The 71,146-nt window shown below is 36.8% G+C and overlaps 5 protein-coding genes, 2 long non-coding RNA genes, 1 other non-coding gene and 1 pseudogene across 10 annotated transcripts; 6 read left to right on the top strand and 3 right to left on the bottom strand.

Annotated features, from left to right (window-relative positions):
* The first annotated feature begins 895 nt into the window (after positions 1-895).
* Positions 896-1,809, top strand: LOC139192621 (uncharacterized). The gene is made up of 3 exons (XR_011576836.1): positions 896-1,035; positions 1,290-1,385; positions 1,747-1,809. It is a non-coding gene; the product is annotated as an uncharacterized lncRNA (long non-coding RNA).
* Positions 1,810-8,493: 6,684 nt separating this feature from the next.
* LOC139192620 (asparagine synthetase [glutamine-hydrolyzing] 3-like) lies at positions 8,494-10,329 on the top strand. The gene is made up of 4 exons (XM_070814920.1): positions 8,494-8,651; positions 9,410-9,490; positions 9,912-10,134; positions 10,312-10,329. Exons 1-3 carry the CDS (start codon positions 8,508-8,510, stop codon positions 10,059-10,061), a joined length of 375 nt encoding a protein of 124 aa, XP_070671021.1. The 5' UTR covers positions 8,494-8,507; the 3' UTR covers positions 10,062-10,134; positions 10,312-10,329.
* A 153-nt stretch (positions 10,330-10,482) lies between these two features.
* Positions 10,483-12,351, top strand: LOC139192619 (asparagine synthetase [glutamine-hydrolyzing] 2-like). Its single transcript, XM_070814919.1, has 5 exons — positions 10,483-10,604; positions 10,785-10,859; positions 11,159-11,245; positions 11,526-11,633; positions 11,916-12,351. The coding sequence occupies exons 1-5, from the start codon at positions 10,578-10,580 to the stop codon at positions 12,147-12,149; spliced, it is 531 nt and encodes a 176-aa protein (XP_070671020.1). The 5' UTR covers positions 10,483-10,577; the 3' UTR covers positions 12,150-12,351.
* A 2,458-nt stretch (positions 12,352-14,809) lies between these two features.
* Positions 14,810-16,473, bottom strand: LOC139192271 (UDP-N-acetylglucosamine transporter ROCK1-like). The gene is made up of 4 exons (XM_070814101.1): positions 16,243-16,473; positions 15,869-16,144; positions 15,397-15,595; positions 14,810-15,312 (listed from the first exon to the last, which is right to left on the bottom strand). The coding sequence occupies exons 1-4, from the start codon at positions 16,371-16,373 to the stop codon at positions 15,127-15,129; spliced, it is 792 nt and encodes a 263-aa protein (XP_070670202.1). The 5' UTR covers positions 16,374-16,473; the 3' UTR covers positions 14,810-15,126.
* Positions 16,474-18,473: 2,000 nt separating this feature from the next.
* Positions 18,474-30,670, top strand: LOC108171204 (asparagine synthetase [glutamine-hydrolyzing] 2-like; annotated as a pseudogene).
* A 2,841-nt stretch (positions 30,671-33,511) lies between these two features.
* Positions 33,512-42,122, bottom strand: LOC103431652 (uncharacterized). Of its 3 annotated transcripts, XM_070813288.1 has the most exons (10): positions 41,881-42,122; positions 41,567-41,704; positions 40,890-40,948; positions 35,716-36,245; positions 35,539-35,611; positions 35,145-35,222; positions 34,994-35,057; positions 34,164-34,251; positions 33,926-34,010; positions 33,512-33,808 (listed from the first exon to the last, which is right to left on the bottom strand). In XM_070813288.1, exons 2-10 carry the CDS (start codon positions 41,607-41,609, stop codon positions 33,725-33,727), a joined length of 1,104 nt encoding a protein of 367 aa, XP_070669389.1. In that variant the 5' UTR covers positions 41,610-41,704; positions 41,881-42,122; the 3' UTR covers positions 33,512-33,724. The 3 variants fall into 3 exon arrangements, 2 of the variants coding, with proteins under 2 accessions (XP_070669389.1, XP_008368049.3); XR_011575865.1 differs by lacking the exons at positions 40,890-40,948; positions 41,567-41,704; positions 41,881-42,122 and adding an exon at positions 36,760-37,228 and having other exon boundaries at positions 34,164-34,276; XM_008369827.4 differs by lacking the exons at positions 40,890-40,948; positions 41,567-41,704; positions 41,881-42,122 and adding an exon at positions 36,760-37,296.
* On the top strand, positions 37,259-37,331 carry TRNAR-ACG (transfer RNA arginine (anticodon ACG)). The gene has a single exon. It is a non-coding gene; the product is annotated as a tRNA-Arg (tRNA).
* Positions 42,123-54,279: 12,157 nt separating the features above from the next.
* On the bottom strand, positions 54,280-56,710 carry LOC103401654 (uncharacterized). Its single transcript, XM_008340368.4, has 4 exons — positions 56,293-56,710; positions 56,103-56,176; positions 55,187-55,628; positions 54,280-54,788 (listed from the first exon to the last, which is right to left on the bottom strand). Exons 1-4 carry the CDS (start codon positions 56,407-56,409, stop codon positions 54,516-54,518), a joined length of 906 nt encoding a protein of 301 aa, XP_008338590.3. The 5' UTR covers positions 56,410-56,710; the 3' UTR covers positions 54,280-54,515.
* A 287-nt stretch (positions 56,711-56,997) lies between these two features.
* Positions 56,998-67,707, top strand: LOC139192069 (uncharacterized). Its single transcript, XR_011575866.1, has 2 exons — positions 56,998-57,279; positions 66,533-67,707. It is a non-coding gene; the product is annotated as an uncharacterized lncRNA (long non-coding RNA).
* Positions 67,708-71,146: the final 3,439 nt, after the last annotated feature.

The following is a 71,146-nucleotide window of genomic DNA, read 5'->3' on the forward strand; positions in this document are numbered from 1 at the left end:
GGGAGTTTTCGATTGAATGAAGATTAGTTTGTAAACTTTTTATTGGGCAAAAGTTGAAATTTTTAATTTGGTTCGTTGGAGTGAAACTAGAAGCTGGAATTTTTATTGTTGGGTTATCACATATCGATTGGAAGTTATTGAAACGTAACTCATTAAATGCATACCCGTAGACGTCTCACATACTATGAAAGAATGTATTATTTTAGAAACACCATAGGACTTGAAAGGTGGTGAACTATGCATGAGCAGGGTGGAGCCAGAGGAAACTTTGGTGGAGGCCCTGTAGGGATACTGACGTCCAAATCATTTGTCTGGAGAATTTTTCCTTTTCCTACAAATTCTCATTCTATTCCATGGCCAAAGATAAAGTTAGTAGGATTGTCATCAGTTGCACAAAAGTGTTCCCTACTTTTCTCTTCCCACACCCCCTTTCATGATACTCCTGGTAATTTGTGTAGTGAAATAAAGGATTGCATGTTCTCGTCACAACCCTGTAATTTTGAACTTCGATTGATCTTGAATTGGCTGCAACCATATCCAGTTCAGATTTTTTGTAGTTTTTTATGTTGGATTATTTTGTTTTCCTCTTTTTTACCTTTTATCCAACTACATTGATTTAAACTTCTGCTTGATTGTTGGAGCTGTGTGTTTAGGTCAATGGTGAGATATATAACCATAAGCAATTGAGAGAAAATCTGAAGTCGCATCAGTTCCGAACTGGCAGTGACTGTGAAGTGATTGCACATCTTGTAAGTAAATGAGCATTGCTTTGAGATCTGGTAATCTGTGATTAAATTACTTTCTTTAAATTGGAATAACAAAAATGGTTCTCTCTTGCATTAATTTATGTAAATTATTTTCGTATTTTATCATGAATGTTTATCTTTGGCAGTATGAAGAACATGGAGAGGAGTTTGTAGACATGTTGGACGGCATGTTTTCCTTTGTCCTCCTTGACACAAGAGACCAAAGTTTTATCGCAGCTCGAGATGCAATTGGTATCACCCCCACTTTATATGGGCTGGGGTCTTGATGGTATGTACCGTGTCATTTACTTAAAAGAAAAGAAGAAACTATTTTGTTCTAGACCCTTCTAACCAAAACAAGAAAATATATATTATTTGCTAGACTGCTGCTTTATTTTATTATTTTACTGTTAAGAGGTATTTGTAATCACCGTCCAGATTTGAGCCTTATTTATACACATATAACCTACAATCGTTATCATTTTTAAGCTTTGATTATCTCTCAGACACACTCACATTTAACGAGTTCATATTTATTTGCAGGATCAATTTGGTTTGCTTCAGAAATGAAAGCTTTAAGTGATGATTGCGAAAGATTCATATCTTTTCCTCCTGGGCATATTTACTCTAGCAAGCAAGGTCTGTATATGTTGAGCTCTTATTAGTAGCAATGACTTGTGTTGGTGAATCATAGGAGATCTGCGCATACAACCCTCTTATAATGTCCTCGTCCTATTTAAGAAAAAAGTAGAAGAAATAATCCTATTATACTTAAGGATGCAAAGACATTTTGCACATACTTGGAGGGGTTGGACATGTTTTTTTATCTTATTACCTTAAAAAGTTAAGAACTTGTGAACTGAGTGTTGTCTTTTTAGATTCGTAGAACATGCATGTAAATTGTTGACCAAAACAAAATATGCATGTAAAATTCTCAAGTTGTGTGCCTTTTAGATTTTGCATGCACTATATTATTTATTTATCCACTATGTGTTTGCAGGAGAACTTAGAAGGTGGTACAATCCACCCTGGTTTCTGGAACAGACACCATCGGCTTTTGAGAAGGTATGCAATGAACTACTTTACATTGTGTTTTCTTTATTATAATTGATGAGTTAGTGGCAATATTTGCAAAGAATCAAACTCCATTTTTGCATTTTTTTTTTGTTTTTGCTTTTGTTTTTGTTTTTGTTTTGAGAATTATGTTACTTGGACAAATTGTTGGATTTAAGTCAACAATCTGTGATAATTTATATATGCTAATAAATAATAAATGCAATAGAAACTAACAGAATATAAACTAGAATATGAATTATAAAACAGACAACTTGAAGATCGAGGCTTGCGTACCGCAATGTCCTTGAAACAGAAATTTCGTCCCTACTCTGTGCTTGTAGTTCTACGGACGTCTGTTCCACCAGGATTCAACGATCTAAGTCAGAAATTCCAGCACCGGAAAATAGACTTCTGGCGAATATTAATGTGGTTCTCTCAGTAAGGATGTTTAAGATTGCAGGAGGAGATTTATGATTTTTCTATATTGTAAATGCCATGCAGATGGATGTATATATAATGTGATTGTACCTGTTCGCAACAGGTATAAGGAAGGGATGCAACTGTTGGGAGACATCTGCTGAAATGGGTGTTTTTGTTTCTGCGTTTTCACACTTCAGACTTCATCTGAAAAGATGAGTCTGTTGGAAAAAATAAATAATTAATTAATTTAAATTCGAAATTAAAAATAATTAATTAATTCCGAAAATAATTAATTAATTTAATTATTAGAGCCCCAAGGCCCAAGGCCCATCTTTTGACAATTAAATATATATTAATTATATATTAATTACCAAATAATTAATACACCCCAAAGCCCAACCCCAAGGGTGAGCCCAATTTTAGTCTCCAGGCCTATTACTCCAATTACTTTCTTTAAAGGACAAAGCCTTATAAAGTGATAAACTCTTTTGGGAATGGCCAATGTGGGACAAGGAAATTTCTACTCAAACTTCCAACAATACCCCACATTTGAGTTGAAATTTCATTCAAACTCCAACAATGACCCCACATTTGAATGCAAATGTAAATGCAAATGTGTGACTAGGCTGCCTAAAACTGAGAGAGAATAGTCATAATATGCATCGGGTGAAGTGTCTTTTGGACTTGAACTTACCCTAGTGAAAACATATCGGGTTTACTTGGTGATGCAGTGGATGTGGAAGATCTTGAACTGTTCACCGCAGTAATAAACCAAGACAATATGCTACACACATATCATGGCTGCCACACGTCAATTCATACGGTTGTGTTCATTTTGGCCCTGAACAGAGCCCGGATTTCGTAGGAGCTTTAGAGAATTTAGCCATGTCAATTCTCATAAATGTGGCCTCATTTACTCCTATATAGGTGACATTAATTAAGAATAATCTGCCATATTCCTCTTGATAACAAGATATTAATGTCATTAAATGTATAAAACATAACCCCTCAAACGTCAACAGACAACACACATTTTATCATAAGAATGGGTAAGTTGTGTGTTCAACTTTTGAATCAAACTCAATCAGTTTGCCTATTGAACCTAGACCATGGGATCTCCAATCAGCTAGGTTAGGTTTCCGCCCAGTTCGATTCATTGAATTGGCTTAAGACCCATTCCCCTCGATGTAAATAATATTTGCTCTCTTGGTAGGCCTTTTGTCAAAGGATCAGCTATATTTTCCTTTGACTTCACATAATCAATGGATATTATTCCATTGGAGAGCATCTTCTTAAGAGTATTGTGTCGACGTCTGATGTGACGTGACTTCCCATTGTATACATGACTTTTGGCCCTTGATTGGGCGGCCATACTATCACAATGTATACATATAGCCGTTACCGGCTTTGGCCACATTGGAATATCCTCCAGAAAATGTTTGAGCCACTCGGTTTCTTCGCCAGCCAAGTCTAAAGCTATAAACTCGGACTCCATGGTGGACCGAGCTATACATTTCTGTTTAGAGGATTTCCAAGATATTGCTGCACCTCCCAAGGTAAAAACATATCCACTTGTCGACTTGGATTCTGTAGTGTCAGAAATCCAATTGGCATCACTGAAGCCTTCTACAACAGGTGGATATTTTGTGTAGTGTAATCCGTAGTCAAGTGTATTTTTCAAATACCTTAACACTCTTACTAAAGCATCCCAATGCTCTTGTGCCGGATTACTTGTATATCTACTAAGCCTACTTACTGCACAAGCTAAGTCGGGCCTAGTTGAATTCATCAAGTACATTAGACTTCCAATTACTTGAGAATATTCAAGTTGAGATTTGGCATCGCCTTTATTTTTCTCCAACTTGCATCCAGCATCAAAAGGAGTCGCAGCAGGTTTGCAGTCAAATTGACCAAACCTTCGTAATATTTTTTCTGCATAATGGGATTGTGTAAGGACATATCCTTCACTATTTCTCTTAATTTGAATTCCTAAAATGACATCGGCTTGACCTAAGTCTTTCATGTCAAAACTTGAATTCAACATTTTCTTTGTTTTGTTTATTACATCTTTATTGCTTCCCATTATGAGCATATCATCCACATACAAGCAGACAATAACACAAGTTTTATCATTACCCTTAATGTAGACACATTTATCAGATTCATTTATTTTGAACCCATGTGTCAACAAAGTATGATCAAACTTCTCGTGCCATTGTTTTGGTGCTTGTTTAAGTCCATATAATGACTTAACTAATTTGCACACTTTGCTTTCTTGTCCTTTAAGCACAAACCCTTCAGGTTGTTCCATGTATATTTCTTCATCTAGTTCTCCATTTAAAAATGCTGTTTTTACATCTATTTGATGGATATCAAAGTTGTATACAGCCGCAATCGCTATTAACGTCCTAATTGACGTTATGCGAGAAACTGGAGAATAGGTGTCGAAATAATCCAACCCTTTTTTTTGGCGATAACCTTTGGCTACTAAACGTGCCTTGAACTTGTCAATGGTTCCATCCGCCTTGAGTTTCTTCTTGAAAATCCATTTATGACCAATTGGTTTACTACCGGGAGGTAAATCAACCAATTCCCATGTGTTATTTTCCATAATGGATTCCATTTCACTTTTAATTGCTTCCTTCCATAAAGGAGCCTCAGAAGAAGACATTGCTTCTTTAAAAGTTCTAGGTTCATTCTCGGACAAGAAAGAAATGAAATCTGGTCCAAAGTTTTTAGAAACTTTGATTCTTTTTCCTCTTCTTGGTTCCACATCATTTCCTTGGACACCAGAAGAAGATGCTTCATCATGACTATGATCATGAACTCTCTTTGTATTAGAACCAGATTCCTTTTCTTTGTAAGGGAATATATCCTCAAAGAATTCTGCATCCGCTGATTCTAATATAGTGTTAACATGTATGTCAGAAATCGAAGATTTCACAACAAGGAACCTATAAGCAGCACTATTATTTGCATATCCAATGAATACGCAATCAATAGTTTTAGGTCCTAGTTTCGTTCTTTTTGGTAACGGAACTTGCACCTTTGCTAAGCAACCCCACACTTTGAGGGTTTTATAAGTGGGTTTATGTCCTTTCCATATCTCATAAGGTGACTCGTTAATCTTTTTTAGAGGAACCTTATTCAATATGGTATTTGCAGTAAGTAAAGCTTCACCCCACAAACTGTGTGGAAGCCCAGAACTATTTAACATGGAATTAATCATATCTTTGAATGTTCTATTTTTTCTTTCGGCAACACCATTTTGTTGTGGTGTGTATGGAGCCGTTGTTTGATGTATAATTCCATGTTGTGCACAAAAATCTGAGAAGGCAGTAGACTCATACGCTCCTCCTCTATCAAATCTAAGTGCTTTGATTTTTCTCTCAAGTTGATTTTCAACTTCGGCTTTATATGTCTTAAACATATTCAAAGCTTCGTCCTTGCTATGAATCAAATAAACATAGCAATACTTACTGCAATCATCAATAAAAGTGACATAATAATTCTTTCCTCCACGAGTTGGTGTGGATTTAAAGTCACAAAGATCACTATGAATTAATCCAAGTAATTCATTTGATCTTTCCAGAATTGACTTTGTCGTTTGCTTAGCAAATTTCGATTCTGTACATGTTTCACACTTATGATTAAAATCAATTTCGAATTTAGGTAATAAGTCTAATTTAACCATTCTATGCATGGAACGAAAATTAACATGTCCTAATCTAGCATGCCAAATATTAGAAGACTCAACAATATAAGTAGAAGCATTTATTTTATTAGCATCATCAATGGCAATTACATTGAGTTTCACAAGGCCATCAGCCACATAACCCTTTCCAACAAACATCCCACCCTTGGTAAGTACACATTTGTTGGATTCCATTACAAGTTTAAAGCCCTTAGCAATTAGAATTGGTCCAGAAACCAAGTTCCTCCTCATTTCAGGAACATGCAGCACATTCAGCAAGGTCAAACTTTTCCCAGATATGAATTTGAGTACCACCTTGCCATATCCCTCCACAATAGATGTGGCAGAATTGCCCATATACAACTTTTCTCCAAGGGCAGCAGGGTGATATTCTGTGAACAGATTTCTGTCAGCGCAGATGTGCTTTGTAGCACCAGTATCCATCAACCATTCACTCACATTTGAGACCATGTTAACCTCGGACACAACAGCAGCCAATTCTTCATCGGTGGTTGCCATGTTAGCATGGTTGTTGTTGTTTCCGTGGCCATGATTTCCATCCTTGCGATGATAACAATCTTGTGCCTTGTGACCAGATTTGCCACACACATAGCAGGCGCCCTTAATCTTTTTCAGATTCTTGCCTTTAGGAGCAAGGGCAGATTGCACAAACTGCTTGGTTTTTGGAGCAGGAGCCTTATTCTTTTTCGGCTTAGCCTTGGAGTTTCCTCCCTCAACATAATTCGCATTGGCTTCAATGGCTGCAAACCCTCCAGAACGGTCTGCCTTTCTGTGGTCTTCTTCCACACGTAGCCTCAGAATCAAATCCTCCATATTCATCTCACGACGCTTGTGCTTGAGATAAATTTTGAAGTCATTCCAGGAAGTTGGCAATTTCTCGATTATCGCCCCAACTTGGAAGTGCTCATTGATCTCGCATCCCTCAGAATGCAGTTCATAGATCAACTTCTGGATTTCTTCGACCTGAGATACAACAGATTTTGAATCCACCATTGTATATTTGAGAAACTTACCGATAACAAATTTCTTTGAACCGGCATCATCAATCTTATACTTTTTCTCCAGGGATTCCCACAACTCCTTCGCTGTCTTGCACAGAGAATAAATGTCGTAGAGATTGTCATCCAAACTATTCAGAATATAGTTTCTGCAACAAAACTCGGAATGATTCCAAGCTGCAATTGCCATGACAGTCTCTCTCGTCATTGGATTCTCATTAGACTTCGGAGCTTCTTCTTTAACAACATGAGCGAGATTCATTGTTGTTAGGAAGAACAACATCTTCTGTTGCCATCTCTTGAAGATCGAGGCTTGCGTACCGCAATGTCCTTGAAACAGAAATTTCGTCCCTACTATGTGCTTGTAGTTCTACGGACGTCTGTTCCATCATGATTCAACGATCTAAGTCAGAAATTCCAGCATCGGAAAATAGACTTCTGGCGAATATTAATGTGGTTCTCTCAGTAAGGATGTTTAAGATTGCAGGAGGAGATTTATGATTTTTCTATATTGTAAATGCCATGCAGATGGATGTATATATAATGTGATTGTACCTGTTCGCAACAGGTATAAGGAAGGGATGCAACTGTTGGGAGACATCTGCTGAAATGGGTGTTTTTGTTTCTGCGTTTTCACACTTCAGACTTCATCTGAAAAGATGAGTCTGTTGGAAAAAATAAATAATTAATTAATTTAAATTCGAAATTAAAAATAATTAATTAATTCCGAAAATAATTAATTAATTTAATTATTAGAGCCCCAAGGCCCAAGCCCATCTTTTGACAATTAAATATATATTAATTATATATTAATTATAATTAATTATATATTAATTACCAAATAATTAATACACCTCAAAGCCCAACCCCAAGGGTGAGCCCAATTTTAGTCTCCAGGCCTATTACTCCAATTACTTTCTTTAAAGGACAAAGCCTTATAAAGTGATAAACTCTTTTGGGAATGGCCAATGTGGGACAAGGAAATTTCTACTCAAACTTCCAACACAAATAACCTACCATATAAGTTATTCCTTTTATCTACCCATAACCTTGTCCATGCATTTGGTTATGCTAATGTTGGGTGGGTTGAGATGAATTGGAAAAAAAAAAAAATAGAGTATCATATTTGTGCTATGTATTCCCTTCTCCCTAGTGGAGCCTCATGTCAAGGCTAGGAATGGTTTCCGAATATATGGTTTGTTCAAATGAATTTAAAGGCTTGTTTGGATGTACTTTTAAAATGAAATCGCTTTTAGAGAAAATGTTTTTGGGTTTCAAAAGCTCTTGAAGTGCTTTCTACAAGAAGCACCAGTTATGTGCTTATCCTAGGAAGCACTTTAAGTGTTTTTTCTAGGATTTACTAGCATTTTTACTAAAGATTGTTTCCAAAAATATTTTTCACCAAAAGCGCTTTCTGTCATTTTAAAAGCACATCCAAACGAGCTCTAAATCTATTTAAAACCAGTTAGTAGGTCAAATTGACTTCTGCATCTCACTCTTATACCACGTTTAGTGTACAATTTCTAATTTTATCTTGGTACTGAAATCTTGTAGGCTGTGGTTAAGAGACTTATGACAGATGTACCATTCGGTGTTCTTTTGTCTGGAGGACTGGACTCATCACTTGTTGCTGCTGTGGCTAGTCGCTATTTGGCTGATTCAGAAGCTGCATGTCAGTGGGAATCACAGTTGCACACGTTTTGCATTGGCCTGGAGGTAATCATTTTAGATAGCCAAAATTGGTGCTAACTTAGTGTAGTGCTATCTTGTTTAGATAGCCAAATGTGATGCTCTCTCCAGGTCCCTAACCCTTCCCCTTTTTTTCCAGTTCTCTTGACAGTGCAGCCTGGTCAATTCAAGTACCACATTTGTTCACTTTGTGTACAAAAGACATTCATTTAGATATAATGTTATAACTTCACACTGCCAATCTGTTTATTATCCTTTCAAAAACTTATAAAGAACCTGATTTCCAGTATGAAATAAGTATGCATTACACTTTGTAGTAAAATTTTCAGACGAGGGTGGGCTTCATTCATTTCTTATGCCTATTGATGTCAAACTCTCACTGATAAAAAATTGTCCATTTCTTATGCCTAATGATGTCTCACTGATAAAAAGTTGTACTCCGACACATTTATGTCTATAATGAAGCAATTGAACTGTTAATACCTTTAAGATATCTACATACTTATATGGTTCATTAAAGTGGCAAGTTCAAAGAAATGAAAGGACCTTGTTGTAGATGTGCAATCGTCATTCCCATGTAAATTCTGGCACCTGAGAGATTTAGGTGTATTTTATTGCAATCAATGTTTTATGAGACATTATCTACTGATGGTTTTTCTCTACATTTAAATGCTACATTTTCAATCTGAGAGATTTAGGTGTATTTTATTGCAATCAATGTTTTATGAGACATTATCTACTGATGGTTTTTCTCTACATTTAAATGCTACATTTTCAATCTTCAGAGCTCACCAGATTTGAAAGCAGCGAGAGAAGTTGCAGATTATCTTGGGACTCGTCATCATGCGTTTCACTTTACTGTCCAGGTAATTGATGAAGGATGCAAGAATAATTCTACTCAGGCTTAAGTTATGTCTGAAATTTAGGAATCAGGTGATCTGTTTAGTATTTCTTTTAAAATTTAGGGATTGAATTTAAAGATTAATTTGCTATTCCAAAAATTTATTATCTTTGGCATTTAATGATTTTGCATTGCTTGTGATAGCCTTCACACGGTTGGTATATTGATTAAAAAAACAATATTGTGTTTATACCCATTTTGTTTCTCTGTAAAATCTTCTGTCTTTGTCTAGCTTTTCTTGTACTCATTTCTATACGTTCTTCTATTTTCTACGTTAATTGATTCTTGAGGAAACTTTGTTCTACATCGGCAATTTGAGGAAAAATCACGGATCTACATTCCCAAGATTCATACAAATAATTCATTTCTTTACTTTGATGTTTCAGGAAGGCATAGATGCACTTGAGGAAGTTACTTACCATATTGAAACATATGATGTAACGACTATCAGAGCTAGCACTCCCATGTTTCTTATGTCTCGAAAAATTAAATCTTTGGGAGTAAAGATGGTTATTTCTGGGGTAAGGTTCAGATGAAATTTTTGGAGGTTACTTGTATTTCCATAAGGCACCAAACAAGGAGGGGTTTCACCAAGAAACATGTCAGAAGGTACCCCACGAACTATCTGTTCCCCTAGTTGTTTCTTTTTTGTTTTATTCGCACAAATGGTTATGTACTTTCAATATTTCAGGGTTCTTTTTCTTCCTTTCTTCTACTTATTGATGGCCATTTTAACATTTGCTTTAGTTTTTTTCCCCTGACTGAACTGTTGTAACTACTGGACAGATTAAAGCTCTTCATCTGGTGCGATGGCAAGTGCCTTCGCCCATGAGCGGTAGGTCTCGGGTTCGAGACTTGGGAGCAGCCTCTCCATAAATGGGGGTAAGGCTAGCCGACATTCACCTCTCCCAGACCCTGCGTAAAGCGGGAGCCTTGTGCACTGGGTACGACCTTTTTATCTGTATGACTGTCTGAGGGCCAGTAAATCAACTTCAGCTTGGGGTGTTGAGGCTCGTGTGCCCTTTTTGGATAAAGAATTCATCAATATTGCCATGAACATTGATCCAGAATGGAAAATGGTATAGCACATATACCGTTGGTATTTCCCTCTATTTCTCAGTTTTGTATGAAGCAGCTCATATAAAATATAATTCCAAGTTTACTACTGTCATTTGGCATACAGTGGCTCCCATCCATAACACAAATTAAGAAATGGCTCAGTCTCATTGTCCTCTAAATACTTGCACTTATAACTGCAGATCAGGCCTGGGAGAATTGAGAAGTGGGTCTTACGCAATGCATTTGACAATGATCAGAAGCCATATTTGCCAAAGGTCTGTTACTTTGCATTTTTGTGCCAGTAATCATGTTATACATGATTATTATTGTACTTGTTTTATTGTTGTCAGTAAGGTGTCTTGTATTCAAATTTCATACGTTGTTGAGAACCCAGCCTCTCACAGTCCGCACTTGAATATTTTTTTTGTTATATATATACATACTTTGTTTCAAAACCAGCTGGGCTCTCAACAAATATGGTCATTCGACCAGCCACTCACTCCGCTGTGTGGAGGTGCCCTATTTGTGCAATATATAGCTAACTTGTTTGTACCTTGTGTTTGTTGGGTTATAGCACATATTGTACAGGCAGAAGGAACAGTTCAGTGATGGTGTTGGTTACAGTTGGATTGATGGCTTGACAGATCATGCAAACAGTCAAGTAAGCATCACCTTAACTTAAAGTGAGATTTTTTATGGAAATATTCGTTGTCTGTGTTGTCTGCCACTTTCCAGGTTATTAATTTGGACTGTTGATTAGGCATGTCCTTTTTGAATTTGTGGTCCAAATTGAGAGTTTGGCGGTAGAATATGTCATTGCAATTCAATTTAGAGTTCTATCTGTACTTTGTTCCAAAACCACCGTCAGAATACATTAGAGATGCTTCTTCTTTATCTGCATATAATTAATTAGTTATCTTTGGTTTCTTATAACTGGACAGGTAACAGATTCAATGCTGATCAGTGCTAGCTTCATTTACCCTGAAAACACTCCTACCACAAAAGAAGCATACTATTACCGGACAATATTTGAGAAGTTCTTTCCAAAGGTGAGATACAAATTCTATGAATAGCTAAGGAAGGCTGGCCACATGAAAGAGATTTTATTCCCTTGCCTTGTCATTATATCTTGCTTCATTTTTTTTGTTCATCACGATGGAGTTGGTGAAAGATTTCTGTGCACGCTGTATTCTTGTACTAAGCAGGCAAATAGTATCTAATGAAATTACGACAGGCATGCTATTTCTTTGCTCTCATGTTTAATAGTGCACGATGAAAAATGGATAAGGGTTGGTTTAATTGAGTGTGTTCAATCTGCTATTTCTTAACAGAATGCTGCCAGATCAACAGTTCCGGGTGGTCCAAGTGTGGCATGCAGTACAGCAAAAGCTGTGGAATGGGATGCAGAATGGTTGAAAAATCCTGATCCATCTGGTCGGGCTGCACTTGGTAATCATGCAGCTGCGTACGAGGAAGCAGCAGGGAATGCAAGTAATGGAAATGTTCTCAGTGGCTCTCAAAAAGTACAAGAAGGGATTGTAGCGAAAGCTGCCGCCGTTGTTTGAATTCAACTCAATTTCAAAATGATGGGTTCAGGTCTTAGTTGCAGTGGGGTTATACTTTTTATAGGTTGCTAATTAACTAGTTAGCATTGGTTTCTTTTCCTACATGTGGATCAGTTCAAAATTTCTAGGATGAGACTGGACTTGTAATTATGTGTATGGTTCTACATGTCTATTCAAAGTCGGATAACAGAAAAATTTCACATGGAGAAGTGCTTGATGATTGTTTTGGAGTGCCAATAACAGCCCTCTAATTAAAGGGGAAAGCTTGGCACCTTAAGATTGAGGAGTTACAATCATGCCCAACAGTCGGTTTCGGTCATAAGCTGATGAGTATCACTGGACTTTTGAGCCTGGTTTTGAGACGGTCTGTATGGGAAGTGAGGCTCTGCCACTGCAGGATCAACAAACCCTACCAACAAAATGTAGCACAAAGTTTAAGCAAATACCAAATAGATGTGCAAGAGATTACATTCGTTCAACATGGTCTACTTACACCTACTACTTCGTCGGAACGCATCCTTTACTCTCATAATACTATGCCATAATTTCCAAACCATACATAGGTGTGAAATATACACTCTCAACACATTTAACCAGATTACGGTTTTTAATTTCTCCCTCGCAGATTTCCTCTATACATGTATACATACATACATATACCAAATATGGCCTAGAGACGTCAGGGTAGTTAAAAACGTCTAATTTTACTTTACTTTATAATTTAATTTATATACAGGCAAAGAATATGCATAAAGATAATAACACTATGATTAAAAATTGGAATGAACAAAGATGAAGTAAAGGATAATTAATAACTGCAATTAGAAAAGATAAGATATGGTAAAGCCGAATTTTGATGGATTGGTGTCCAAGGACAAGGCTGCTGCGACTTTTGTTCTCAGAAATTGTGACGGTCATGGTGTGAGAGCGGGTGTTTTAACCTTGATGGGGCCACTATTACTTTCGCCGAAGTTATGGGCTTAAAAGAAGGCCTCAAGTTTGCTTGGTACAAGGGTTTCCAATGGGTGGTTGTGGAGGGGGACTCCAAAATTTTTATGGAAGCAATGAAAGGAAGTTGGGAGGTCCCCTGAAAAGATCAAAACGTTAATCGAGGATGCACGTGGTAGTGCTTGCTCCTTTAGGCAGCTCGATTGGAATTATATTTACCGTGAGGCTAACTTTGTCTCTGATGCCTTAGCCCACATTGGTCTTTCTCTAGAATCTCCACATGTTTGGGGTCACTACTTACCTACTAGTGCCCTTCTTGCTTTTAACTTTGATTTATTGAAAACGGTTGTACTCGTGGTTTTTTGCTTTAATGCCTATTATTTTATGGATCCCCAAAAAAAAAAGGATAAAGATAAAGCAAACTCGCATTTATTTTTTGATGTTCAAATTTAGAGGGAAGCACTTTAGAGATAGCACTCAAAAGGAAAGCACCAAAGATAATATTTTACCAAGTGAAATTTTTTATGTACACACAACTAAGCCAAGAAGCCCTATAAATAGAAAACCAAAAGCAAATTGGAAGTCCACGTGTCGTAAAAACAGATAGGCACCATAAAGCAGCTTTGCACATTGGGCGGCATCTTCACTTTATGGAGTGGATTTGACTTAACTTCACGAGGTTGAACAGAAACATTCTTGAAAAAGAAGCACATTGACAAAAACTACAGGAACCAAGGACAATTATTCAAGGAAAGAATAATTGTCGGCATTTAGATATCAGACAACACATTTTCTTATCTTTATCACTTTATCTTTTATCAGAGAAAAGCATTTCATGTTTTATTTCTTTGAACGAATAGGAGGACAGATCCCATAATAGTCATTTTTGTTATCATCTCCGAAGTTTTCATCCATGTGATGCTGGGATGACGCAACTTCTGACTCAATATCCTCATCATCTAAGCCGTCCAGTTCAAGAATTTTCAAAACTTCTTCTTTCAAATTCTTTTTTTTTTTTAACAGAAAGGGCTGGACTCGATTAAAGACAGGTTTTTCAGTCTTTTTGAATGGATCAAGGGCAGAGCAAGGTAACTCAGCAACAAGCTGCCTATCAGATAGGATTCTTCAGGCTTTGAAAGCTGATGACTTTAAATGATCAAGATGAAATTTACACGCAAGAGCCATAGATCCTTCATTGCTTCTTATGCCAATGATAATGATATTATACACTAATTTTGGGATCATATAAATCTTTCTGTGGGGATGTTCGTCCTTCCATGAGTGTCACAAGTCGAGGTGTAGGCTGAACATAAGTAAACCCCAGTATGCACCACTTTCCTTAACGTAAAATAATTACTGACACAGATTTAATCCTATGATATAAAAAAATACAAAGTTTTTGCACACAAATAGAATTAGACCCAACTCGGGAGCAACTTAATATTGGAACAACTGGGATAAAACAGGCCGACTAATAATTGTGTTTTGAACAGGGACTATATAGTTTCTATGGTTACAACTTACAAATCAGACTCAAGTATACAGCAAAGGAGAGCCAGCAAAACAAAACACAACACCAAGAAAGAAACAAAGAGGAAAACAGATGTTATGCAGACGGATATCTAAACAATAACAACTGACCAGAGAGGAGCAGCATGACCATCCAAAAAAAATTTTTATCTGCCTTCAAAACTAAACCAATGGTTTGGTGGTTTTGGGTATTGCATGTGTGTGTTGCTAAGCAATTAAAGAAACTCCAGGTATGTTTGGATGAGGGATTTAAGTTAAATTAGTTAGAAACGCACTACAAAAGTTTTGGTGGAGGCATTTGAATGGACAGATACAATGCATTTAAACGCCTTTGTAAATGACTACTTGAAATTGTTTATGCATTGTAATGATCATCTACTGCATTTAAAATCCCTCCACCCAATGCTTTGGGCTTCATTTGTAATCAATTTATCCTAAATTCCCTTGGTAGTTGCAAATTCCTCATCCGTCTATAGCCCCAAAGGAGTCAAACAAATATTCAAAACTCAAGGAAAATGTCAAATATCATAATGGTCATTACCCAAGTCGTCAAAGTCCATCCATAAAAATAGCCATGTTTTCTGATAGCTTCTCCATCTGGAGACTTAGAGGTACTAGCCAACAAGCATAAACTTCCCACAATAGACATCTCTATGGTCATCAAATACGATGAGTGTTTCTTAACCTGGAATATAAGAGCAGCAAAGTTAAATTGACCGGACTAGGGAATAGCATCTTCAAACTACAAAAACCGAAACGTTTTGCTTACCTGGGAAGCCCATTGACACAAAGAGGACGCCAAACCTGAGAGCACAGAGGCCACCAAAACGGGAATAATCCCACTAAACAATATCTGGTCAGAACTGCCGCTACTAGTCCCTTTTTTGGAGCCTTCCCCAAAACTTAAAAGGACAGCTGCCATAATCAACAAGAAGAGCGCCCCAATCTGTTGAATCGATTGCTTCTGCCTACACACAACACATTTGCACTCAAAGATCAATCTAATGGGTAATCTCGGACACCTCAGAACTCTCCGAATCATCTCACATTACGTTAATCCATCAAGTAGAAACCAAAAACCAATACATTGCAGGCCCATTGCAGGCTCAAACCACACCAAAACCAGTCTAATGGGTACCATACCATCAATATTCAAATGCCTTAGAGCTCTTTAAAAACTACCATAGCTACTTAACCCGACATGAACATTTCGGAGTTTACAATGTGTTCATCCCACATACCTCAAAATCAAATACGTAAAGAGGGCAGTGAAAATGATTTTAGTCTGGTTGAGCATTGAGAAGGTGAGGGAATCAAGGTTCTTGTAAGAAATCTGCAGCAAACTATTCTGCAATGCGTATATGGCGGCAGGGAGCCCCGAGGCGGTCAACGCACCAACCAAAGTCCACTCTCTGTACACCTTCTTCAAGCTACCGTCTCTGGCCATGAAAATTAGGGCACAGATAACCTTGGCTATCTCGCACGTCAGAACCGACGACGTTACGATCACTTCCCTACTGCGAGAAGAAATTGCAGACGAAACGTACAAGTTTCAGAGAATCAATGGATGATTTGGGGTGAAAATGTTAGGGATCGAGGAAGGGGGTGGGAGTACCTGGTGAAGCGTTTCGAGATGAGGGGCTGAACTCCGTATTGGAGTGTGAGTAGGAGGGAAAAGAGCCAGACCCTTGAGTTCATTTGCTCAGAGTTCGGCGGCGCCGGAGTTTTTTTCTTGGCGGCCGCCATTTTTGGCGGCGACCTTGAGAGAGAGACCGTTGGAGATTATTCCTGTAATTTGCTTGACGTTATTTTTTTCCGTATATTTCTGTTCAGAATCGTCCTTTGCTTCTACTTTGGAAAGACTCGGGGGCTGGGGCGGTCCCGACTTATAGTAAAATGGCGTCGTTTGGATACAGGGTTTTTTTTTATCTTTTTTTTTTTTTTTTTTGAGTAGATTAATATTTTTACACTAAACGAAACGGGAGTTCAGAAAAGTCACACAATGGTTAGTTTAATTTGCTATCGAATTCGTCATCTACGAGATTCGAATATAAAATCTTTCACTTCCAAGTGAATACCGTAATACTGAGTGGCTATAGAATTCTATCTCGCTTAACATTTTTACAAGGATACTAACCTTTAGGGAACGGTGACTAAAAATAAGTATTTTTTAAGGAAAAAAAAATCAAGCCAAGTGGTCCTTTACTACAGTAATGAAAAGGTGTTGAGCTTTTATATGACGGCGTGAGTTCAAAATCCGCTAGTGGCTCATCTAACATCTAATATAACAAAATCTATTATTTGACAGAAAAAAAAAATTAACGGTGACTAAAAATAAGTATTTTTTAAGGAAAAAAAAATCAAGCCAAGTGGTCCTTTACTACAGTAATGAAAAGGTGTTGAGCTTTTATATGACGGCGTGGGTTCAAAATCCGCTAGTGGCTCATCTAACATCTAATATAACAAAATCTATTATTTGACAGAAAAAAAAAATTATGGATATAATAAAGAGGTAAAAAGTTTTTATATACTACAGTCTTGTGATATTCATCTTCAATTGGAAGTAAGAGGTCCTAAATTTGAATCTCGTGAATGACAAATTCGATACCAAATTAGGCTGCACATTGTATGACTTAGCCGAACTCCCCCTCCTTATTGTAAAAATATCGTTGTACTAAAAAAAAAAACAATCTGATTCAAGAGTATTTGGTAAACAACTTTTATATAATCAATATCATTCCTACTCTGATTCTAGACAGTATAGTAAACAACTTCCATAAGAATTCGATTTTGATTTCTGCTCGATCTAATTTATCCTCAATTCAATTCCTCTCAATAGTAATATGAATTAGTAAATGTGTCATTAATTCATCTCAAACCCAAATATTGATCATAGTCATAACCCTAAACAATGTTTATAACCCTTCTTTGGCTAACAAACATTTCTTTGTGAACAGAAATATCACTAAATCGTAGCCCTAAGTGACACATATGCATTTTAATATTAGTTTTTAGTCTTTAAGCTAGGTGAAACAATATATAGAGTGTCAATATTACAAGTTTACAATTGTGTTGCTATTACAAAGGATATTTTACAATAATTTATACTAAGGGAAGAGAGTTGACAAAGAATGGCCTAACCATCAAAACACTAAACCACATTGTTCTTAAATTTGTTCCAATATTTTATAGGAGGACCAAGTTTGTAACCACGTGAACAGAAAAAAGATTCATGTACACCAAACCAAAATTCTAGAATCTATGAGTTAAAACCAGTCACAAAGTCACTCAGTACTATGGTTTGGTGGTATTTCTCTTCGCTTAGAAGTGAGGGATCTTATGTTCGAATCTCGTGGATCACAAATTCGATACCAAATTAGGGTGCCCATTATATGACTTAGCCGAACTCCCCCTCTCTCTAGTATAAAAATTTCGATGTACTCAAAAAAATAAAAAAGACAATCTCAAAAGTGAGACTCTATGAGGTGGCAGGGAGCCCATGTAGAGTTTCACTTTCAGAAAATCTCCATAGCATCTCTTGTTAGAGGAATGTGAAATTGGTACCAGGTGGAATAACCTGCAATTTAAAATCTATATACGTGTTTGTCTGACTAGTCAGCAACACTTATCGACTAAGATCAAATATGTTAGTTTACTCACAGCGGAAGCAGTCAATTCAAGGCTCAGTTTACTGAAGTGTTCCTAGTTAACTAAGATCCAGTTCAATGTACATTTTAACTCTGACAATCTTAGTTGCATGGACTTATTTGTTTGCCAATAATGATAAACATATATCACAAGCAAAGCGTAAGACAAGTAAACTTGAAAAGCAATATATTGCACGTGATGTTTTTGGCGAAAGCAGTCATTCAGACCGTTATTGTCACTGTACTCTCTCTCTCTCTAGCATTGCGTTGTTGGTATTAGTATTTCGTTGCATTACGTTGAGCTTATTGGTGATTGATGGGGAGTTTTCGATTGAATGAAGATTAGTTTGTAAACTTTTTATTGGGCAAAAGTTGAAATTTTTAATTTGGTTCGTTGGAGTGAAACTAGAAGCTGGAATTTTTATTGTTGGGTTATCACATATCGATTGGAAGTTATTGAAATGTAACTCATTAAATGCATACCCGTAGACGTCTCACATACTATGAAAGAATGTATTATTTTAGAAACACCATAGGACTTGAAAGGTGGTGAACTATGCATGAGCAGGGTGGAGCCAGAGGAAACTTTGGTGGAGGCCCTGTAGGGATACTGACGTCCAAATCATTTGTCTGGAGAATTTTTCCTTTTCCTACAAATTCTCATTCTATTCCATGGCCAAAGATAAAGTTAGTAGGATTGTCATCAGTTGCACAAAAGTGTTCCCTACTGTTCTCTTCCCACACCCCCTTTCATGATACTCCTGGTAATTTGTGTAGTGAAATAAAGGATTGCATGTTCTCGTCACAACCCTGTAATTTTGAACTTCGATTGATCTTGAATTGGCTGCAACCATATCCAGTTCAGATTTTTTGTAGTTTTTTATGTTGGATTATTTTGTTTTCCTCTTTTTTACCTTTTATCCAACTACATTGATTTAAACTTCTGCTTGATTGTTGGAGCTGTGTGTTTAGGTCAATGGTGAGATATATAACCATAAGCAATTGAGAGAAAATCTGAAGTCGCATCAGTTCCGAACTGGCAGTGACTGTGAAGTGATTGCACATCTTGTAAGTAAATGAGCATTGCTTTGAGATCTGGTAATCTGTGATTAAATTACTTTCTTTAAATTGGAATAACAAAAATGGTTCTCTCTTGCATTAATTATTGTAAATTATTTTCGTATTTTATCATGAATGTTTATCTTTGGCAGTATGAAGAACATGGAGAGGAGTTTGTAGACATGTTGGACGGCATGTTTTCCTTTGTCCTCCTTGACACAAGAGACCAAAGTTTTATCGCAGCTCGAGATGCAATTGGTATCACCCCCACTTTATATGGGCTGGGGTCTTGATGGTATGTACCGTGTCATTTACTTAAAAGAAAAGAAGAAACTATTTTGTTCTAGACCCTTCTAACCAAAACAAGAAAATATATATTATTTGCTAGACTGCTGCTTTATTTTATTATTTTACTGTTAAGAGGTATTTGTAATCACCGTCCAGATTTGAGCCTTATTTATACACATATAACCTACAATCGTTATCATTTTTAAGCTTTGATTATCTCTCAGACACACTCACATTTAACGAGTTCATATTTATTTGCAGGATCAATTTGGTTTGCTTCAGAAATGAAAGCTTTAAGTGATGATTGCGAAAGATTCATATCTTTTCCTCCTGGGCATATTTACTCTAGCAAGCAAGGTATGTATATGTTGAGCTCTTATTAGTAGCAATGACTTGTGTTGGTGAATCATAGGAGATCTGCGCATACAACCCTCTTATAATGTCCTCGTCCTATTTAAGAAAAAAGTAGAAGAAATAATCCTATTATACTTAAGGATGCAAAGACATTTTGCACATACTTGGAGGGGTAGGACATGTTTTTTTATCTTATTACCTTAAAAAGTTAAGAACTTGTGAACTGAGTGTTGTCTTTTTAGATTCGTAGAACATGCATGTAAATTGTTGACCAAAACAAAATATGCATGTAAAATTCTCAAGTTGTGTGCCTTTTAGATTTTGCATGCACTATATTATTTATTTATCCACTATGTGTTTGCAGGAGAACTTAGAAGGTGGTACAATCCACCCTGGTTTCTGGAACAGACACCATCGGCTTTTGAGAAGGTATGCAATGAACTACTTTACATTGTGTTTTCTTTATTATAATTGATGAGTTAGTGGCAATATTTGCAAAGAATCAAACTCCATTTTTGCATTTTTTTTTTGTTTTTGCTTTTGTTTTTGTTTTTGTTTTGAGAATTATGTTACTTGGACAAATTGTTGGATTTAAGTCAACAATCTGTGATAATTTATATATGCTAATAAATAATAAATGCAATAGAAACTAACAGAATATAAACTAGAATATGAATTATAAAACAGACAACTTGAAGATCGAGGCTTGCGTACCGCAATGTCCTTGAAACAGAAATTTCGTCCCTACTCTGTGCTTGTAGTTCTACGGACGTCTGTTCCACCAGGATTCAACGATCTAAGTCAGAAATTCCAGCACCGGAAAATAGACTTCTGGCGAATATTAATGTGGTTCTCTCAGTAAGGATGTTTAAGATTGCAGGAGGAGATTTATGATTTTTCTATATTGTAAATGCCATGCAGATGGATGTATATATAATGTGATTGTACCTGTTCGCAACAGGTATAAGGAAGGGATGCAACTGTTGGGAGACATCTGCTGAAATGGGTGTTTTTGTTTCTGCGTTTTCACACTTCAGACTTCATCTGAAAAGATGAGTCTGTTGGAAAAAATAAATAATTAATTAATTTAAATTCGAAATTAAAAATAATTAATTAATTCCGAAAATAATTAATTAATTTAATTATTAGAGCCCCAAGGCCCAAGGCCCATCTTTTGACAATTAAATATATATTAATTATATATTAATTACCAAATAATTAATACACCCCAAAGCCCAACCCCAAGGGTGAGCCCAATTTTAGTCTCCAGGCCTATTACTCTAATTACTTTCTTTAAAGGACAAAGCCTTATAAAGTGATAAACTCTTTTGGGAATGGCCAATGTGGGACAATGAAATTTCTACTCAAACTTCCAACAATACCCCACATTTGAGTTGAAATTTCATTCAAACTCCAACAATGACCCCACATTTGAATGCAAATGTAAATGCAAATGTGTGACTAGGCTGCCTAAAACTGAGAGAGAATAGTCATAATATGCATCGGGTGAAGTGTCTTTTGGACTTGAACTTACCCTAGTGAAAACATATCGGGTTTACTTGGTGATGCAGTGGATGTGGAAGATCTTGAACTGTTCACCGCAGTAATAAACCAAGACAATATGCTACACACATATCATGGCTGCCACACGTCAATTCATATGGTTGTGTTCATTTTGGCCCTGAACAGAGCCCGGATTTCGTAGGAGCTTTAGAGAATTTAGCCATGTCAATTCTCATAAATGTGGCCCCATTTACTCCTATATAGGTGACATTAATTAAGAATAATCTGCCATATTCCTCTTGATAACAAGATATTAATGTCATTAAATGTATAAAACATAACCCCTCAAACGTCAACAGACAACACACATTTTATCATAAGAATGGGTAAGTTGTGTGTTCAACTTTTGAATCAAACTCAACCAGTTTGCCTATTGAACCTAGACCATGGGATCTCCAATCAGCTAGGTTAGGTTTCCGCCCAGTTCGATTCATTGAATTGGCTTAAGACCCATTCCCCTCGATGTAAATAATATTTGCTCTCTTGGTAGGCCTTTTGTCAAAGGATCAGCTATATTTTCCTTTGACTTCACATAATCAATGGATATTATTCCATTGGAGAGCATCTTCTTAAGAGTATTGTGTCGACGTCTGATGTGACGTGACTTCCCATTGTATACATGACTTTTGGCCCTTGATTGGGCGGCCATACTATCACAATGTATACATATAGCCGTTACCGACTTTGGCCACATTGGAATATCCTCCAGAAAATGTTTGAGCCACTCGGCTTCTTCGCCAGCCAAGTCTAAAGCTATAAACTCGGACTCCATGGTGGACCGAGCTATACATTTCTGTTTAGAGGATTTCCAAGATATTGCTGCACCTCCCAAGGTAAAAACATATCCACTTGTCGACTTGGATTCTGTAGTGTCAGAAATCCAATTGGCATCACTGAAGCCTTCTACAACAGGTGGATATTTTGTGTAGTGTAATCCGTAGTCAAGTGTATTTTTCAAATACCTTAACACTCTTACTAAAGCATCCCAATGCTCTTGTGCCGGATTACTTGTATATCTACTAAGCCTACTTACTGCACAAGCTAAGTCGGGCCTAGTTGAATTCATCAAGTACATTAGACTTCCAATTACTTGAGAATATTCAAGTTGAGATTTGGCATCGCCTTTATTTTTCTTCAACTTGCATCCAGCATCAAAAGGAGTCGCAGCAGGTTTGCAGTCAAATTGACCAAACCTTCGTAATATTTTTTCTGCATAATGGGATTGTGTAAGGACATATCCTTCACTATTTCTCTTAATTTGAATTCCTAAAATGACATCGGCTTGACCTAAGTCTTTCATGTCAAAACTTGAATTCAACATTTTCTTTGTTTTGTTTATTACATCTTTATTGCTTCCCATTATGAGCATATCATCCACATACAAGCAGACAATAACACAAGTTTTATCATTACCCTTAATGTAGACACATTTATCAGATTCATTTATTTTGAACCCATGTGTCAACAAAGTATGATCAAACTTCTCGTGCCATTGTTTTGGTGCTTGTTTAAGTCCATATAATGACTTAACTAATTTGCACACTTTGCTTTCTTGTCCTTTAAGCACAAACCCTTCAGGTTGTTCCATGTATATTTCTTCATCTAGTTCTCCATTTAAAAATGCTGTTTTTACATCCATTTGATGGATATCAAAGTTGTATACAGCCGCAATCGCTATTAACGTCCTAATTGACGTTATGCGAGAAACTGGAGAATAGGTGTCGAAATAATCCAACCCTTCTTTTTGGCGATAACCTTTGGCTACTAAACGTGCCTTGAACTTGTCAATGGTTCCATCCGCCTTGAGTTTCTTCTTGAAAATCCATTTATGACCAATTGGTTTACTACCGGGAGGTAAATCAACCAATTCCCATGTGTTATTTTCCATAATGGATTCCATTTCACTTTTAATTGCTTCCTTCCATAAAGGAGCCTCAGAAGAAGACATTGCTTCTTTAAAAGTTCTAGGTTCATTCTCGGACAAGAAAGAAATGAAATCTGGTCCAAAGTTTTTAGAAACTTTGATTCTTTTTCCTCTTCTTGGTTCCACATCATTTCCTTGGACACCAGAAGAAGATGCTTCATCATGACTATGATCATGAACTCTCTTTGTATTAGAACCAGATTCCTTTTCTTTGTAAGGGAATATATCCTCAAAGAATTCTGCATCCGCTGATTCTAATATAGTGTTAACATGTATGTCAGAAATCAAAGATTTCACAACAAGGAACCTATAAGCAGCACTATTATTTGCATATCCAATGAATACGCAATCAATAGTTTTAGGTCCTAGTTTCGTTCTTTTTGGTAACGGAACTTGCACCTTTGCTAAGCAACCCCACACTTTGAGGGTTTTATAAGTGGGTTTATGTCCTTTCCATATCTCATAAGGTGACTCGTTAATCTTTTTTAGAGGAACCTTATTCAATATGGTATTTGCAGTAAGTAAAGCTTCACCCCACAAACTGTGTGGAAGCCCAGAACTATTTAACATGGAATTAATCATATCTTTGAATGTTCTATTTTTTCTTTCGGCAACACCATTTTGTTGTGGTGTGTATGGAGCCGTTGTTTGATGTATAATTCCATGTTGTGCACAAAAATCTGAGAAGGCAGTAGACTCATACGCTCCTCCTCTATCAAATCTAAGTGCTTTGATTTTTCTCTCAAGTTGATTTTCAACTTCGGCTTAATATGTCTTAAACATATTCAAAGCTTCGTCCTTGCTATGAATCAAATAAACATAGCAATACTTACTGCAATCATCAATAAAAGTGACATAATAATTCTTTCCTCCACGAGTTGGTGTGGATTTAAAGTCACAAAGATCACTATGAATTAATCCAAGTAATTCATTTGATCTTTCCAGAATTGACTTTGTCGTTTGCTTAGCAAATTTCGATTCTGTACATGTTTCACACTTATGATTAAAATCAATTTCGAATTTAGGTAATAAGTCTAATTTAACCATTCTATGCATGGAACGAAAATTAACATGTCCTAATCTAGCATGCCAAATATTAGAAGACTCAACAATATAAGTAGAAGCATTTATTTTATTAGCATCATCAATGGCAATTACATTGAGTTTCACAAGGCCATCAGCCACATAACCCTTTCCAACAAACATCCCACCCTTGGTAAGTACCCATTTGTTGGATTCCATTACAAGTTTAAAGCCCTTAGCAATTAGAATTGGTCCAGAAACCAAGTTCCTCCTCATTTCAGGAACATGCAGCACATTCAGCAAGGTCAAACTTTTCCCAGATATGAATTTGAGTACCACCTTGCCATATCCCTCCACAATAGATGTGGCAGAATTGCCCATATACAACTTTTCTCCAAGGGCAGCAGGGTGATATTTTGTGAACAGATTTCTGTCAGCGCAGATGTGCTTTGTAGCACCAGTATCCATCAACCATTCACTCACATTTGAGACCATGTTAACCTCGGACACAACAGCAGCCAATTCTTCATCGGTGGTTGCCATGTTAGCATGGTTGTTGTTGTTTCCGTGGCCATGATTTCCATCCTTGCGATGATAACAATCTTGTGCCTTGTGACCAGATTTGCCACACACATAGCAGGCGCCCTTAATCTTTTTCAGATTCTTGCCTTTAGGAGCAAGGGCAGATTGCACAAACTGCTTGGTTTTTGGAGCAGGAGCCTTATTCTTTTTCGGCTTAGCCTTGGAGTTTCCTCCCTCAACATAATTCGCATTGGCTTCAATGGCTGCAAACCCTCCAGAACGGTCTGCCTTTCTGTGGTCTTCTTCCACACGTAGCCTCAGAATCAAATCCTCCATATTCATCTCACGACGCTTGTGCTTGAGATAAATTTTGAAGTCATTCCAGGAAGTTGGCAATTTCTCGATTATCGCCCCAACTTGGAAATGCTCATTGATCTCGCATCCCTCAGAATGCAGTTCATAGATCAACTTCTGGATTTCTTCGACCTGAGATACAACAGATTTTGAATCCACCATTGTATATTTGAGAAACTTACCGATAACAAATTTCTTTGAACCGGCATCATCAATCTTATACTTTTTCTCCAGGGATTCCCACAACTCCTTCGCTGTCTTGCACAGAGAATAAATGTCGTAGAGATTGTCATCCAAACTATTCAGGATATAGTTTCTGCAACAAAACTCGGAATGATTCCAAGCTGCAATTGCCATGACAGTCTCTCTCGTCATTGGATTCTCATTAGACTTCGGAGCTTCTTCTTTAACAACATGAGCGAGATTCATTGTTGTTAGGAAGAACAACATCTTCTGTTGCCATCTCTTGAAGATCGAGGCTTGCGTACCGCAATGTCCTTGAAACAGAAATTTCGTCCCTACTATGTGCTTGTAGTTCTACGGACGTCTGTTCCATCAGGATTCAACGATCTAAGTCAGAAATTCCAGCATCGGAAAATAGACTTCTGGCGAATATTAATGTGGTTCTCTCAGTAAGGATGTTTAAGATTGCAGGAGGAGATTTATGATTTTTCTATATTGTAAATGCCATGCAGATGGATGTATATATAATGTGATTGTACCTGTTCGCAACAGGTATAAGGAAGGGATGCAACTGTTGGGAGACATCTGCTGAAATGGGTGTTTTTGTTTCTGCGTTTTCACACTTCAGACTTCATCTGAAAAGATGAGTCTGTTGGAAAAAATAAATAATTAATTAATTTAAATTCGAAATTAAAAATAATTAATTAATTCCGAAAATAATTAATTAATTTAATTATTAGAGCCCCAAGGCCCAAGCCCATCTTTTGACAATTAAATTATAATTAATTATATATTAATTATAATTAATTATATATTAATTACCAAATAATTAATACACCCCAAAGCCCAACCCCAAGGGTGAGCCCAATTTTAGTCTCCAGGCCTATTACTCCAATTACTTTCTTTAAAGGACAAAGCCTTATAAAGTGATAAACTCTTTTGGGAATGGCCAATGTGGGACAAGGAAATTTCTACTCAAACTTCCAACACAAATAACCTACCATATAAGTTATTCCTTTTATCTACCCATAACCTTGTCCATGCATTTGGTTATGCTAATGTTGGGTGGGTTGAGATGAATTGGAAAAAAAAAAAAATAGAGTATCATATTTGTGCTATGTATTCCCTTCTCCCTAGTGGAGCCTCATGTCAAGGCTAGGAATGGTTTCCGAATATATGGTTTGTTCAAATGAATTTAAAGGCTTGTTTGGATGTACTTTTAAAATGAAATCGCTTTTAGAGAAAATGTTTTTGGGTTCCAAAAGCTCTTGAAGTGCTTTCTACAAGAAGCACCAGTTATGTGCTTATCCTAGGAAGCACTTTAAGTGTTTTTTCCAGGATTTACTAGCATTTTTACTAAAGATTGTTTCCAAAAATATTTTTCATCAAAAGCGCTTTCTGTCATTTTAAAAGCACATCCAAACGAGTTCTAAATCTATTTAAAACCAGTTAGTAGGTCAAATTGACTTCTGCATCTCACTCTTATACCACGTTTAGTGTACAATTTCTAATTTTATCTTGGTACTGAAATCTTGTAGGCTGTGGTTAAGAGACTTATGACAGATGTACCATTCGGTGTTCTTTTGTCTGGAGGACTGGACTCATCACTTGTTGCTGCTGTGGCTAGTCGCTATTTGGCTGATTCAGAAGCTGCATGTCAGTGGGAATCACAGTTGCACACGTTTTGCATTGGCCTGGAGGTAATCATTTTAGATAGCCAAAATTGGTGCTAACTTAGTGTAGTGCTATCTTGTTTAGATAGCCAAATGTGATGCTCTCTCCAGGTCCCTAACCCTTCCCCTTTTTTTCCAGTTCTCTTGACAGTGCAGCCTGGTCAATTCAAGTACCACATTTCATTCATTTAGTTATAATGTTATAACTTCACACTGCCAATCTGTTTATTATCCTTTCAAAAACTTATAAAGAACCTGATTTCCAGTATGAAATAAGTATGCATTACACTTTGTAGTAAAATTTTCAGACGAGGGTGGGCTTCATTCATTTCTTATGCCTATTGATGTCAAACTCTCACTGATAAAAAATTGTCCATTTCTTATGCCTAATGATGTCTCACTGATAAAAAGTTGTACTCCGACACATTTATGTCTATAATGAAGCAATTGAACTGTTAATACCTTTAAGATATCTACATACTTATATGGTTCATTAAAGTGGCAAGTTCAAAGAAATGAAAGGACCTTGTTGTAGATGTGCAATCGTCATTCCCATGTAAATTCTGGCACCTGAGAGATTTAGGTGTATTTTATTGCAATCAATGTTTTATGAGACATTATCTACTGATGGTTTTTCTCTACATTTAAATGCTACATTTTCAATCTTCAGAGCTCACCAGATTTGAAAGCAGCGAGAGAAGTTGCAGATTATCTTGGGACTCGTCATCATGCGTTTCACTTTACTGTCCAGGTAATTGATGAAGGATGCAAGAATAATTCTACTCAGGCTTAAGTTATGTCTGAAATTTAGGAATCAGGTGATCTGTTTAGTATTTCTTTTAAAATTTAGGGATTGAATTTAAAGATTAATTTGCTATTCCAAAAATTTATTATCTTTGGCATTTAATGATTTTGCATTGCTTGTGATAGCCTTCACACGGTTGGTATATTGATTAAAAAAACAATATTGTGTTTATACCCATTTTGTTTCTCTGTAAAATCTTCTGTCTTTGTCTTGCTTTTCTTGTACTCATTTCTATACGTTCTTCTATTTTCTACGTTAATTGATTCTTGAGGAAACTTTGTTCTACATCGGCAATTTGAGGAAAAATCACGGATCTACATTCCCAAGATTCATACAAATAATTCATTTCTTTACTTTGATGTTTCAGGAAGGCATAGATGCACTTGAGGAAGTTATTTACCATATTGAAACATATGATGTAACGACTATCAGAGCTAGCACTCCCATGTTTCTTATGTCTTGAAAAATTAAATCTTTGGGAGTAAAGATGGTTATTTCTGGGGTAAGGTTCAGATGAAATTTTTGGAGGTTACTTGTATTTCCATAAGGCACCAAACAAGGAGGGGTTTCACCAAGAAACATGTCAGAAGGTACCCCACGAACTATCTGTTCCCCTAGTTGTTTCTTTTTTGTTTTATTCGCACAAATGGTTATGTACTTTCAATATTTCAGGGTTCTTTTTCTTCCTTTCTTCTACTTATTGATGGCCATTTTAACATTTGCTTTAGTTTTTTTCCCCTGACTGAACTGTTGTAACTACTGGACAGATTAAAGCTCTTCATCTGTATGACTGTCTGAGGGCCAGTAAATCAACTTCAGCTTGGGGTGTTGAGGCTCGTGTGCCCTTTTTGGATAAAGAATTCATCAATATTGCCATGAACATTGATCCAGAATGGAAAATGGTATAGCACATATACCGTTGGTATTTCCCTCTATTTCTCAGTTTTGTATGAAGCAGCTCATATAAAATATAATTCCAAGTTTACTACTGTCATTTGGCATACAGTGGCTCCCATCCATAACACAAATTAAGAAATGGCTCAGTCTCATTGTCCTCTAAATACTTGCACTTATAACTGCAGATCAGGCCTGGGAGAATTGAGAAGTGGGTCTTACGCAATGCATTTGACAATGATCAGAAGCCATATTTGCCAAAGGTCTGTTACTTTGCATTTTTGTGCCAGTAATCATGTTATACATGATTATTATTGTACTTGTTTTATTGTTGTCAGTAAGGTGTCTTGTATTCAAATTTCATACGTTGTTGAGAACCCAGCCTCTCACAGTCCGCACTTGAATATTTTTTTTGTTATATATATACATACTTTGTTTCAAAACCAGCTGGGCTCTCAACAAATATGGTCATTCGACCAGCCACTCACTCCGCTGTGTGGAGGTGCCCTATTTGTGCAATATATAGCTAACTTGTTTGTACCTTGTGTTTGTTGGGTTATAGCACATATTGTACAGGCAGAAGGAACAGTTCAGTGATGGTGTTGGCTACAGTTGGATTGATGGCTTGAAAGATCATGCAAACAGTCAAGTAAGCATCACCTTAACTTAAAGTGAGATTTTTTATGGAAATATTCGTTGTCTGTGTTGTCTGCCACTTTCCAGGTTATTAATTTGGACTGTTGATTAGGCATGTCCTTTTTGAATTTGTGGTCCAAATTGAGAGTTTGGCGGTAGAATATGTCATTGCAATTCAATTTAGAGTCCTATCTGTACTTTGTTCCAAAACCACCGTCAGAATACATTAGAGATGCTTCTTCTTTATCTGCATATAATTAATTAGTTATCTTTGCTTTCTTGTAACTGGACAGGTAACAGATTCAATGCTGATCAATGCTAGCTTCATTTACCCTGAAAACACTCCTACCACAAAAGAAGCATACTATTACCGGACAATATTTGAGAAGTTCTTTCCAAAGGTGAGATACAAATTCTATGAATAGCTAAGGAAGGCTGGCCACATGAAAGAGATTTTATTCCCTTGCCTTGTCATTATATCTTGCTTCATTTTTTTGTTCATCACGATGGAGTTGGTGAAAGATTTCTGTGCACGCTGTATTCTTGTACTAAGCAGGCAAATAGTATCTAATGAAATTACGACAGGCATGCTATTTCTTTGCTCTCATGTTTAATAGTGCACGATGAAAAATGGATAAGGGTTGGTTTAATTGAGTGTGTTCAATCTGCTATTTCTTAACAGAATGCTGCCAGATCAACAGTTCCGGGTGGTCCAAGTGTGGCATGCAGTACAGCAAAAGCTGTGGAATGGGATGCAGAATGGTTGAAAAATCCTGATCCATCTGGTCGGGCTGCACTTGGTAATCATGCAGCTGCGTGCGAGGAAGCAGCAGGGAATGCAAGTTATGGAAATGTTATCAGTGGCTCTCAAAAAGTACAAGAAGGGATTGTAGCGAAAGCTGCCGCCGTTGTTTGAATTCAACTCAATTTCAAAATCATGGGTTCAGGTCATAGTTGCAGTGGGGTTATACTTTTTATAGGTTGCTAATTAACTAGTTAGCATTGGTTTCTTTTCCTACATGTGGATCAGTTCAAAATTTGTAGGATGAGACTGGACTTGTAATTATGTGTATGGTTCTACATGTCTATTCAAAGTCGGATAACAGAAAAATTTCACATGGAGAAGTGCTTGATGATTGTTTTGGAGTGCCAATAACAGCTCTCTAATTAAAGGGGAAAGCTTGGCACCTTAAGATTGAGGAGTTACAATCATGCCCAACAGTCGGTTTCGGTCATAAGCTGATGAGTATCACTGGACTTTTGAGCCTGGTTTTGAGACGGTCTGTATGGGAAGTGAGGCTCTGCCACTGCAGGATCAACAAACCCTACCAACAAAATGTAGCACAAAGTTTAAGCAAATACCAAATAGATGTGTAAGAGATTACATTCGTTCAACATGGTCTACTTACACCTACTACTTCGTCGGAACGCATCCTTTACTCTCATAAGCTCAAGTATTTACGATATACTATGCCATAATTTCCAAACAATACAAAGGTGTGAAATATACACTCTCAACACATATAACCAGATTACGGTTTTTAATTTCTCCCTCGCAGATTTCCTCTATACATGTATGCATACATACATATACCAAATATGGCCTAGAGACGTCAGGGTAGTTAAAAACGTCTAATTTTACTTTACTTTATAATTTAATTTATATACAGGCAAAGAATATGCATAAAGATAATAACACTATGATTAAAAATTGGAATGAACAAAGATGAAGTAAAGGATAATTAATAACTGCAATTAGAAAAGATAAGATATGGTAAAGCCGAATTTTGATGGATTGGTGTCCAAGGACAAGGCTGCTGCGACTTTTGTTCTCAGAAATTGTGACGGTCATGGTGTGAGAGCGGGTGTTTTAACCTTGATGGGGCCACTATTACTTTCGCTGAAGTTATGGGCTTAAAAGAAGGCCTCAAGTTTGCTTGGTACAAGGGTTTCCAATGGGTGGTTGTGGAGGGGGACTTCAAAATTTTTATCGAAGCAATGAAAGGAAGTTGGGAGGTTCCCTGAAAAGATCAAAACGTTAATCGAGGATGCACGTGGTAGTGCTTGCTCCTTTAGGCAGGTCGATTGGAATCATATTTACCGTGAGGCTAACTTTGTCGCTGATACCTTAGCCCACATTGGTCTTTCTCTAGAATCTCCACATGTTTGGGGTCACTGCTTACCTACTAGTGCCCTTCTTGCTTTTAACTTTGATTTATTGAAAACGGTTGTACTCGTGGTTTTTTGCTTTAATGCCTATTATTTTATGGATCTCAAAAAAAAAAACAGGATAAAGATAAAGCAAACTCACATTTATTTTTAGATGTTCAAATTTAGAGGGAAGCACTTCAGAGTTTTGATACAAAGATAGCACTCAAAAGGAAAGCACCAAAGATAATATTTTACCAAGTGAAATTTTTTATGTACACATAACTAAGCCAAGAAGCCCTATAAATAGAAAACCAAAAGCAAATTGGAAGTCCACGTGTCGTAAAAACAGATAGGCACCATAAAGAAGCTTTGCACATTGGGTGGCATCTTCACTTTATGGAGTGGATTTGACTCAACTTCACGAGGTTGAATAGAAACATTCTTGAAAAAGAAGCACATTGACAAAAACTACAGGAACCAAGGACAATTATTCAAGGAAAGAATAATTGTTGGCATTTAGATATCAGACAACACATTTTCTTATCTTTATCACTTTATCTTTTATCAGAGAAAAGCATTTCATGTTTTATTTCTTTGAATGGATAGGAGGAAAGATCCCATAATAGTCATTTTTGTTATCATCTCCGAAGTCTTCATCCCTATGATGTTGGGATGACGCAACTTCTGACTCTATATCCTCATCATCTAAGCCGTCCAGTTCAAGAATTTTCAAAACTTCTTCTTTCAAATTCTTTTTTTTTTTTTAACAGAAAGGGCTGGACTCGATTAAAGACAGGTTTTTCAGTCTTTTTGAATGGATCAAGGGCAGAGCAAGGTAACTCAGCAACAAGCTGCCTATCAGATAGGATTCTTCAGGCTTTGAAAGCTGATGACTTTAAATGATCAAGATGAAATTTACACGCAAGAGCCATAGATCCTTCATTGCTTCTTATGCCAATGATAATGATATTATACACTAATTTTGGGATCATATAAATCTTTCTGTGGGGATGTGCGTCCTTCCATGAGTGTGACAAGTCGAGGTGTAGGCTGAACATAAGTATGTGGAGTGAGGGTCTTCAAAATCATATGTGATTTGCAGGTGGACAGATGATTTGGTAATTGTATGGGAGTCCTGAACTCGAATCTTGACTCCTACCTGCAGTTGAGGTGGTTTGACACCTTCAGGAGCATGCCAGTGGGGATCAAATTTTCACACTTTTTGCATTGGCTTGGAAGAAACAAAAACTCTGCCTCTCTTTAGATGGCCAAAATTGGTGCTTACTGAGTGTAGCGCTATCTTGTTTAGATATCCGAATGTGAAGCTCTCTCAAGGTCCCCACCGCTTCCCCTTTTCCCAGTTCTCCTGGACGTGCTGTGTGGTCAATGCAAGTCCCGCATAGGTGAAGCTCTCTCAAAATTTTTACCGAGTGTAGTGCTTTAACGTCACGCTGCCGATCTGTTTATTATCCATTCAAAACTGGTACAGAACCTGAATTCCAGTATGAAATAAGTACGTATTACACTTTGTAGTTAAAAATTCAGACAAATGCCACTGATAAAAAGTTGGAGTCCGAGTCCGAATCCGGCACGTTTATGTCTACTGGGGCAATTGAGCTGCTAATACGTTTATGATATCTGTATATTTGTATAGTTCCATTAGTATGGCAAATTAAAAGAAATAGGAGGTCCTTGCTGTAGATGTTCATTCGTCTTTCCCATGTAGAGATCCGAAGAGCAATATACGGTACGATCATGGTCCAGCCTAGGTTTCGAAGACTGTTTTTGTTATGTGTATAAGAAAGGCATTGGCAACCAGCATACTATTCACAATCATTACTACCTAATCAAAACCGTCGTACGTACAATGCTAAGGTGGTGTTTATGTACATGGAGGGGCTTTTATGTACAATTGTAATAGGAAACATCATCCATATACTAGCTCCAGCAACAGTAATAAACCTCTTGTTATGGTGATGATACAACAACCATCAGAGAAAAATGCGGTCTAAATTAAGCATTCACCAACGGCATATCCCAGGTGACTCCATACGGCTTAGAGCAAGTACTTCCTCATACTTGGTAGCATATACGAAGCCCCATAACTGCATTACACAAAAGTATATGACTTCATAATATTTTCATCTATTTTCCTCGGAAACAATCGGAATTCATTACGAATACACACACGCACACATCCTTCAGAGAGAATTTGTGCATACCTCAACTTCTTTCACCTCAAAGTCTTCTGAGTTTGCAAGACAAGGATTCCCATAGGTTTCAGAGCATGAGCTTGATCCACTCAATCTGAGACCAAAAAAGCAAAAATTGACCAAAAGAGCAACAAAAGCAACAACCGATCAAAATTATAAATCACTTTATAAACAGGGATTGCTAAATAAGAAAAGAGTTTTACAAGGAAAAGAAAAAATATTAAAGAAACGAAGGCAAAATTCTCACAGCTCACTGTCCAAATATAGCGCAAAATGACCACCCCCGCCAATTGCTAAAAAGTCATTGGAGCACAATGTGAAATAGCGATTTGCACCTGCTTGTACATTTTGCAGTTAATTCTAGCATAATTAGTTTAATATTTTCCACTCAGGTATTTATAAAAGAAGAAGAAGAAGAAGAAAGAGAAGAGAACATAATATTTTAATACTTGCACAGTGGTTTTCCTCTCTTAAGATGGTTTCATGAATGATAAACTATACACATATTCCAAATGCAATACTCAAGCCTTCCCCAACAGAAAGAAAACAACCATCGTATAATATTTCAAATGGTATATTTAGCATTGAACATGGACCATACAATTGGTTCTGTGCAGTTGCTTATAGAATCAAAAGCGCCAGGACTGCCATTGGGCATTAGGACCCGAACCACATATAGTCCATAAAACTAAGAATATGAGAGTTAAAGAAAGCAATCACATAATACAAAAGCTACATCAGAAGAATGAAGGCTACGAAAAAAGTTTAACCTAATAGAAATTATAAGATTACATTGGTTCAAAACGCTCCACTACTACTACTACAACTACTATTGCTACTACTACTATATGTTGGACAGTGTGCTTTATACATTTTCAACATATTTAATGACAAGACGTATTTTAGTTACTCCCTCACAGAATATTTATTGCAAGCAAAAGTATTCAAGTTTCTATCTCTATCTAATATGAATAAGAAAAAAATTTTAAGGCATGAAAAGGAACAAGCCTGCCACCTAAATAAGTTGATGAAAAGTTAGAAACTTTATACCCTGGAAGTAAATAGATAAATTGGTACCTGTAGGGCGAAATATAACAGGATGGCCAGGTGTATTTGTGAAAACAAATGTATCATTTGTTCCCTGTTTAAAATGTCAGCATTATTACAACATACATAGAATGAAATCTTTGTAGATGAACTCAATAGACAAAATGCTTTTTAGCAGGACCTGATACTTCTTGTTTGTTGGTCTAAGAGGTGCCTCCACCAAGCCGCCAAAAACTGCATCTTTACGGTCTCCAACAACCTGTGAAAAAATAAAGTAGAAAATTTTTATTTGGAGAATATGCATATAGATGAACTATGAACTTAAAAACCAGCAAGTTTGATAACGAGTTACAGAAGCAATCCAAACAAATAATTAAGGCAATTGTTCATTATACTTTCCCAAACTGCATGAGCTCAAGGAATCTTGTTGATAATTGTTCAGTTTGTGTCACGTCCTGTTGCTTAATAGATGATTTGAACTTAACACGGTACTATAAACAAATTTAGTTGGTCTAAACATGGTGATATGGAAATTTGTTGAAATGAATGATGCTAATAGTTTGGTTAATAATTACCAGCAAACTGAGGCCCGGCCAAAGCATGCTTCTTCTGTATAGGGTTGACAATGATATGCCATGCCTCCATGTACTGCAGGACACGAGGAATACATTTGTACGATGTTGCATAGGAATGATAAAAAAAAACTTTCAAAAGATCTAACTGTAATGCTGCAAATGAATATTCATGTGTACCTATACAGCAACAACCATTTCCGTCCTTGAACAAGCGCTGGCATTGAAGCGTAAAGAGCAGTTCTAGTTATTTCTGTAAGAAGTAAAGACGGTTCAGAAATGTCTGGGTGATCAACCAAAGGCACAGGCGTTGGGGCTTTCTGCATAGGCCTCATCTCAACTCTAGTGAAGTTCGAATCATTTGCATCATCAACTTTCATGTCAGGGTTACCCTTGCGTTCTTGACTCCGATGCACACCAAATCTTGCAGCCTGGGACATAACTTTACTAAGCGACTGTTTCCCCTTAGAAAGCAAACTTTTCTTTCCAGCATTTCCTTTCATTGCGGAATCAGATGATGGGTTGCTCCTATCCATCTGATCATCAATCTGCTCATCTGAATTTTTATTAGTATCTCCAGACTCTGAAGACGACAATAGTGAGTAGAGGAATGCACTAAAGGAAGATGTGTCGGGCCCATCAACAACATTAGCGGGATTCTCTTCGCTGATTGATCCATTTTGACTTCTTTTGGAGTCATCCACATCTTCCTGCGGAAACAAGAAGTATCCAATCAAAGCTCAAACAACTACTTTTAAAGGCTAATTGACCACACAGAGTCCGATGTTTTCCAATAAATAACAAAATGCCTCCATACTCCTCCTAACCCAACTATAAATTGATCTTAGCTTTCCATGGACATGATTTTATCCAGAATTCAAGATTTTATCCAAAATTCCTAAGCTCCTAACCATTAGTATTGAATTTTGGTTGTAACATGCAATTCGGTTGCAAAAACTAATCAAAGCAAAATTGAAATCCCTAATAACAGAAGTCACTAAACAATCATATGTAGCTCCAGAAGAAAAGATCCAAGAAAACCCATAATCCAAGTTAAAGACAGAGATTCAGCATGAACTGGGTTTGCAGACAAATGATCAGAAGACTAAATACCACAAAACAACAAACCATTTATATCATAAAACCCAAAAAAAAAAAACCCAGAAAGCATTTCGAGAGAGAGAGAGAGAGAGAGAGAGAGAGAGAGAGAGAGAGAGGACTTACAGAGAGAGGAGGAGGAGGAGAGGGTTTGGAGGGTTTGTCAGAAATGGGGTTGAGGAAGACAGTGGTGAGATCAGATACAAAGTGAGCAGCCTTGCTCCGAAACGACCGTGGCCTACCCATCTCTTCCTTTGACATCTATAATCTATCCAACCAATCAACCATCATCTCTATCAATCATCTGACTGACTCCATTGATTCTGAGTCAGACCAAATACTCCCGATTTCTTGATTTTCCTTTTTTCCGACCAGTTCGTCAAAGGGTCGATCCAAAAAGAAGGAAACTTTGAGCTTTTATCTGAATCAAGGAAAAGGGTTTTCTAGATTGACGAATAAAAGACGGGTAGAGGAAAGAGTGAGCTCGAAGCTAATCAGCTATGGCCTTTCTTTTTCGTACTTTGTTGGGGTCGCTGGTCTGGTGGCGACTCACCTACGAAAAGGCTAAGAAGTACGCTAGCAGTACAATTTTGATAAAAATGACAATAGTTAGAATAACAACAAGGACTTCATGGCCCAATGGATAAGGCGCTGGTCTACGAAACCAGAGATTCTGGGTTCGATCCCCAGTGAAGTCGGTTTCTATGTTTTTATTCAAATTTTTATGGTTTGCTTTCATATGCGGTGTTTCGTTGACTTGAAGCATCGTCGGCTTTTATGGACAGACGTGGTAGACAGCTTCACATACTACGCGACACGGCAGAAAACAAAAGAAAACTACGAGAAATCCCTCGAAGAAGATGTGGCATATCATACATTGGCTGTATTTGTGGAAAAAAAATATTTAAATATCTTACTTTCATTTTAACTAAAATTCAAGCTTTTTGTAATGAAACCTCATATTTGACAGATTGTGCAGTGGTAGTTAACAAATTTAAGACAATATTGGTGTTGAAGTGGGCCTTCGGCCCGTCTCTATGATAATTTTCACATGGTATAAGAGACAAGGAGCGTGCCTGTACTGCCACGTGATGGGTAAGTCCCGTTAACCCCGCATGAGGATGGTGGGTCCATTGCCCCGCTCGTAGGGTGAATTCTCTTGACTCCGCGTGGTTGATGATGTGTGGATCTTCCATGTGTGACCCACTAATTGGGTCCCCATGTGAGGAGACGTGGTGAAATATCCACATCGACATAATCTATGAAAAAAATAGACTTTAAATATCTTGATCCTATTTCAACTAATACTGAGGTTTTTTGTGATAAAGCCCACACGTAGATATGGTAATTAACAAGATAGGTGGTAATTGTGCATATGGTAATTACCAATACACCTAACGTGTTGTGCATGTGATAATTACTAAGTTGGAAACAGTATCAGTGTTGTTGGTAGTGAGCCTTCGGCCCCTCTTACTGATAATTCTACAACATCTGGAAACATGGGGAGACATCCGTAAGGTAAAACATTAAACTTCCATGGTCATTAGTACCCTGATATTCTCTAAAATGTCAAGTTGGTTTGTTGAACCTTATCTTCTCTTCTTCCAGAAATTTGAGTTGAAAAATTCAAGATTTACAAGAGGAAGCTTGATGTTTTGATCATTTCTCTTACTATCAAACAAGTGTGTGACCATTACATGTCTCATACATAGGATTTGAAGGCTGACAAAGATAATGAGTTCCTCAAACTACTGAGACAAACAACCAAAAGCTTGACCTTCCCTTAGAAATACTTTGAGAAGGTTCTTCGACTGGCCATCAACAAGCTTGGTACAGACGGAGGAGTGCTTACTAGAGTTCTTACCACTCGGGCTGAGGTGACTTGCAGCGCATCAAAGAAGAATACTACGAGAGGAACACCGTTCATTTGGACCATGCAATTGTCAAGGACACTTCCGGGGACTATGAGAAGTTTCTTGTGGAACTAATCGAATATGCAGATGCTTGAGTAGCGCTACTGATCCCATAAGGGTTACTATTGAGAAATAATCTTTTCATTGATTTGGAAATAATTTTACAATCTGTATATATACAAGTATTTCCACCAATAAGACAAAACCATCACATTCTAACAAACTAAACAACTATAACAAACTATACAATATCTAAGAGATATATTTTACATCTGCATTTACATTTGTACTCTTAATATCCCCCCTCAAACTGATTTGAGGTTGTCGAATAGCCAATTTGTCCCTGAGAAATAGAAACCTGGACTTAGGCTGTGAAATCCCGTTCCTGGATTTCATTATTATAATCTACGTATTGGTATTATAGAGATTTTATATTATTTTTCGGGAAATTAATTATTTAAAATCCGTAGATCATTCGAGATCACAATTCATATTGTTGAATAGATATCGAGATCAAGAATGCAGAGGCAAAACCGTTTGCGAGTCCGGATTATAACGATATAGTTATAGACGTCTGAAGTTGTTGCTAAAAAAACAATGAAAAAAGAAGAAAAAGCCACGGGAGTGGCTGAAAGAAAAAAAAGGAAAGAAGGCCACGGGAGTGGCGAGACAAAGGAAAAAAAAAAGAAGGGAACATACCCCCTCTCCTCCCTAAAAACCATGGACCCATGCACACACATACCATCCCGTCGACCCGGTTAATTCCAGTGGATTTCTAGCCATTTTCAGGCGAATTTCACCCAATCATCACCTGGAATCACCACCACACTCATTCTCCTTCGATATTCATTCAAGATTGGACGAAAATTGGGTTGAATTTGGTGAAACTCGCACCAATGGGTGCGAGGGTTCCTTGTCTTCAATCCGCCATTTTGGAAACGATTTCCTTCGATCTCCACCGCCATTGGACTCCCCTTGAGCCCTGGAAAAAAGTCCAATCAGTTGTAGGGGTGACGAAACACCAAGGAGGCAAAATTGAAGCACATCCAATTACTAGGGTTTCGGCGAGTTCGTCATGAATTGAGGTGTTTCTTGGCCAAATTGGCCTTATTCACATGTATGAAACTTACTCTACTCATTGAGATCTTCAATTCTGTAAATTTTGGTAATTTTTAAAAATAGTGGAATTTTTCGGCGAGTTGGGACGGCCGACCGCCACCCGCTTGAGGTGACACACCCCGTCCCAAAGAAGGGCGTGCTGGCCGTCACGTGAGTGTGACGTAACCATTTACACAGTTCGGAAGCTTAAAAAATACAATTACTATAATGAAACACCCGAGGGGGGTCCTACTTTTGTGACTTCTGTCAGAACACCACTGGATTCCTCGTAGCCACCAAAGCTCTGCTAACTAGAACCTGGAGGGGTGCAAAACAAAATTGAGTGGGTCAGTACAACAAAGTTTTTCGAAAACATTTCCTTTAAAACATTTCTAGTCCCTCGCTGTAAAACCCGTATACTTTCCCAGAAAATAACATAATAATATATAAACATATATATATATATATATATATCATCAAAAGCTCAAATTATAATCCTTCAACGCTTTTCAGAAAGAATATGCCATGCCAAGCCATATGCCAAAATATAATGTGAATGCATCAATATAATTCAGGTGAAATAATAAATCAACCGGAGACCCTACAGTGGTCCTGTACGGCTGATTCTATAGCTCAATATCCCATCGAGCCGGAGTCACCAACTGTGACCTGTACGGCCCTGCCGGAGTCACCAACTGTGACCTGTACGGCACTACACTGCACATAAGTCGGAACTACCTATAGTAGTCTGTACAACTAAGATGGTGAAATAATACGCTCTAGTGCTTCTCTCATTAATCATCTGTGCACATAATCTAAGGTCACCTACCAGTCGGAACCCCTCTAATGGTCTGTACGACTGGCATGTCGGAACCACCTCTAGTGGTCTGTACGACTAGCATGTCGGAACCACCTCTAGTGGTCTGTACGACTAGCATCTACTTGGATCCAAGGTGAGCGCGTGATGCAGGGTGAATAACATAAGCACTAACACCAAGGGTGCAGGTTACGAGCTCTCAACATAATTCACATCATCATTCATTCATATAAACCATATAAACTCACCTGTGCGTCCACAGCACCAATTCACACACACATATATATATATATATATATGCATCAATATCAATTCATATCATTTATAATATGCATCATGGCAATTGAAAACATACTTTCATATAAATTCAATTTCTGGGACAATTAATAGTATATAGGTAATACGAAAAACAAAAACTGCCCACTCACCTGAAGTTCGCCCAACAACTCCCTAGCACCATACATCAAGGCGTCGTGACGATCAGCGCCTAGAACGATAATCAAATCCAACCTCAGAATTCATATCGATAGAATATATAACTTATATAAGACACGTCACTACGTAGTTCGATCCGGAAGATCTGCAACTCAGATTTCAAATCCATAACTTTCAAAGGTCCACAATATACCTCTAGGACATCATCCTAAAATTTCATTACCATCCAACGGTCGAATCTCCGTCAATTGTCAAAACCAAGTGACGGTTAACATTCTATTTTATGAACTTACAACTCTAATTCCGAAGGATCCGTGAATCAGATTCCCGATCCGTAAGTTCCTATAATCCTCAAATATTACGTATTACAACGTATCAAAGTTTGGTGACGATCCGACGGTTGGATTGTAAATTCACATTTTCATCTAACCACGAATTAAAACGAACTTAGGTTCAATTACTCAATTTACGTCCATCAATTATCAAAACTGAACCTAGAACCTTAAACACATGCTAAGAATGACATTGGCGGCCCATTGGCCACGCGCCGCCGCATGGACCGCCGCGGGTGGCGGTTGGCCGCCCTGGCTCGCCGGAAAATCCAACTATTTCCAAAAATTCTCAAAAAATACAGAATCGAAGATCTCAGTGAGTAGAGAAACTTTCATACCTGTGGCCAATGCCAATTTGGCCTGGAAACACTTCAAATTCATCAAATTCCGTGCGGACCCTAGAATTGGGTGAGTTCCAATTCGACCTTCAAATCAACTCCACCGTCCAAATCAAAGCTTGGGCTTTGTTCCAGGTCCTAAGGGAATACTAATGGTGTTAGTAATTGAAAGAAAACATTTCAAGATTTGAAGAATTTGGACAAGAAGGTCGCGGCACCCGTGTGGGTGTTCTTCGCGAAATCACCACGAAATTTCATGATTTTTTGGGTGAAACATGAAGAGGGAAGGCCTAGGTGTTGATTGGAAGTGGTACCTTGATCCAATTTGGGAGAAATCCGGTGAAAATCGCCGGAATTTGGGTGTGGGTGTCGCGGTAAACGGGTTAGGGGAAAACCCGTTTTCTAATCTTCTCTCCTCCGCTTCTCGCCCTCTCTCCTTTCCTCCTTTCCTCTGTTCCGATTGGTCGGCTTCTCCCTCTCTCAATCCCTCTTGATGTCTTCTTCTCTCTTGTCCCGATTGGGCATTTCTGCCCAATCTCCTTCTTCTGTTTCTTCCTCTCACGCACACACACACACAAAAACCTTCTTTCACTTATATTTATTTATTTTTGTTTTCCTTACATCCAAGCCATCCATTTAATTCTTCATTAAATCTGGGCCATCCAAATTTTAATAATAAAATTTATAAAATGCCCAAACTTCAAACTTTAAAATCTTTTTCGTTATAACTCCAAATAACGAACCATCTGCGCCCACGCGTCCGTAGCGACGAGTATTACAAGGATATGTCAAGAAAACAAATCTTAGATGGCACGACATAATGATTAACCTCGAATAATGCGCGTGCCTCAAAGGGCATTTTTGTAAAATCCTTTATTAAAACTTAAAAAATTCTTAAAATCAGGGACGAACTGTCACATGAGGCGGTGGCCTGGCCAGTGGGCCGACGATGTCCTTTTAAGTTCAATTAGATGCTCTAATTTCATAATTGATATTCGTATGATGGAGTTTGATTGTTTGAACTTAGTTTCATTACGATACATCACTTGACCTTTATATGAATCAATGATTCGTCCGTTGGATTATCACCAAACTTTAATACATTATAGTATGTAATATTTGAGGATAACTGGAACCGACGAATCGGAAATCCAACGTACGGATCTTCCCAAATTATATTTCTAAGTTAGTAAAATTAATTGTTAACCGCCACCCAATTTTAGTAATTGGCAGAGATCCGACCGTCGGATCGTGTTGAAATTTTATTATGTTGTTCTTTGAGCATAATGTGGACCTTAGGAAGTTATGGATCCGGAATCCGATGTGCAGATCTATTGGATCAAATGATGTAGCGTTTGTGGATCCTACTGTTGATTGAGAATTGACTTTTGGTCAACATGTCTCGAAACTTTCTAAATAATAAATTAGTACTATGGAAGGCTAAGTAAAATCTAGTGGGACCACATTGGTTTGAGAGTGACTTGAATATATGTGATATAGCTATTACCTTGATTTCTTATATTAAAATCATCTGTGAATATGATATGGGTTATAAATGAAATTCTATTGAAATGTGAGTTATATATATATACACACACACACACATACCATAGACCTATGTTTATTGAATGTGAATTCTATTGAAGTGTTATTTTTATTTCTGGCCATCGATCTATTTTCATTAAGTATGATTTGACTTGTGCTTTGGAAATATGGTTTGTATTGTATGATTGGATTGATGTGATGAAATGTGAGGGCTAGTAGTGGACCGTTAATCTATTGTCATGGGGTTTGTTACTTAGACACTTGTTTCACATCTTGTTTCTTTATTTCACTTTTTGTGTCATTCAGCCCTTCTAAATTAAGTACTTGGTTCTTGTATTGTTTCTTCAAGCCGTTGTTGTATCCCTTGGTCTTCCACTCGATTATGTTGAGTGATGGTCCGGAATCGTATCCTGGTTCTGATTTCGTTGAGTGATGGTCTGGAATCCCTTCGATTCTGCGATTCTGTTGAGTGATGGTTCGAAATCGTACCCTGGCTCGGATTCCGTTGAGTGATGGTCTGAAATCCTTTCTATTCTGCGATTCCGTTGAGTGATGGTCCGAAATCGTATCCAGTTTGTATTCCATTGGGTGGTTCTATATGCATGGTACTCCGCGATTCCGTTGAGTGATGGTCCGGAATCTCTTTTACTCCGTGATTCCGTTGAGTGATGGTTCGGAATCGTATCCTAAGTTGATTCCATTGAGTGGTTCGGAATCCCTTTGGTGACTTGGCTCATTGGATTTGATTTTAGCTTCAGAGATGTAGGTTTTGGCCAAACTGTGTTGCTCTAGCCTTGCATATCAGTGTGTTGTATGGGTTATTATTTGGTGTGATTATTGGATGTTGTTAGATGTAATTGTTATGATTATGATATATCATTGAGCAATATGGCTATAGATTATTATTGCGCCTTGTCGATTGTTCCTTAAGATGTTGCACGCTTTGAATTGTGCATTATGTTGAAATATGGCAGTTTATGTGATGAATATTCGAATGTAGTGAAAAGTTGAACTACGAATGGCTTGATCCCTATTGAGGGTACGTAGGCAGTCTAACGAAGAGGTTAGATGCAGCCATAAAGTATACGCAAAACTATTATGCATCTGGATCTTGAATTATATTTTGTTCATATCTAAAAGGCGGGGTATGTTGAGTTACGGGCATTTAGGGACGTCACGTGTCGATCTTGGACGTATGTTGAGATCAGGGTGTGACATAGGCAGAGCTTTAGTATAAATGTCAGCCACTTGATCCTGAGAACAAGCAAAATGCAGAGAAATATCTAGTGCTAAAACTTTTTCACGAATGTAGTGGTAGTCTATTTCAACATGCTTAGTCCAAGCATGAAAAATGGGATTTTTGGCTGGAGAAATAACTAAGATATTATTACACCATAGCTTTGGATTACAAGGCAATTGAAAACCAATGTTAACAAGAATTTTGTAGATCCATGTTAGTTATGCAGTAGTGTTAGCCAATGACCTATACGCAGCCTTTGTGGAGGATTTTTCCACTGTAGATTGCTTCTTGGCACTTTAACTGATAATGGAGTTGCCCAAAAACATACAGAAACCACTAGTGGACTTTCTATCAAGAGCACAACCTGCCCAATCAGCATCTGAATAGGCATTTATACTTGGTGATGAAGGACTTTTAGAAAACCAAAGACCACAATCAATGGAACCTTTAAGATACCTTAGGATTCGCTTGACTGCTTGAAGATGAGAGATTCTAAGACAATGTATATATTGGCAAACAAGATTCACTGCAAATGAGATATCTGGCCTAGTCCATGTAAGATATTGTAGAACCCCAACAAGAGATTGATATTCAGTAGGATTATCCAAGAGTGGAGAAATGTGATCAAGTTTGGATGTGCTAAGTGGAGTAACACATGGTTTTGCACCATCCATTTTAGCCTTATGCAATAGATCCATAATATATTTTGTTTGAGAGATGAAGATGCCCTTGGAAGACCGTTTAACTTCAATGCCAAGAAAGTAGTGTAAGGAACCAAGATCTTTGATTGGAAAGAGGGAACTCAACTGATCAATAACTTGCTTGTAAGCTTGAGGAGAAGGACCAGTGACAAGAATGTAATCAACATAGACAAGAATGAATACCAAGTGAGGATCTTTCTTGACAAATAATGAATGATCTGATTAGGAACCCACAAAGCCAAAAGAGAGTAATGCACCATTCAGCTTTTCATACCAAGCTCTAGGAGCTTGTTTGAGTCCATACAAGGACTTATGCAATCTGCACACATAATTAGGTTGTGTAGAGTCCTCAAATCTAGGAGGCTGTTGCATGAAGGCAGATTCTAAAAGGTTACCATGTAGAAAAGCATTGCTCACATCAAGTTGGTTGAGTAACCAATCATATTGAGCAACCAAGGTGAGAAGAAGTCGAATTGTTACAGGTTTAGCAACTGGACTGAAGGTTTCAGTGTAGTTTAACCCTTCTTGTTAATGGAGCCCCTTGGCAATAAGCCTAGCCTTGTACCTGTCTATGGAACCATCAGGCTTGCTTTTTGAGATGGAGAAGAAGGAACCACAGACTAAATACCAGTATTGAGAAGAGCATTGAACTCTTCTTGCATTGTTTTTCTCTAGTGTTGATATTTGGATGTTTGCTGATAGGTAGATGGAACATAATCAACACTGAGATGAGAAGGGAGTAGATGTTTGGTGGTATTGAAGGCTTTAGGCTTGAAGATACCAGAGTTTGCATTGGATGAATGTTGATATTTGGAGGTGTAGTGTGATGGGTTGAAATAGTATTGGGTGAATTAGAGATAGGAGATGAGACCTGAGAATGAGATGTTGGATTTAAAGTTGGTAGGTGAGGATGAACTGAGGTGAATGTTAGAGTAGAGGGGGTAGTATGGGATGGTGAGGAAGAGATAATTTTGGAAGTGTTTGAAGGTAATGGAGATGGTTTATGAAAAGGAAAATTTTTCTCATAAAAAAAATGCCTGGATATGTAGATTCTATGAGAGATAAGATCCAGACACTTATACTCTTTATGGTTTAAAATGTACCCTACGAAAACACAGTGTCTGCTCTTTGGTTCTAACTTGGATTTAGTGCAGGGTTTTAACCAGGGGAAGCAACTACAACCAAACACTTTGAGAAAAGTATACTCTAGAGCTTTTTGGAACAATGATTCCCAAGGAGATAGTTTGGTGACAATGGGCATTATGTTGATCAGATAAATGGCTGTAAAGAAAGCATGAACCCAATATTGATGTGGAACCTTTGAAACTGTCAATAAAGTTCTGGTAGTCTTAACAAAGTATTTGTGCTTGCACTCAGCACATCCATTTTGTTCTAGAGTGTAAGGACAACTAAGTTGATGTGTAATATCATGAGCTAGTAAAAACTGAGAAAACTTTGAACTCAAGAATTCACCACCAGAATCTGAGCATATAGAAATAATTTTGGTACCCAACTAATTTTCAATTAGAGCTTTGAATTGAACAAATGTAGGAAATACATCATATTTAAACTGTAATGGATAAAACCAAGAGTACTTGGTATAGTCATCGACAAAGATCACATAGTATCTAAAACCATGAACAGAAGGAACAGGAGCTGGTCCCCAGACATCTATGTGAAGAAGCTCTAATGGCTTGCTTGTAGTACAATATACAGAGACAAAAGGAAGCTTAGAAATTTTTCTTACAGCATAATCTGAGCAGAAAGCTTTATTGCTAGTACTAGACACAGAAATACAGGAATTTGAGACCAACTTATTTAAGATTTTGACAGAGGGATGGCCAAGTCTTTGATGCCAAAGATCCTTAGAAGCCTTTGTATCAGCAACAAAAGATTTGTGATTACCAGCAACAAAAGATGATGCATGAAGTGGGTAGAATCCTTCATAGTGAAGTGAAAATGATAAAGATGCATGGAACACCAGTTGTCAAGAAGAAATTGATTTGCAGAAAGCAAATTTTTCTTTAAATTAGGTACATGCAGAACATTGTTCAACTTAAAACGATGAGTACTTGTATTTAAGATAGAAGAACCAAAGTGAAAAATGGGCAAACCTTTGCCATCACCAATGTAAACCTGTTCAGGACCATGATAAGCCTCAGGATTTTGAAGATTGGTGCAGTTGTTGGTCATGTGTGAGCTAGCTCCAGAATCGACAAGCCAAGTAGGTGCAGAAGATGTAGATCTAGTATTTGCAACCATAGCAGAATGAGATGAAGAACTAGTGTAGCTCGAATTCATGCGTTGTGGACATTCAATTGCTTTATGATCATAGTGGCGGCAGATTTGACAAGGAGTTCGTTTTCCAGAGAAATTGGAGAAAGACCGACCACCACGATGAAAACGTTGATTGTTTTGTCGATAGCTATTGTGCTGTGAGTTGCCTCCGAAATTACTCCTGCCTTGATAATTTCTAGGGTTTGAAGAATTGCCATGGTCGTGAGAATAATTCTGAGAACGGCCTTGAGAGAAATTAGGTGAAGAGGTATTATGAGCATTATATGCCTGAGGAGGCACATATGGCTCGGGAAAAAGACCGGCAGATGAATTATACACCTGAGACGGAGCAGTAGGAGGCAATTTCTTGCAATTGTTCAATTGAATTTCTTTGCACAAAAGAAAACCATGTAATTCATTAGTTGTAGTCGATTCGATGCGAAATTGAATAGTATCAACAAAAGAATCATACTCAGATGGCAATCCATGAAGTGTGACAAAGATGAACTCATAATCTTCAACCAGAGCTCCGGCACTCGCAAAAGCATCATCGATTTCCTCAATTTGTTGGAGAAATTGAGCTGTTGTGGATTCTCCTTTAGTGATATTACGCAGACGAGATCGAAGATCATGAATGTGAGATTGAGATGCAGCAACCAATCTTGATTCCAGTTTCGCCCAAAGTTCTCGAGATGAATTAACTCTAACAGTATAAGGAATTAGGGTTTCAAAAAGGGTGGAATTTATCCAGATGAGGATGGTTTGATCATTCTCATACCACGAAACATACTATGGATTAATGAAAGAGGTGCGATGGTCGGAATCTTCCAGTAGCATTTGAGGCGGTGGAGGTGTCTATCCATCAACTATGCCGATGAGATTGTATCGATGAAAGATTGGGGCGAACAGAGCACTCCAGGTGAATAATTGGTGGTTGTGAGCTTAATTGTCACCATTGATCCAATATTCTAAATCGTGACAGAGGAAGTCGTCGGAGATATGATTGAGACAGAGGAAGTCATCGGAGGAGGTTGATGAACTCGAGCTGTAGAATCAGAGGAAGGAGAAGCAGATGCCGCCATTGATATGCAAAGTTAGGGTTTGGAGATGAAGAAGGTGCAGAGATCGCGATTGCGATCAAAGAGAAGAAAGAAGAAGGGTTTGCAGGCGGTGAAACGTGTTTGGATTAGGTCATGAGATAGAAGGCAGTTACTACCACATTAAGAAATAATCTTTTCATTGATTTGGAAATAATTTTACAATCTATATATATACAAGTATTTCCACCAATAAGACAAAACCACCACATTCTAACAAACTAAACAACTATAACAAACTATACAATATCTAAGAGATATCTTTTACATCTGCATTTACATTTGTACCCTTAATAGTTACAACCCAGTTGATATTATTTTCCATGAGTTATTATTAATGTTTTGTTTCTCTTTTTCTTTCTTTCTTTCTTAGATTGGTAGCGAGTTTAGGGTTCGATTATCTCTAGTTTAACAAGATAACCTCACTAATTTAGTAAATTAAGATTTTGTTGTTCATGGCAAATCTATGAAGATGTCAAACTACTACTCTTGAGACCAAACTCGCAACTCCTTTTAGGAGAAACTTTCATGTCTTGTCCCCACACCATGGGGTGTATACACACCAATGTCCGAAATGCCGATAATGTCGGCGATATTTCACCGATATTATCGGTTTTTCATGTTACCAATATTTTAATAGGTATCCAACGGGTTTTCGTCAAAATATCGCGATATTATTGATAATATCGCGATGTTATCGATATTAGCGATAATATCGCCGAGGCTCCGTTGTCGCAATGGCAGCCGGGGCTCCGTCGTCGCAGCTGCCAAGATCTGTGCTCTTCTCTGCAATCCACGCTCAGACCCATCAAAATGAGCAATCCCTTTTCTCCGGAGGTGGCTGGAATATGGGTTGGGTGTCCTTGGGGTCATCGGGGTTCTTCTGCGCGTCGCCGTGCTTCCCAGAGACTAAGGAGAGGGAGGGAGAGTTCAGGAGGGTGGTGGAGATGCTGCGCTGGCATCGGGATGGACGAATTTGGGTGTGCCTGGGTGTGGGTGCGATCGAGGAAATGGAGTCCTCTGCGCGTCGCCGTGTTTCCCAGAGACGGAGGAGAGGGAGGGAGAGTTCAGGAGGGTGGTGGAGATGCTGCGCTGGCATCGGGGTGGATGAATTTGGGTGTGCCTAGGTGTGGGTGCGATCGGGGAAATGGAGTGAGAGAACGAGAGTTCGAGAGAGAGATAGAGTTGAGAACTGAGAGAGTGTGAGGGTTCCGAGAGAGACTCGGGAAAAGAGAGAGAGAAATAGGGTGAGGGTTAGTGGGCTGCCACGTGGCAGCGTGACGGAGAGTGAGAATCAAGATGGAGGGTCTAGATTAGATTAGATTAGGATAAAGGACTCAATTGCACAATTTATATAATTTCAAGGAAAGAGTGAAAATATAAATTAATCTGGGGTCCAGATTAGATTAGGATAAATAACTCAATTTCAGGGAAAGAGGGAAAATATATAATTTCAGGGAAAGCGTGAAAATATTTGAACCTCAAAGAGTGAAAAATTTGCCAGCTCGCTATATAATCAACTTAAATCAGTTAAATCCATCATGCAATGCATTTCCTTCCAATTTTTTGTGATAAACTAATAGATAATTGACTAAATAAACATTCTGCAAAGTTTCAATAAAAATTTCCAAGTTTTTCTTACAATTTTCATGGTTTCCATATTATTTTTATTGATATCGATAATATCCCGATATTTCCATCGATATTTCCTTGTTTTTGGACTACCGATATTTCCGATATCATCGATATTTAATACCTTGATACACACCACACCAATGAGTGCTTCATTGGCTTCATTTTTTTTTTTGTGCTTCAAGAGCCACATTAAGGTGCAAATTAAACACAACTTATTTTTTCACAAACTAGGCCCTTTAGGTCCATTTTCTTTCAGAAGGATCTAATAAGCTAGCGTTGAATTGTAAACCTTCTTCATGTAATTAAAATTGGAAAATCATTTTTGCACGCTTGTTTTCTCCATACTCCTTAATTTATTTCTAAACTTTCTATCACTTGATGTCCTTTGATTTATCCAATCCAATGATTAGGACCAAAAAAATGAGAGAGTAGCGCATGGGGAGAAAAAGAAAGTGCATAAATAATTTCCCTTAAAAGTAACCTAAATTACGAACTTACCCACCATTTTCAATCCAAAAAACAGGATCTCAACCAAATTTTCTTGACACCAATGGCTAGACCAAGCAAGTAGAAGAAGAGTGTAAAAATTCTTAAATTATCATCTATTTTGTAAATGAAATAGGCCCAGAAACAAGTGAACACAAACTTGAAATTGAGATAAACATGCTTGGAATAACCAATTAGTCAAAACCTCCTGCATATTTTTCCGACTACATTTCATGCACTATCTGTTGGAAAAATAAAGTCTAATTGCTATATTAAATCACATAAAAATTTAAGAAATAATTCATGCAATTATATATCAAAATTAATGTATGCACATGAGTAACCAATGCTAAATGAACATGACATAATGGATTAGAAAAACCTAAAAAATACGGTCAAGGCAAGAGTTGGACACTATGTCCTTAAGACAAGTTTACGCCCCACTACGGTGCTCATGGTTGATCGGCGCATGTCTTCCAAGATACAACGACCACGTCCTTGTAATAGTAGCACTCCAAATCACAAGGCTTCATGAACCACAATTGTGTTGAAAACTCTCTCATATGGACTCAATGAGATTCTCTAATATTTAGTATACTCTATGTATGATTATGTAAAACAATGAAAAATTATTTTGTGATTATAGGGGGCTTCCCTATTTATAGAATGTAAGATACATCTTTGGAAAACATGTGACTATTCATGAAGAGTCAAGAGTTTCAACTCTTCATTTGAGTAGACACATCTTTCTACCAAAAGGCTCCACTTCTAATTTCCATTCAATTAAATATTATTATTAAATTTTCCAACAATCCCCCACATGAATGGAAATTGACTCAATACCATGCAAATGACAATGCAGACACTAGAGAGAGAATTCAGTAGAAAAAGTATTGCATCGGGATAGGTGGCTTTTGGCTTTGAACATTCCGTAGTGAATTACTATCGGATTTACTTGGCTAATCAGTGAACGCGATGTCTTGAACTGCTTAGTCGTTTGTGTAAACGAAGACAATAGTAATCACACAATACCCTTCTAGACACCCTATGGTTGCTCAGTTGTGTTCATTTTGGCCCTGAACAATTCTTGGTTTCTCATGAGTGCTTTTAGAGAATTAAGCCCTTCAAAAAATTCTCACAGGAATGGCCTCATTCCTCACTCAAGATAGGTGACTTCCAATTAAAAGTATCCTGCAATACCCCACTTGTTATTTCCAAGTATAGGAATCATTAAAAGCAAAGCATATCCTAAATACGTTGCAGATAACATTGTTTCATCATAGGACATGTGTAGGAGATTATCTCCGCAGTGCTCCCATTGAATCATCCACGATTCGGTTGTCCCTTTGAACCTAGATCTTGGGATCTCCAGTCAGCTAGGTTGGGTTGCCATTATGGCGATTCTTAAAATGTAGGCTTTTAACCCATTCCCCTCGATGATACAACTTACTCTCTAGTCAAACCTTTAATTAATTAGATCCACTAGGTTGATGACTATCAGTTAAAGTGCGCACTTCCATTTATGAAATTATATTTCATTCGAGAGTAGTTGTTTTCCAATGCTAAGTCCTTCAAAACATATGTTAGGACTTAAAAAGTAATTTGCTAACACTCGGTACATTCCCTCACATTTAAGGTATTTTTTTTTTATTCTGAAAGGTCTCTAACCTTTAAATACCTTAAATTAAAGAATATCACTTTTCTTGAAGCAAATTACTTTTCCATTATCCTTAAGTTGATGTATAATCCAAAGATAACTATGTCACTCCCCACAATTCACTCTTATTGTGGTTACTTTTTAATGCTATCAATTACTCACTCATCATACTTAAGAAGTAGGAACCAATGAAGATATTTTCTCTTTATCTATTCTTCACTTCTAGGCTTTCAATCCTCACAAGTCCTTTATATGAGAAGCACTCCTTTCACATTCAACTACGTATTCAAACCTTTTGTTTCTTGAAATTAAACAAGAACCATAGTCAGAAATTTATCACAACGTGATACTCGATTTGGATACTTCACTTCTTAAAATGAGAACCAAAGGTCGCTGAATCAACCGTATATATTAATTACAGAACTTGGCAGGAGTGCTTTCTTTTGGAAGAGACAATCTTGTTCAATTTGAACAGATTCAACCCTATCTTTATCGCATCAGTTCAGCAACCCATATATATATATATATATACGTCTGTTCAAATCCGCAGACCTTTCTCTTCACACCAGATGCCCCTTTAGTTAGAGAAGCTACTACAATTGAAATAATCATTTCAACAAAACACACATGTAACACAATTTCAAAGAAATAAGTATCAGATCAAAATAGGTCAACGCAATCAAAAGCCATTCTCATGCATGCAACCCTACCAAGAAGCATTAAGCTTCATTTGCACAAGAAAACCCACATATAAATTGATATATAGTAGAAAATCATGTTCAGTTAGATAAACTCATAGCAACGTAAGACAACATACATGCATACAGTAAGCAAAACTCAGAAAACCAAACATACACAAATGAAACATATTAGAATCCAAACTCCCACTCAAAATCCCAAGCGGCATCATCGCGGTGATGGAATGGTTACCCTTTGGAAAAGGGTCAAATGATCCATTTCCTTATAGTTTGGAAGGGTCATGTTTGTCGGTGGAGGCTCTCCAGAGAACCCTTTCATGAAGTTAGATATAGTGAATTTCTTTTCCAGACAAAAAATCAACCCATCAATTATAGGGATTCATTCCAACACATTCTTATATAATTCACAATATACAAAGTATTTAGTTTGGAAGGGTCATGTATGTAATCGTTTCCCAATTGGCATGTCAACCACTTGGAAATCTGTCAATTAATTTGTCAAACACTCGATCGACAATCATTTGAAAGCCGTGAATTCATGAAGTCGTAACTATATTATATATAAGGTTAGTCGTAAACAAAACACTCCCAAAGCATTACTTACTTTACAAACTGAACTTAATGCGTGGCAAAGAAGTAACCAACTAGACAAGAATACAAACAAACAGTTTTGCAAGAAACCAAGACTACATACCAGACAATTCTACCACAAAAATAATCTGTAGGACAAAAACATGATAGAATAAATCTGAAGGAAAGATCATGCCATTAGGATCAACTTTTACTTTGTCACGGAAGCATATTACTCTCAATACAAAAATAGCAATCAAACCAATATGTCTTAAAGATTGTTGGAAAAATAAGGTCTAATTGCTATATTAAATCACATAAAAATTTAAGAAATAATTCATGCAATTATATATCAAAATTAATGCATGCACATAAGTAACTAATGCTAAATGAACATGACATAATGGATTAGAAAAACCTAGAAAATATGGTCGAGGCAAGTGTTGGACACTTTGTCCTTAAGACAAATTTACGCCCCACACGGTGCTCATGGTTGATCGGCCCATGTCTCCCAAGATACAACAACCACGTCCTTGTAATAGTAGCACTCCAAATCACAAGGTTTCATGAACCACGATTATGTTGAAAACTCTCTCATATGGACTCAATGAAACTCTCTAATATTTAGTACACTCTATGTATGATTATGTAAAACAATGAAAAATTATTTTGTGATTATACGGGACTTCTCTATTTATAGAATGTGAGATACCTCTTTGGAAAACATGTGACTATTCATGAAGAGTCAAAAGTCGCAACTCTTCATTTGAGTAGACACATCTTTCTACCAAAATGCTCCACTTCTAATTTCCATTCAATTAAATATTATTATTAAATTTTCCAACACTACCCACATATAAATGTATGGCTACAACTCGGTCTCACATCCAACGCCCCAAAACCCTAGAGATCGAAGATGCTCATCTCATCAGGGCGGGCAAGAAGGGTTTTACAAGTCAAAACACAGAGTTCGCTATGGGAAATCATATGATGGGACCGACTTTATTAATGATAAAGGAAAGTAACAAGTCGGGAATTATGAGTTAAACCAAGGCAATGCTGCTCTCTCCACCGGGGGGCTTGCGAACACCACCCAGATAGTCTCTGGATGATGCCTTTCCATCGGCAAAGATGTTGCTGCCATTCATCTCTCTCAGCTTAGCCGTGCTGAGGGGCTTTTCAGTAGACCCTGGAGCAACATCACCTTTAAATATATCATTCCCTGTCAGCTCTGCAAACTTCTGGTTATGTATTTTCCAAGAAGTCTTGGAAACAGGTTCCTCACTGAACATAATATTACTCTGACCTCCAGCAGGCTGTGTGACAAAAAGTAAATTTCAATACAACAATTCAAGAAATGTTACTTCGCAAGATAGTCTAGGATTATTCGGCAGAGTAATACATACCTGGATTACAGGAAAGTGTTCACCCCCAGGCTATCTTTCTAGGCTATCAATTTTGAACCTTTGATCCAATTAATTCTTGTTGGAAAGAATGGTCCAAACTAACAGTCTCACAACCTAACATACCAGACGACTATTTGACAACAAACCCTAAACAGGAGAACCCTCAATTGCATACTTAAAACCAAAATTATGGAAGTCCAAGTTATCTAGCGTTATATTTCCTAATTGATTAATTATCATAACTAAAGCTGAGAAAGATATGAATGAAAACATTCATTCACAAAAACAAAATGAATCAGTGAACTCACATTTGAAACTTTGACAGAGGTGCGTAGATTTCGGGGTGCAGGGTCCCCAATGTCTCTGGTTTCTCTAGTTTGCAGGGTGTGAGCAGCAGCCAATGATCGAGGCACGACTTCAGGAGGAGGGCCAAAGATGTCATTTCCAGTGAGCTCCTTTGACTTGGCATTTGATCCGCTCTTCTTGGATTTTAAATCGGAGTTAGACTGCAATGTCCCACTCAATTCACGCTGCTTGGCAACCTCAGGAACAGTGACAGGCTTCTTAGGCGTGACATGTTCATCAACACTGAATGAGATTTGGCTGACTCCATTGAGTGCTTGCTGATAAATACGAAGCCCCGTTTTGTTACTAGCATTATTAGATTCTGGTGCAGCATCCTTGCCTGAACCCGCTGCAGATATGCCATTTCCAGTAATCTCCTTCAGTTTATAGCCTGAACAAGGCTTCCTGTACCACATTTCATCTGGGTTTTTGATTTTCAATATTGACCATTAACCATATCGTTAAAGTAGTGATTTTGTTTACCCAAAAAAAAAAGTACTGATTTCTTGCTGGATCTAAGATGGGCAAATTTCAAAAAAAGAGAGGAAAAAAATTGAGTTTCATTGCATGCATTTGTAGACATATGTGGGTTAGGCTAGTCGGGCAAGGCAGTGTTACCGCCCCAGATATTAGAGTAGTTTAGAATATTGTCTTATCAGAAAACATAAATAGTCTTCTGATCAGATGAATACAAAACATAAATAGGATCACATGAATATAAAACAATCAAAGTTAATAGTCTTCTGATCAGAAAACAGAAAATTTTGTAGTTTTCATTCAGCAGTTTGAGCAGGTTAATGGGTAATTAGCAGAAAATTAGATTAATGAAGCATGCACTACTGAATTAATAGCTAGATCTGAGTTGAGAGGAGATCTCACTGTTTGTTGAGGCTCTGAGCTTCTTCATCAGTGATCTGACCGCCATGGAGCACCTTGCTGATTCCATCCGACGGCTGAAAATGCACCTCTTGAGCTTGATTAGCTTTCTTAATTCACCATCATCAAGAAAGAAAGCAAGAAGAAATTTACATTGACTACTGAGTAATGTTGAAGTGGAAAGTAAAGGAACCTGATGAGAGCGGTGGGCGGAGGAGGCGGTGGGCGGAGAGTCGGAGTGTGGGACCTCTTTCCACGTCAGCATATCGGCAGTGTCTCTGCGAGGCTTTCTCAGTGGTGTTCTCTCCATTGTTTTCGGTCTCACTCTCTCGCGCTGGTCTGAGTCTCTCTTCGTCCTTTGGCTATGGGGTTTTGAGATAATTTTGAATTTTGAATGAATAGAAAATAGTATTCATAAATAAATAAAGCAAAAGTAATAAAATCCCAAAACATTTTGTCATTTTCGAAACAGGAGAAGAGAAAGGTCTTGGAGCATCATCATATTAAAGTTCATATGAAGTTCGACTTTGAGACGGTAGATGATTAAATGTTTTTCTTTAGATAAAAGGACAAGTGTCTTTAATTGGTACAGGGAATTACGTGGGTGAGTCTGTCTCTCAAGATGATAAAATTCAACACAAAGATTTCGTGTGGGGTTTAGGGGTGGGTACTTAAAACCGAAAATTGAAATCGAAACACGAATCGAATCGAACCGCACCGAACGGTTTGGTTTTACGGTTTTGAAATAGTTTCGGTTTCAAAACCGAACCGCGGCAAAGAAAATGGTTTGGTTTCGGTTTTGGGTTTTCAAAACCGCACTGAAATCGAAACCGCACCACATAATAAATAAATGTTATATTTTAAACTTTTAATTAGTTTCAAGTTCAACTAGGTTATAGATTTGGTTTTGCGGTTTTGGGTTTGCACTTCTCTTCGACTCCTGACTACTTCTGCGCCTTGCATCTCTGCCTTTGCCTCTGCAATCTGCATCTCTGCCTTTGCCTTTGCGACTGCGACTGCCTGCTTGCATCTCTGCCTCTGTGACTGCGACCTCATTGAGTCACTGCTTGCCTTGCATCCCCAGATCCCCTTCATCTGCAAGCCCTAATCTCTGCAAATCAAAAGCTCTGCAAAACAGACTTGGCAAATCATTCACATGCTCTTCGTTCCAGCTAATATGGTAAAAACTTAGAACTTGTATTACTTAGAACTAGTATCATTCATCAATTTAATCTGTTTTTATGTTGATCTATATATATAGCTAGTTTTGAGATATTAGATTAAGCAACTGTTTAGCTGAGGGCGTTGTATTTAGTATTACATTTGCATAATCTCCTTATGGTTTACATATTATTTTTCATTTTGTTTCAATCTATTTTATCAGTTTTGGACCTTTCAATTTGTTTTTAGGTGATTCCTCTCTCATGGATTATTTTTTGTGGATTTTCATATGCAAACTATGCTAAAATTATGATGTAATGTTCTTTAGATCTCTGTTAATGTTTTCGTTTGCAAACACGGTCGGTTCTCGGTTGCGAAAGACAATATTTCTTTTTGTGTTTTAGAATGAAATAGAATACGCTTTGTGTCAATTTTATGATCTGAGTTACTTGTCGAACTAGGTTATTTCGGGTTTGATGTGTTTGAATTTGTTCTGGGGGCATTCGAGTAGTTAGAAACTGAAACCCCTAAGTTAATGAGAAACCATGTAGTCCTTTTATTTGGTTTGTCATGGATGTGTTCTTTGTCTTCTGCGAACATCTTATTGTTTCTGGTTATGTTTTTATTTGCTCAAGCTTGCTTGATTTGGCTGCTTATAGAACATCTAAGGGAGCACTTAGTTTTTTATCGAGCAGAGGAATGGTTTTCTTCATAGTCTCATTAACCAAGTTTACCTATATAGTTAAATGTGGTGTTTGACTAAGAACGAAAAACAAATTTTGGAATTGAAATGGTGTTGGACCTTTTGCTTGAAGACAGCCTGATGCCTCAGCAAAAGAGTATGGTGTTAATTAAAAGTTTTAAACTTGGATTGAAGTTGGTCGGATTTGATTAATGAAACATGCAGTTCTGGAGCTTATAGCAGCTCAGCTAGCTGTTTTCTGTTTTGTTTTTGCTGAAACAGTTGATTTTGTTTGGAATTTTTGTTTTGAGCAATTCTATGTTGGGTTCTACCTCTGGGGTTATGTGATATTGTGATTGTTACAAGGAAAATAAGATCGTCTTATGCATAAATATGTGTATATTTTAAATTGTACATTTTTTTCTCAAAAACCAAACCGAAACCATTTGAAACAGCACTGAACCGAACCAAACGGTTTGGTTTCATTTCGGTTTTGGCTTCAAAACCGCACCGCAAAAAGTTTCGGTTTCGGTTTCGGTTATGGTTTCACTCGAAACCGCACCGAACCACACTACGCCCACCCCTAGTGGGGTTGGTTTGGAATTGTAGTGCTTCTAAACAAATAATTTATTAAAAAATTTGGAATATCAAATTTGTTTAGTAAAAAAAAATATTTTCTTAGAAAAACTATTGTTAATAACAGTAGAAAAACATAGAAAAGTATACCCCATATATATTACAAAATGAAAATCATTGTCCTACATTATTCTCTTTGACAATTAGTATATCACATAAAATATCATATACTTTTTTAGTCATTTAACATGTTTACAACAATTTATTTAAAAGCTTACCAAAGACTCAGATATTTTTTTTTTGTTAAAAACACTTTTACAAAAAAAATTAAAAAATTTACAAAATATTCAACAACTTTATTTTAGTTGTTTTTTCTCACAGCACAGTTTCCAAAGCACAACAATACCAAACTAACCCTTAGTTTGTCAAACTGTTCTAACTATTTTTGTCGAATATACTAACTTGTGCATCAGATACTACTCTCTAAGACCATCTCCAATCCGTTACTTAGTATTACGGTCTAGTGATATTCTTCTGCACTTGTAAGTGAGAGGTCTTCAGTTCGGTTCTCACCAAAAACAAAGTTGAACCACATTATTATGGCAAGCCTATTGTAAAACTTGACCTACTCCCCATCCCATTAGTGTACATACTATCTTTCGCTAAGAAAAAAGAAGACTCATTCCAACCCTTGGTTAAAACCTAATATTTTTAATCCAAATATATTAGGTTTTAACCTAAAAATTGTTTTTATTTTCTTTTTTTTTTTGCTCCAATAGTTCTAGGTTAAAATATTAACATGAAATTATTAAAGAATGAATTTAGGCTAAATTTTTTTTCAGTAACTTTTTTTTCAAAATAAAATTTATGTAGATTATTAGAATTTATTTGTTATTTTCACATAAAATATTTAGATTCCGAGAAAAGTTGAAAATTCACTAAACCGACCCATGAAACATATATTTATAGAGTTTTTGGATGAATTTTGATTTAAATATTTTTTTTATAATTGTTTTAGCCGTTGGATCCAATTCGGTCGTTTCAGATTTTTTTTTACCATTAGATTGCTCATATTTGATCGCAGTCGTTGGATTTAATGTATTTAAAATTTTAAAATGGCCTAAATTTTAGGTTTTAACCCAAAACTTATTTTAAACCCAACCATTGGAAAATGATTTGAATAGTTTAAAACCTAAATTTGGCGGGCCAACCTTTTAACTTGGCCTAAATTCTCGATTAAATTTGCCCAAATTTTAGGTTTGAACCAAAAACTCATGTTAGGTCTAACCATTGGAGAAAGATTGGATTAGTTTAAAACCTACATTTTAGGTTTTAACCCAACGGTTAGAGATGGTCTAAATACTCATGTTTGGTGCAGTATTGAATTAAAGACCATATTATCTACCCACCTTAAAAAAAATTTCGTCCCTGAAATTTTAAATAAGTAGCTAGCCAAAGATGGGATTCAATGGCTAGATGTATCCAAAAAGTAGCAAAAGAGGTATTAGGAAAGTCTAAGGGCTTTGCTCCACATCAAAAGGAATCTTGTTGGTGGAACGAGGAGGTACAAACAAAGGTGAAGGCTAAGAAGGAATATTGTAAAGCCTTATACAAGGATATGACCGATGAAAATGGTGAAAGTTATAGAATAGCGAAGCAGGAGGCGAAAAAAGCTGTGAGAGAAGCTAAGCTAGTGGCTTATGACGATATGTATAAGCGACTAGATACCAAAGAAGGAGAATTGGATATCTATAAACTAGCTAGAGCAAGGGAAAAGAAGACAAGGGACCTAAACCAAGTGAGGTGCATTAAGGATGAGGATGGAAAAGCTCTTGCTACAAAGAACACGGTCAAAGACAGATGGAGAAGTTATTTTCATAATCTTTTCAATAAAGGACATGAAAGGAGTACTTTTTTGGGGGAGTTGAGTAACTCAAAAGAGTGTAGAAACTACTTCTTTTACCGCTGAATCAGGAAGGAAGAAGTGGTTGTAGCTTTGAAAAAGATGAAACATAGAAAAGCAGTGGGCCCAGATGATATACTAATCGAAATGTGGAAAGTCTTGGGAGAGACGGGTATAGCATGGCCCACATACTTTTTCAATAGGATTTTGAAAATGAAGAAGATGCCAATTGAGTGGCGAAAGAGCACTTTGGTGCCCATCTACAAGAATAAGGGCGACGTACAAAATTGCATGAACTATAGGGGTATTAAGCTAATGAGTCATACAATGAAGCTCTGGGAGAGAGTCATTATGCATAAATTGAGGCAAGAGACACGGGTTTCGGACAACCAATTTGACCTCATGCCAGGGCGCTCAACCATGGAGGCAATCTATCTCTTACGAAGATTGATGGAAAGATATAGAGATAGGAAAAATGATTTACATATGGTTTTTATAGATTTGAAAAAAGCATACGATAGGGTCTCAAGAGACATTCTTTAGAGGATTTTAGAAAAGAAATGAGTACGAGCAACATATATCCAACCTATAAAGGATATGTATGATAGAGCAAAGACTGCTGTAAGAACTCATGAAGGACAAACCAAAAGCTCCACATAACTGTTGGGTTACATCAAGGCTCATCCTTAAGTCCTTACCTTTTTGCATTGGTAATGGATGAGTTAACGAGACATATGCAAGATGATATTCCTTGGTGTATGCTTTTCGCAAACGATATAGTGTTGATAGATGAAACTCAGGAAGAGGTAAATACAAAGCTTAACCTTTGGAGAGAATTGTTGGAATCTAAAGGTCTTTGCCTAAGCCGATCAAAGACAAAATATATGGAGTGCAAGTTTAGTGCAAATGGAGGCTAAAATGAGTTAGGGGTGAGGATCGGAGATCAGGAAGTACCAAAGAGCGACCGCTTTCGCTACCTAGGATCTATCCTGTAAAAGAACGGAGAATTAGATGGAGACCTCAATCATATAATACAAACTGGATAAATGAAATGGAAGAGTGCATCTGACGTGTTGTGTGACCGCCGTATGCCACTGAAACTCAAGGAAATTTTTTATAGGACGTTAATAAGGCTAGCGATGATGTATGGCACGAAATATTGGGCAGTGAAGCATCAACACATACATAAAATGGGTGTAGCAGAGATGAGCATGCTTCGTTGGATGTGTGGGCACACAAGAAAGGATAAGATTAGGAATGAGAATATCCGAGGTAAAGTAGGAGTAGCCGAAATTGAAGGAAAGATGAGAGAAAATCGGTTACGGTGGTTTGGACATGTGTAAAGAAGGCCTACTGACGCTCCGGTTAGAAGATGTGACTACGGGACAAAGGTTCAGAGCCGAAGAGGTAGAGGAAGACCTAGGAAAACTTTGAAAAAGGCTCTAAGAAAAGACTTAGAGTACTTGGATCTAATGGAGGACATGACACAGAATTGAGCTCAATGGCGTTCTAGGATTCATATAGCCGACCCCACTTAGTGGGAAAAGCCTTTATTGTTGTTGTTGTTGTTGTTGTTGCTAAACATAAAACACTCAAGGATAGAAAGAAAATATATAAAGAAGAAATAAAGCTAGAGTGGTTGCATAAAAGAGAATGTCATTCCATTGCGATCAGATTGCAATGATTCTTCTTTCATGCCTCCAAACTCAAATTTTCTCTCTTCTTCAGTACAATATTATACCATAATACCTTCATAAGAACATAAAGTAAAAAATAGATATATATAATAACGATGAGGACAATTATACCAAGTGAGTGGTAATTGAGTTATCATTATATATTATTATCATTAGTTCCGCTTCATTTGGTATCAGAGCCAAGTGAGTGGTAATTGAGTTATCATTTTTTTAATCACTACATTTGGTCATTATTCAGTTTCATTTATAGCTTCTTATTTGTTAACCTTCTAAGTAGGACTGTTTACTCTCCACCCAAACAGTAAGGCGTCTTCCAAACAATAAGTCCATAGGATTGGCATGAGCGAATCGCATAAGCAGAGAGGGAGTTTAGCAAATACACGAGGAAGATAATAGATAGTAAGATTTTTTGCATATTGAAAACCTACATTTTGAACAATATGAGTAGATTATTTAGATCTAATTCAACTGCCAACTTGCTCCAGAACAAGTTTAAGTAGAATTCCAAACATAGTAAATGAAGAACAAAAATTAGAATTTCAAACGGATGACAGTGTCGACTTTGGAGATTGGAATATCCCCAAAGTTTCTGTTAAAAACATTTACAAAAAGAAATGATCAGTAGCCTCTTTTAGAAGTGAACACCACGTCAAAATAGTTGAAAAAGCTTATGCTCTTAGTAAAGAACATGAAACTTGTCAATTATTCACACCAGAACAAATCAGAACTCATAGAAAAGATGGTTACAATTACATTCACATAGGTCTAGTCCAAATAGCAGTCAAGCCCTTAATAAGAAGAGGCCTCAATACCTCTATTTTGTTATGTCTCCAAGATGCAAGATTCACTGACTTCAGTGATAGTATTCTTGGAATGATTGAGTCAAGTCTTTACAATGGACCAATTCATTTTGATTACTTCCCAGATCTCACAATAAGTCTTTTAGACCCCCACATGCTAAAAACACTCACATTAAACATAAAAACTTCTGGGTACCAAGTCCTTGAAGGAGTCGAACCATTAGCTTTAATTTTCAGAGTTTACTACAAAGTCACATGAACAAACATGAACTTCCAAGCCTTAGTTAAAAGTCCTCGAGACCACACACCCTTGATACAAACCAATCAAGAAAATGCCAACATTAAAATACCCAGAACCATTAGATGGTCAGATATCAGTCTACCTTCATATTGGTGCTTGATCAATGAAAGCAAACTAGTTAGTATCCAAAATAGTTTAGTCAACCTAGACAACATAGAACAATATTTTGATGGAACAGTTAAAATCAACTTTAACTGTCCAGCTAGAAAATCTAGTGTCCACTTACACGAGTTAGCCCAGTCACACAAATCTTTAGAACCAAGTAGGAATTCTTTTTTTTGGATCCACATCAGCCGATATGGTGGGTCGAGGTCAAGATTTAATCAATTCCTTAGTCAATAGAAAATTAAAAGCAGTATAAACTAGCTTAGCAGTCACCGAGCAATAATTAATTAATGATTTGATCAACCTAAAATTAAAATCTTTATAAACAACCTCTCAGGTAACTCACCCATGATACCAGCCTAACACTCAAAACCAATGAGAACAAACCTCTCCAACATAATCCGACTTCGAAGCAAGTCAAATTAACCACCAATTACTTGTATTGAATAAACCATTCAAATTTCGATGGAAGAAACTCAATGCTGACATCGAAGCCACATCAAATATTCCCAAAACACATATTTTTCGAAATAAATATACAAAAGAACAAAAACTGAACATTTACGATAAATGGACTAATTTCATGAAAAAGCATAGACTTGAAGTATTTTTCTTCGATTTCGTTGAAAAATATTACGAGTTTGAAAAGAAGATAGAAGTCATCACCAAAGAAAATTGGGTTAAAGAAGACAAAACCATAGTCTCTTCTAGTCACCATCTACAAGAAACAATTTTAATTACAACTGCAAACACACAAGTACCAGCCACTTCTTTCAAACTTCCAAAAGAAGATGCAGGAGTCAAGCCAGTCATCGAAAAAAACAATTTTACAAACCAAAGTCTACACACCATAAGAAAACAATTAGACAAAATAGAAACAAAGTAGATAGACTTTCTCAATCAAAACCAACAATTAGGGAAAAACCCTTAGTCAACTTCCCAGAATCTTCCTCTAGCACAATAGCTTTAAAAACAATTTCCACAAGTCAAAAAATAGATCAAATGTTACAAGAATTAAAACAAGAAAAAACAGTCAATGTTTTACAACATCCAGATAAATCTCAACCAGAAACAACTTATGCAATATGAGATTCAGAAGACGAGAGTGAAACAAATTCCATCAGAAAAGTAGAAGAAGCTTTTCAAAATCTTGAACTAAAATGAATCACGAACAAACTAGTCAATCCAACAACTCTTACCAAAAATTGGTATCCAAGGCCAACATCTCCGGATATTCAATTTGAAGAAAAAAACATCCAAAATCAATTCTCAATCTCAGCTGAAAAACTCTATGAATGGAACATAGATGGATTATCAGAACAAGAACTTTTGAATAAATTACAATACAACTCCATGATTGCTAATAGTTATATTACCAATCATAACCTTAGTCAAACACAAGTTGTCGACCTTTTGGTCACTGGATTTACAGGAATGCTCCATTCCTGGTGGGAAAAACATCTCACTGAACAATCCAGAAATGAAATTAAAAATGCAGTCAAAATAGACAAAGATGGAATACCCATCTTTGATGAGCATATAGGACGAGGAGTCCCAGATGCAGTCAACATATTACTTTTCACCATTATAGAACATTTCATAGGGACACCCAGTAATGTTACTTCCAGAATTCATGACCAACTTAGTAACTTAAGATGTTCGACCCTAAGCTATTTTAGATGGTACAAAGATATTTTCATGTCTAGAGTCATGCTTAGAGAGGATAGTAATAAACCATTTTGGAAAGAAAAATTCATTAACGGATTACCAAATCTATTTGCCCATAAAATCAGAAATGTTTTAGTTAATGAAGAAGGTATCATACCATATCATACCCTTACTTAGGAAAATATTATTAATATTATCCAGAAAGAAGGATTGAAAATGTGTATTGATATGAAAATTACAAAACAAGTCAACAAAGACAAGTCAATGGCCAAATATGAATTAGGAAACATCCCAAATAGGTACCCAAATAAGTACTCAAGTAAGAGACATCCCAAATATAAAAATAAGAATTTTGAAACAAATACATTTTACGAGAAACCCAAGCCCAACAAGTGGAAGAGGAAACCCTAAAAAAAATTCCACTTCGAAAACCAAGAACGAAAAGGAAATTGCTACAGGTGTGGTAAATTCGGTCATTATGCAAATAAATGTAGAGTCAAGAAAACAATGAGAAAATCCAGTTAATTCAGGTCTTAGAATTAAGAGACACAGACCATAGTCAATCCGAAGATGATTTATGTTCTAATTCATCTTCTTCCAATAATTCCTCCAGTAGTCTTTCATCCCCCGATATTAAAATAGGGTGCACTGATACTTGTTGTAAAAAGATTTCAGTCCTTAATAAACAAGAAGAACAAGAAGATCTTCTTATCGAATTAATCAGCAAAGTAGATGACCCTGAATTAAAGTAATTTTATTTAAAGAAACTTAAGAAGTTAATCTCCCCTGAAGAAGACAGTACTAGTCAATCCCAAGAGGCCCCAAAAATATGTCTTAGCACAACCCTAGAAAGGTTTAATAGGGCTAAGAAAGAAATTATAGTCAAAGATTTACAAAGAGAAGTCAATAAAATTAAGGAAGAAATTAAGTCCTTAAAATCAGAAAATATAGAAATTCACTCACATCTCAGTAGGATTCAAACATAAGCACTCATTGGCAATAATGATGAAGAATATAATAGTTCTTCCTCCAACCAAGTGTCATAATCCAAATCCATAGAAAACCCAACAGAACATCTAGTTTTAGGATTACTACAAAAAATTAGGATCCGAAAATGGTATTCTAAAATAAAAATAATAATTGAAGGCTTCTAGTTAGAAACAATTGCCTTAATTGACTCAGGTGCAGACTTGAATTGTATCAAAAAAGGTTTAATTCCCACTTAGTATTTTCATAAATCAACATAAATTATTAGTGCTACAAATCAGTCACCGATGCAATTAAAATATGAAATCTCAAAAGCCCATGTTTGTCAAAACAATGTTTGCTTTAAAACTCCATTTGTTTTGATAAAAAATATTTCAAACCCATTCATTCTAGGTCTCCCCTTCATAGCTCTCCTATATCCTTTTAAGGTACACCATAATCGTATAACCATGATAGGGGCATATGTATGCACCTTAGTTAGCTTGTTCTTGTGCATTTACATTGTTTTTCCTTAGTTAAAGTAGTCTTTTAAGCTAGTTTTATGTGTTTTCAGGTTTTAAGGGCATATCATACAAAAAGATGCATTTTAGAGCCTTTTGGAGCACAATTGAGCTTGGATTGGATATCACATACTTGGAGCCAAGAGGATGGACGAAATTGAAGATTTGAAGATGACGTTTCCTACTTGAACAAGGTTTCCTTGTTGAAGTAGGAAAGTCCCTAATTGAAGATGGAATCCTAGTTGAATTAGGATTCCTAGTTAAAATAGGTTTCCTAGTGGAATTGGGATTCCTAGAAGATGAAGATTCCTACTCAAACAAGGTTTCCTACTTGAAGTAGGAAAGTTAAATCCAAATGGCATCAAGTTTCAGCAACAAAGAAGTTTTCCAAGTCCAAATGAAGGAAAAGGAATCCAAGATGATGAAGGACTGACAAAGACAAACTTTCCTAATCCTAATGTACAAAGATTTCAGCTCCAAAGAGGAGTCCTAAACATTTTAGGACACCTTATCCCTTCACAATCAGCCTTATCCCTTAGTGCCACACCTATTCCCTTCTAGAAATTTGATTTCCTTGCCTTGCAAGGCTTTCTAGAAGCCTTATCCACCCTATCCCTTACCTGCCGCACCTAGGAGGCCTTTTCCCATTCAAAATCTGATTGTTTTAAGCCTTTTCTTGATGGGTTTTAATTATACAAGTCCATATCTGATTCCCCTAGGGTTTTAAGTGCCTATATATACTTATATTAACCATTTGGCTGAATTACCACCTCTCATACACATCAATTCACGCCAGAAATCATCCCTTGCTCTCTGCCGCACCCTTCCACCACCATATTCCATAATTTCTGCCCAAAATCATCCCTAGCCACACCACCCATCAACCCTAGACACCACCACACACCCCCCATCCATTCTACACCATTCTACACCATTCATAACCCCAAAACCTGTCCACAACCTTTGTGCCGCAGCAAGGAGAAAGGAAGGAACTTCGTGGATGCACTTGCTGTCCAAGTTGGAGTATCTAGGTGTTTTCTTTCTTTAGATTTCAATGTTTAAACTTATTTATCTTTGCTTTGTGCATATGAGGAACTAAACCCCCCCTTGGCTAGGGGGGATTCAAAACCATGTTCATGCTTGCTATATGATTTGATTACTTCTAATTGCGTTTCATAAGTTGTGAATTCAATTTACTTATCTATATGAATTAAAACTGGTTTGTGTATGTTGGTTAAGAGGGCCCGCTTAGTTTACATGCATGAGTTTGATGCTAGAATATAAGAGAATTTCAATTAATTGTTATGAACTTATATTCACAAGTAGTAAAGGTTGTTGATCACAATCGTGTTAAGTAAATTCTTGGCATAAGTTTCATGCAATTCATAGTAACAAGTGCCCCATCAATGCTTATGGTTTTCATAGAACTTAATGATTCTTGCATGTATCTCTATTATGCGCTTTCATGTAGGGAACTTGTGGAGAATGCTTTGGGTTGTCGTATACAATTCATCCAATTCAATAACTTAAGGAAAATCTGAGGGTTAATTTAAGCGGACCTAATTAACTTGGGGCGTTGAGAATTCATGGTTTATTGAGAAGCAATTGGAAATCGTTTTGTATGCAAGTGTGACATGTGTGGAGAAGAACCCCTTAGTTAGCCTTCCATCCATTCACTTTAACCAATTTCGTTTTAAAATCTGTTTAGTTTAGTTTACTTGTTTTGTTTTTAAATTCGTCCAAAATCAATCCCCCTTTACTTTGTTGAGTCATATTAGTTAGAAATCAATTTAGTTTTTGTTTTTAAGTGTCTTGAGTCAAGTTATAACCAATTTTCGTCCAAATTCTTCCTTGGTGTCAAAAACTGCCCAGAAAGTGTTTTTAAGGCAGTTTTGAGTGTTTGTTTGCTGTTTTGAGTCTTTTGGTTTGTTTTGGTGTTTTAAAGTTTAGTTTTGCATTCTTTGAGTCTAGTTTAGTGTTTTAAACTTGTTTTTACGTATTTGAGTAAGTTTTCAAGTGATTTAGCAATCCCTCCTAATCCCCTGCCTAAAACGATCCCTACTTACATACTTTGCTACAATTGATAAAAAGAGGGTTAATTTGAGTGCTAGTTAATATCATATCAAACCACCAGAATGTTAGGACAAAAAAAATCACATTTGAGTTCTGCACGGAAACAGATCTCAAAAAATGAAGACAATTACAAAAAGAAAGCATCTAAAAAACCATCAATTTAGTTACCAAAAAATCACAACAAATTAATTTCTTAAAAGAAGAAATTAATTACAAAAGAATTGAAGAACAATTAACAAATAAATCTTTGTTACAAAGCATTGACAATTTTCAAAAGAAACTTGTTAATGAAATTTGTTCGGATATTCCTAACGCTTTTTGGCACAAAAAACAACACATTATTAAACTTCCTTACAATAAAGAATTTATTGAAAAGAAAATACCAACAAAAGCCAGACCAATCCCAATGAGTTAAGAAGTTATGGAATTTTGCAAAAAAGAAATCCAAGAATTTCTCAATAAAGCAATCATTAAAAAAAGCAAATCACCCTGGTATTGTCCTGCTTTTTATGTCCAGAAAAATGCTGAATTAGAAAGATGAACTCTCAAGTTAGTCATTAATTACAAACCTCTTAATGAAGTCTTGGAATGGATACGGTATCCAATTCCCAACAAAAGATATTTAATTAAGAGACTTAGTCAAACTGTAATTTTCTCAAAATTTGACATGAAGTCTGGATTTTGGCAAATTCAAATTCATGAGAATGATAAATACAAAACAACATTTGTCACTCCTTTTGGTCATTATGAATGGAATGAAATGCTATTCGGTCTTAAGAATGCACCTAGTGAGTTTCAGAATATCATAAACGAAATATTTAATCAATGCAATCATTTTTCAATTGTTTATATTAGTGATGTTCTCATTTATTCCAAATCAATAGATAAGCATTGGAAACACTTAAACATGTTTGCTAGGATAATTAAATCAAACAGATTAGTTGTCTCAGCAACCAAAATTAGGTTATTCCAAACCAAAATTAGGTTTTTAGAATACAATATCCACCAGTCAACCATTCAACTAATAGATAGAGCAAATTCAATTTGCAGATAAGTTTCCAGATGAAATCACTGAGAAAACCCAATTACAGAGATTTCTAGGATCTTTAAATTATGTTGCATAATTTTATCCACATCTTAGACAACAATGCAAACCCTTGTTTGATCGTCTGAAAGAAAATCCCTCATCATGGTCCAATACTCATACTTCTATAGTCAAACAAATCAAATCACATATTAAGACGTTGCCTTGTCATGGCATTCCAACTCCCAATTCATTCAAAATTGTTAAAACTGATGATGAAATTGGTTACTGAGGTATTCTCAAACAGTCAATTTCTTCCGGATCTCCTATACAAATTGTTTGTTTCCATTCAGGAGTATGAAATCCAGCACAAAGTAATTATAGTACTATTAAGAAAAAAAAATATTATCTATAGTATTATGCATTAGCAAATTTCAAGATGATTTATTAATTCAAAAGTTTTTAGTCAGAGTCGATTGCAAATATGCAAAACATGTTTTACCAAAAGATGTTCAAAACATTGCATCAAAACATATTTTTGCATGATGACAAGCTATATTAAGTATTTTTTATTTTGAAATCGAATAGATCAAAGGTAGTCAAAATTGCATCCCTGATTTCCTAACCAGAGAAGTTCTACAGGAGAAGAATGACAGCAAGAAGACTTGATCAGATGAGGCTTCCAGCCATTACCACCACCATCAGTCAAACAAGAATCAAGCCCAGATTCTTCATCGGCCTTAGCCATTACTAACCGATTCAATCCCTTAGGTTCCACAATAGAAAACCTTAGGCAAAACTACCAATCACCATGTGTCAATTATCAAACGGCATTAGTCAGTCAATATGATCCTTATTCAACCCCAACATACCAATCATCATCATCCAAACTAGTCAGTTATACCAAAACATCACCATATGTCAAGAAAAACCCCAGTGAATATTTTTTCAGTATCCCTTTCAATCTCAATCAAGAACAAGCACCAAAAAAATTAGCCAAAATAGTCTTTCCACCCAATTTCCATTATCATCCTACAGAACCACATAAAACACTGAAATACTATCAAGCTATCCTCAGCAAAACTGAGTCCATTTCAATCAAACCTCTCTATAGAAAAACCCATGAAAACAAGATCCTCTAGCTTTACATTGGAAGGTTTTTAACCGAAGCAAATTGGGAAATCCCCCTTTACAAAACCAAACCTCTTCATACCCAATATATCCATATTCCCAACAACCATTACAATTATTTTGATTACATTGATGCATGGACTAACATCTTTATCCATCAAACAGAAGATTTTAGTCATTCATGGTTCATTAATTTTGACAAGAGTTTCAGATTGAATTTTCCTGCATGGTTCCCAAAATGGTGGTCAACTCACGGCCCAACAGCCAGTCTCCTACCAGAAGAACTTATGTAGGTTCTCTCAGCCAGTTTCCAACAAAAATTTGACAGAAGTTGATTCAACTACAGAATTACACTTCTCATAATATTCATGGCCAAGTAGAAAGTCTCATAGATCTTGAAGTGGAATTATGAAGTTGAAATAGGTGAAGTTTATAGAGC

This window comes from Malus domestica, chromosome 15 (genome assembly GCF_042453785.1).
Source record: "Malus domestica chromosome 15, GDT2T_hap1".
NCBI lineage: Eukaryota > Viridiplantae > Streptophyta > Magnoliopsida > Rosales > Rosaceae > Malus > Malus domestica.

Bases quoted from the DNA above. Each gene is read 5' to 3' on its own strand.
- LOC139192620 (XM_070814920.1), top strand. From the start codon at position 8,508: ATGACAGATGTACCATTCGGTGTTCTTTTGTCTGGAGGACTGGACTCA. The intron at 8,652-9,409 runs GTAATCATTTTA...TTCAATCTTCAG, and splicing joins CGTTTTGCATTGGCCTGGAG to AGCTCACCAGATTTGAAAGC. The intron at 9,491-9,911 runs GTAATTGATGAA...TTGATGTTTCAG, and splicing joins CGTTTCACTTTACTGTCCAG to GAAGGCATAGATGCACTTGA.
- LOC139192619 (XM_070814919.1), top strand. From the start codon at position 10,578: ATGAACATTGATCCAGAATGGAAAATG. The intron at 10,860-11,158 runs GTCTGTTACTTT...GTTGGGTTATAG, and splicing joins AGAAGCCATATTTGCCAAAG to CACATATTGTACAGGCAGAA. The intron at 11,246-11,525 runs GTAAGCATCACC...ATAACTGGACAG, and splicing joins CAGATCATGCAAACAGTCAA to GTAACAGATTCAATGCTGAT.
- LOC139192271 (XM_070814101.1), bottom strand. From the start codon at position 16,373: ATGGCGGCCGCCAAGAAAAAAACTCCGGCGCCGCCGAACTCTGAGCAA. The intron at 15,596-15,868 runs GTATGTGGGATG...TGTTGTGTGTAG, and splicing joins TTTACGTATTTGATTTTGAG to GCAGAAGCAATCGATTCAAC. The intron at 15,313-15,396 runs GTAAGCAAAACG...CTTATATTCCAG, and splicing joins TGTGTCAATGGGCTTCCCAG to GTTAAGAAACACTCATCGTA.
- LOC103431652 (XM_008369827.4), bottom strand. From the start codon at position 36,894: ATGTCAAAGGAAGAGATGGGTAGGCCACGGTCGTTTCGGAGCAAGGCT. The intron at 35,058-35,144 runs GTCCTGCTAAAA...CATTTTAAACAG, and splicing joins CAACAAACAAGAAGTATCAG to GGAACAAATGATACATTTGT. The intron at 34,011-34,163 runs GTGAGAATTTTG...TTTTGGTCTCAG, and splicing joins CTATATTTGGACAGTGAGCT to ATTGAGTGGATCAAGCTCAT.
- LOC103401654 (XM_008340368.4), bottom strand. From the start codon at position 56,409: ATGGAGAGAACACCACTGAGAAAGCCTCGCAGAGACACTGCCGATATG. The intron at 55,629-56,102 runs GTGAGATCTCCT...AATGTGGTACAG, and splicing joins GCTCAGAGCCTCAACAAACA to GAAGCCTTGTTCAGGCTATA. The intron at 54,789-55,186 runs GTGAGTTCACTG...TTTGTCACACAG, and splicing joins CCTCTGTCAAAGTTTCAAAT to CCTGCTGGAGGTCAGAGTAA.